Source organism: Blastomyces dermatitidis (genome assembly GCF_000003525.1).
Source record: "Blastomyces dermatitidis ER-3 genomic scaffold supercont1.2, whole genome shotgun sequence".
In the NCBI taxonomy this organism is placed as follows: Eukaryota; Fungi; Ascomycota; class Eurotiomycetes; order Onygenales; family Ajellomycetaceae; genus Blastomyces; species Blastomyces dermatitidis.
In genome coordinates this window covers 4,159,205-4,220,152 of record NW_025544775.1, presented here as the reverse complement: position 1 = coordinate 4,220,152, position 60,948 = coordinate 4,159,205, and the positions used below count along the sequence as shown (strand labels likewise).

The 60,948-nt window shown below is 34.2% G+C and overlaps 8 protein-coding genes across 8 annotated transcripts; 5 read left to right on the top strand and 3 right to left on the bottom strand.

The window, feature by feature from the left end:
• Window positions 1-4,732: 4,732 nt before the first annotated feature.
• Window positions 4,733-4,957, bottom strand: BDCG_16452 (uncharacterized protein; the record flags this gene model as incomplete). The annotated part of the gene is made up of 1 exon (XM_045425683.1): window positions 4,733-4,957. One exon carries the CDS (start codon window positions 4,955-4,957, stop codon window positions 4,733-4,735), a length of 225 nt encoding a protein of 74 aa, XP_045279798.1.
• Window positions 4,958-11,328: 6,371 nt separating this feature from the next.
• On the top strand, window positions 11,329-12,954 carry BDCG_01864 (uncharacterized protein; the record flags this gene model as incomplete). The annotated part of the gene is made up of 2 exons (XM_045417410.1): window positions 11,329-11,700; window positions 11,752-12,954. 2 exons carry the CDS (start codon window positions 11,329-11,331, stop codon window positions 12,952-12,954), a joined length of 1,575 nt encoding a protein of 524 aa, XP_045274230.1.
• Window positions 12,955-14,062: 1,108 nt separating this feature from the next.
• Window positions 14,063-14,528, top strand: BDCG_16451 (uncharacterized protein; the record flags this gene model as incomplete). The annotated part of the gene is made up of 2 exons (XM_045425682.1): window positions 14,063-14,081; window positions 14,212-14,528. Exon 2 carries the CDS (start codon window positions 14,229-14,231, stop codon window positions 14,526-14,528), a length of 300 nt encoding a protein of 99 aa, XP_045279797.1. The 5' UTR covers window positions 14,063-14,081; window positions 14,212-14,228.
• Window positions 14,529-14,534: 6 nt separating this feature from the next.
• Window positions 14,535-14,945, top strand: BDCG_16450 (uncharacterized protein; the record flags this gene model as incomplete). Its single annotated transcript, XM_045425681.1, has 1 exon — window positions 14,535-14,945. The coding sequence occupies one exon, from the start codon at window positions 14,535-14,537 to the stop codon at window positions 14,943-14,945; it is 411 nt and encodes a 136-aa protein (XP_045279796.1).
• Window positions 14,946-24,776: 9,831 nt separating this feature from the next.
• BDCG_01861 (uncharacterized protein) lies at window positions 24,777-25,897 on the bottom strand (the record flags this gene model as incomplete). Its single annotated transcript, XM_045417409.1, has 4 exons — window positions 25,729-25,897; window positions 25,595-25,669; window positions 24,980-25,522; window positions 24,777-24,925 (listed from the first exon to the last, which is right to left on the bottom strand). The coding sequence occupies exons 1-4, from the start codon at window positions 25,787-25,789 to the stop codon at window positions 24,777-24,779; spliced, it is 828 nt and encodes a 275-aa protein (XP_045274229.1). The 5' UTR covers window positions 25,790-25,897.
• A 13,057-nt stretch (window positions 25,898-38,954) lies between these two features.
• On the top strand, window positions 38,955-39,227 carry BDCG_16449 (uncharacterized protein; the record flags this gene model as incomplete). The annotated part of the gene is made up of 1 exon (XM_045425680.1): window positions 38,955-39,227. The coding sequence occupies one exon, from the start codon at window positions 38,955-38,957 to the stop codon at window positions 39,225-39,227; it is 273 nt and encodes a 90-aa protein (XP_045279795.1).
• Window positions 39,228-48,929: 9,702 nt separating this feature from the next.
• BDCG_16448 (uncharacterized protein) lies at window positions 48,930-49,361 on the bottom strand (the record flags this gene model as incomplete). Its single annotated transcript, XM_045425679.1, has 1 exon — window positions 48,930-49,361. One exon carries the CDS (start codon window positions 49,359-49,361, stop codon window positions 48,930-48,932), a length of 432 nt encoding a protein of 143 aa, XP_045279794.1.
• Window positions 49,362-50,583: 1,222 nt separating this feature from the next.
• Window positions 50,584-52,188, top strand: BDCG_16447 (uncharacterized protein; the record flags this gene model as incomplete). The annotated part of the gene is made up of 5 exons (XM_045425678.1): window positions 50,584-50,811; window positions 50,941-51,522; window positions 51,601-51,628; window positions 51,738-51,883; window positions 52,054-52,188. 5 exons carry the CDS (start codon window positions 50,584-50,586, stop codon window positions 52,186-52,188), a joined length of 1,119 nt encoding a protein of 372 aa, XP_045279793.1.
• Window positions 52,189-60,948: the final 8,760 nt, after the last annotated feature.

Genomic DNA, 60,948 nt, shown 5'->3' with positions numbered 1-60,948 from the left:
GTGAGAGAAGACTTTTTCACAGAGTCTATAAGATGCTGTGAATAAAGATTAGTGATCTTCTTCTTTAAGAAGTTATCACTCATGCAGAGAAGATATAATACTCATGATTAGAAGATATTAGCAATTATTAAATTCTTTAAGATCTGATAACATTATCTTCAGAGTAGTAAGTACTCAGTGTAAGTTCTCACTGATTATGCAAATCTGCATTACTTCTTAATAATAAAGAGCTTGACAGAATGTCAAGCCAGATGAGCAGAGCTGCTTTCAGAGTATGATTTCTATATCTGATATCATTCAGATTGACTTAATCTTGCTGATACACTGTCTAAACAGCTCAATTATAATATTGTTAATATGAAGAAGAATTCTATAAAAGAATCTCTATCATCACTGCAGAAGAAGCTGGCTGCAGAGGATTAAGATTCTCTGAATCTCAGAAATAACATCAAAGAGGCAGCTACATGACTCAGTATAGAAGATGAAAGAAAACCTGAATTCTCACAGAGAACTGACACTGAAGATCATGAGCTTCTTATATCATATCTTACAATTATTGAATTGACAAAGAATGAAATGATCTACAATCTTTCAACTTAACTACTTTTGAAATTCATTGATAAATTATAGAAGAGAGATATCTCTACTGTAGCTTGAATTCAGAAGTTAAAGAAGAAAGAATCTGATTTGAACTTAAAAGAGACAGACTCTGAGTGAGATAATACTGCTAAGAAATCAAGTCACTGATAACTAGAAGAATGTGAACTTCTACTGCTGAATAATTCAGTCTTTGTTCCTTGTAGTAGAGTGATGTGTCAGAAGTTATTGAGAATTCATTATAATAATTCTCATATAGAGCACTTCAGATTAGAGAAGACTGAGAAGCTTCTAAAATGTAAATATACTTGAGACAAGCTCTGAACAGATGTTAAAGAGTATGTTAAGACTTACAATATCTGTTAAAGAATAAAGATCTCACAGTATAAGTAATATAGTGAGTTAATATCACTGCCTGTTTCAAAGAGCTCATGATAGAATCTATTGATGAATTTTATAGTTGATCTGCTGAAGTTAATAAGAGTCAAAGAATATAACTTAATTTTGATCATTATTAACTGCTTCATGAAGATGATCAGATATATTTCTACTTATAAAAAGATTAAAGTCTCTGAATTAGCTGATCTGTTTTTAGATATTATTATTTATAATTATGATGCTCTGAAATTGTTAATAACAGATTGAGAATCTCTCTTCATCAGCAAATACTGATTGACTTTTTACTATCATCTTATAATAAGATGTCTTCTCTGTACTGCATTGCATTCACAGACTGATAATCAGACTGAACATCAGAATCAGATACTAGAATAGTATCTTTAAGTGTTCTATTTATATTATCAGAATGATTGACTCAAACATCTTCTAACTACTAAATTTGTATATAGTAATGTAAAGAATATAATCTTAAAGATATTTTCTTTCTATACTTATTATGAATATAATTCTTCATTACTCAGTGATGTCACAGATAATGTTCTGAAGAGAGAAATAGATAGTCAGAATGTTGAACAGATATAGAGAACAGAGTATTTCTCAGTGTCAGAAGTAAAAGTGAGATTGAAACTTTTAAACAAAATTCATAAGAAGATGATGAAAAGCATTCACTGTGCTCAGAAGTAGTAGATAAAATACTATAATTAAAAACATCTTCTAATGAAGTTCTTGATAGAGAATTAAGTGCTACTTTCAGCAAAGAATATCAAGACAATGAGATTATATAAGAAGCTCAGTGAGCAGTGACTAGAACCTTTCTCAGTAACAAGAGTAATAAGTAAGCAGACATATAAGTTGAAATTACTCACAGAATTGAAATCAATTCATTCTGTTTTTCACATTTTCTATTTCAAGCTCTATAAGTAACAGCTCAGAGTGAAGCTGTCTTGACTGAATGATATTAAGATTGAGAGTAATACTGAATATCTTATGAAGAAAATATTAAATAAGTGAATATATTACAGCAAGCTTTAATATCTTATTAAATAAGAAGATTATTCATTATCAGAGAATTCATAAGAATTACTTAAGCATTTGAAAAATGCTGAGAAAGAGATTGTAAGCTATGAAATGACTAATAGAGACTACTCTATTACACATCAGAGATATTAAGTAAGAAATACTACTTAAGACTTCTTATTTTTCTCAAAGAGTTTTTTAGAGATAATCTCATAGTAATGAGCTGATATCTTATAGACTCTGTAGCACTTTTCTTCTATCTTCTCTTAAAGGATTTTTTAGAAGTTTAATGAGACTACACAAGTGTAAAATTTCTGAAGCAGTTAGAGAAAAGAGATATTTAAAATTAATAAAAAAGATTAATATTATTAATCTGCAAGCTGCTGCTATTCTAATGAGACTGCAGCTTACTGAAAAAGTAAAAAGAGAGAACTTCAGAGTCTACTTATTAATAATTACATTCTTATCAAACTCATTCTTCACTGTTGAAGTCTCTGACATCAGCATCTTTATCTGCTGAGAAGTTAGTACTGCAGCACTGCAGAGAAGCATATTACAGAAGAGTATAAGAGATACTGAAAATGTCAACTTATTAACTTATAAAGTATCTCAGTCATCTGCTTCAACTGAAGTGAGATTCTCTTTAATCAGTGATTAATCTCTGTGATACTTTCAATGATGATATTGACTGATCTCTTCTTAAAGTCAGTCATTCTGAGATATTTTTTTATCTTGAAGATTCATACTTTTATCTTCTTTTACAGATGAGTAAGAGAGACCTTCTCAGTCTTGATAAAATCTATTAATACTTGAAGTTCTGAGACTCTCACTCTATATTACTTAAGCATCTGAGCTTCTTGTCAGAGCTAATATGATGTCTTCTTGTAGAGTAGATAATACTTACAGAGAGATAGAAGTTATTATTACAGATGCAATGAAAATAACAGAAGTGAAAGAAGAAATAAGTGTATAAAATCTCTCTTTTCTTCAGCTGCTTAGTATAGTATAGATAAGTAGCAGTGCTGACTAGAGACTGCACTAAAGCCTTCTTACAGAGAGAAGATGAAGAAACTGCAGAATTCTGCAGACTCAACTTAGCAGCATCTTAAGCAGAGCTCAGACATGTGAGAGAAGAACTATGAATTGAGCTTCTCAGAGTTACTGTTTCTGAAATCAAGCTCTTTTCAGGTTTCTCTCTGAATGATCACACAGGGTTATATGTCACTGTATTAGCTGAAGAAAGAGGCATCATCACAATGATGGTGAGAAAGGCAGAGAATGAACTGAACACAGACACATCAGTCAGTAGAAGAAATGACATCTCACTGCAAGGCATAGCAACTATCACTGCAGTCACAAGAGATGTAGAAGAGAGAGAAGATGTGACAATGAGAGCAGTGCTCTCACAGCTCATTAATATCATCTCTGTCATCAACCTGGCATTCTTGATAATAATGAAGACTGCAGCTGCATCATAAAGACATTTACTCATTAGAAAATGTCAGAATAAGCTCTTAATTATTCTTCAAGAATAATACTCTCATACACTCACTGTTGCAATTAAAGAGAAGAAAAGAAAAATGATTCACAGAGAGAAAGATCTTTTCAAAAAATCCTGTCACTACTGTTAGCTTTGTCTCTAAAAATACATCACTTTTACAGAGAATTTCATATATAGAACAGAATATATTGAAAGATCTGTAAGTCACTTATTAACTACATTTTTCATATTTTAAATTGATATATAAGAAACTCACTTATCACATATTTGATTTGAATGAAGATGAGAAAAGACAATACTCTCATACACTCACTGTTGCAATTAAAGAGAAGAAAAGAAAAATGATTCACAGAGAGAAAGATCTTTTCAAAAAATCCTGTCACTACTGTTAGCTTTGTCTCTAAAAATACATCACTTTTACAGAGAATTTCATATATAGAACAGAATATATTGAAAGATCTGTAAGTCACTTATTAACTACATTTTTCATATTTTAAATTGATATATAAGAAACTCACTTATCACATATTTGATTTGAATGAAGATGAGAAAAGAAGATCTATACAGTCAGCAGAAAAACTCATCTATTTCTTTATATTATACACAGTATATGTACTGTTAATCAGTTGATAACTATTACTATACAATAAAGATAATTTCTAATCTGATAATCTTGAGAGTATAGAGACTATGCTCTTAAAGAAGAGAACATTATCATACTCTCAGCTGTGTTAAGACTCTGTTACAGTTTCACATAACTCATTGCTTTCATGTGAATAATTTCATTCTATCTGAACTAGTTTTCAATCACTCTATAATATTATTTGAATATATCATAGAAAGATCTGATTGATGAATATAAGAACTCTGCTTCTATATAAGGTCAGCAGATTACTCTTTCTTAGCAATGAGATACTACTGAGGTATTGCTCTGACTATTCTCACTTATGAAATAAGAGAAGAATATTCACTCATTATCTATATAGAATAGCTAGATGCTGACTTCTTATTAAAGAAGTCAGTGATTTGTTTTTCTTCTACTGAAATATATACAAGAGTTACTGTGTGTCTTATACAATCTTCTTAGTATACTAAGTATCATATCTGTGATATTCTTGCAATAACTCTGTAGTCTACAAGCTCACTATTTAAGCAAGATAGTTAAGCTCACTTATACAGCTTTTCAAACAACTACCTCTACATATCACTGCCAACTAGTCACTGCTTCAGTTCCGCCACGTTACACATACCTTCATTCAATTTCTCATATTTCATATATTTGATTTTCCACGCAGTGACCTTGATATTATATGCTATCTTGACCTCTGCAGTGACTTCTTCTGAACACTCGGGTTTCAGAGGTTCTTCTAGTTCAGAGAAGATATCAGGTTTATCAAGATTGATGAAGTCTGATATCTTCTTGTTCTTTGTATATTCTAGCATATGCTTGTACCAAAGTTTTCAATCTTCAGAAACGCTAAGGTGTACAGTTGCACTAGACATTGTCTTGTCTGTTATATCAGTTATATTGAATGAATTGAGGAATTGATTCAAGTATTTGAGAATAGATATGATCAGAATTCAGAGTGTATAACAGTCAAGTATATCAGAACATATATGAGTGAGAATCTATCATCTCAGTTCAAATAATAGTTATCAGTTTGAATGAGAATTGAAATCAGTGTATAATTGTCTCAGTTTGAATGATTGTTGTCAAATTTGAATGAGAATTGAAATCGGTGTATCGCGCTTCTCTTCAGATGCTGCTTACTGAGAATTGAGTATGATAATTGAGTAGATTGAACTGTATACGAATGAGAATCAATCGTCTCAGTTTGAATGATAGTTATCAGTTTGAATGAGGATTGAGATTGAGTATAACAGTTGAGTAGATCGGACTGTATATGAATGAGAATCAATTGTCTCAGTTTGAATGATTGTTGTCAAATTTGAATGAGAATTGAAATTGATGTATCGTGCTTCTCTTCAGATACTGCTTATAGACTTATAACTGTCGAATTGAGTGTCACAGATGAATATGTTAAAGACATATAAATTTTATTTATATCAAGATCTGCTTGTTATATTATCTGTGCACTATCTAATATATCTATTTCATACAAAAGATGGAGCTATTTATAGTAAAATATATATATGAGCTAAGAGAGCTAGTATAAGTGAGTATTAGATGAGCATTGTAGTAAGTGTTGACTCTTACAGCTGTTGCGGTTAGCGATCCCACTAGATCACGTGACTCACTACTATATTATGTTCTTGTAGATAGATCTATTAATACACAATCTTCAACTATTCTACAGATTATAGTCTGAATGACACATTTTTCTTTTTAGAACATTATATCAACATTTTTTTAACATGAATAGTTCATCTTTTTTGAAAAGACTCTCACTCTTTATTAGAGATATTTTATTTTCCCTGAATCTGTCAGTCAGTGAATTTATATACTTTATATTTTTGAGAAAGTGCATTCTTCATTGTGAAGAATATCACTTTTTTTTTTTTTTTTTTTTTTATACATCTAGAAGAAGCAGAGTCATCTCAATATAAGTGATACATCTGTTACTTCAGAGTTCAGCTCAAGACTCAGAATCACACACTTCACTAGATGACTCATTGATAGAATAATCACTTATTATGAGAAGGCTTCTAACTTGCAAGATGAGACTGAGATCAGTTTTCACCAGAGTATGAAATTTAATGATGAGACAATGAAGAAACTTCAGAATAAAGAAAAGCAGAGTTAACATCTATCTACAGAATCTGTTCATTTCAATTCATTAAATTCTTCACTATTTCTCATTCTCAGAATGCTGACTTTTAATAATGATTTGAATCAATCTATCTATTGCATCGCAGGCAATCTTATGAATCTTATACAGATGATACTACAGAATCAGATGACTGCAGCTGAAATCACTTAACATCTCACTATATCTGTCTCTGCACAAAGAGACACTATGAGAAATGAGTTACAGAAATATCAGAAGAAAGTCAAATATGCACTAGACACTAAATCAGTAATCATATTTAATAGCTCTAATTATAAAGTATGATGTGTTGATATGTTGACTGATGTGAAAGTTATTAATGAAACTGACATTCTATTGAGAACTCAATGAGAATTCTCTTTTACATGTTATATCAACTTCAAGAAGTGAAGGATTCATTTCAAGTCTCTATATAGATGTATGCTATCAAGTCTTGTTGAAAATGTTTGAATCACTATTGAAACCTTGAAAGCTGACAATACTGCAGCTCTGTGAGACAAGATCAATGTTGAATATACAATATCACTGACTGAAGAATGAGTTAATATCTTCAAGAAATTGATAAAATTATAAGTCAAGAAGAATGATTATCTTACTTTTCAGAGATATTTTCACTATCTTATTATCTGTTACAAGAAGCTCTGTCAGAGCACTGAGAATGTATATCATGATCTTTTTCTTAACAATCTACAAGATTATCAAAGATCATTTGTCAAGACATATTTGAATGAGTTTTTCTTCACTGATCAGAGACTCATTGTCAACATTGATATCAATGATTTGATGAAGCAACTGATCAATTGTACATTCAAGAAGATCATTATCAAGTAGAAAAAGCAGCCTCAGGCCGATTCTGTGACTGTGAAAAAGAACAAAGATAAGGACAAAGATAAGGACAAAAGCACACCTGTATGAAAGTACACTCACTGCAGAAGATATGAACATACTGTTGACAGATGTTTCATCTTACACTCTGATAAAAAGAAAAAGAAGGATGATAAGAAGAAAGAAAAGAAGAATGATTTGATGAGTTCTCAATCAGTAGTAAATGCAGCAATTACAAAGATTGAGTTCTATTTCTCTTTCACAGTCACTGAAAAACCATTCTCTAGATCTTGATATTTGAACACATGTGTAAGTCTGAATATGACAGATGAGCTTTATTCTTTTTCAAATATCAAATCTTTTAATTATAACATCTCTATTGATTCTATCACTGAGAGAACTGAGTTTGTCAAGAAGATTGAAACTGTCATCTTGAAGATTGAGAATGATGATATTAACTTGCAGAATGTTCACTATATTTCTAATATTACAGTTAATCTGCTCTTATTTACAAAGCTTGAAGATCAGGGATTCTGATTTACATTGTCTTTCACTATTCTCTCATTTTTCATTTGCAGAGCTCTGAACAGTGTTATTTTTCATACAGTTCAGACTGCTCAGAACAATATATATAAGATCAATGAATAGAAGTTCAATGAGAATCTCAATCATCTGAACAAGATAGTCAAGTATATTGCGATGATATCTCACAAGTATGATTTTGACCGAAAAGTTGATCTTTCTGTGGCCACTGCTACTACTGTTAATAACATTGATTCTACAGTTCTGAATACAGGTCTCAAGAACACAAGAATATCAAAGACTCTTTTGAACTAGCACTGTGATCTCAGTCACATTCACACTGATGCTATAATTACTATGGTCAAGGATTCTGATACTGAAGTCACTATTAAAGATTCTAAGACTAAGTTCTTTTATAAGAAATGTGTCAAGACAGATATAATGTGAGATTATTTGAAAACACTGATGTCTAGATCTATTCAATTCATTGAGAAGGTTCATATTAACCTTGTAGATGATGAATGTACATTGAAAGACCTCTCTGATCATCTCTTAGAGTCTCATCAGAGAATCAAATACTGAATGCTTATCATCTACAATGTGACTTGCTATCATTGAGTATATTTTTTAAAGTTCAAGAATGAGACTGTTCAATACTTTGAGTTGTGGCTCAGATTTATGAATAATCTCAGATATACAGTCTCTGCTTTTCTACAAACTGATATTAATGATGTTTTTCAATTCACATGTATGCACACAGTTATGAATTCATATAGTATCAAATGAGAATCAACAGTATCACATTCATCATATTAGAATAATGTTTCTGAATATGAAATCTGCACTATTATGAAACAGATTAGAGCTGCTCTTTTGAAAGAAAATCTCTCTAAGAAGTTCTGAGCAGATGTTCTAGAGACAGTGATTACAATAATTAATAATACTCTTATATCTACAGTTCTTTACAACTCAAAATTTTGATTCTCTACTGCAGAGATTTCTGTGATTCTAAGTTCATATAAGATTTCTTGATATGCACTTACAAATACTCTGCTGAATGTGAGGCATTTTCACTGATTAAGTACAGAGGTTTTTGTTCACTTGCATAAATCTCAGCAGCTCATGAATAAGCTTTCTTCACATGCTGATTTCTATTATATCATTGAATTCAGTGATACATTAATATATCATCTATGACATTCTGAATCTGATAAGATTATTGTCAGTAGTGATATGAGATTTCTGATCACTGAAAAACTGATTGTTACATCTGTGAAACTCATTAATTATGTTATTAAATCAGTTGTCACATCTGTGACACTCACTAATAATATCAGTGTATCAGAACCTGATATTCACCTAGTTAATAATGAAAACACTTCTGATATTGATGATCTGAATTTCATATGATTGCAGCCTGTGAAATCACTGACTACTTACACTTCAAGTCTTATTACAGATAACCTCTCAAAGTTCTACAAGAATGTCACATCTTGACTAGACAGAGTAGAAGATTATTGAAAGAAGTTCATGTAATACAAGATTATCAATCTGAAGAGATATAATATATGAAGTTTGATTTCTAGATCTGATATTCTGAGAGATGAACTGATTACTTCAGATTATTGAGTATTTCTTGAGAAAGATAGGCTCACAGATCTGAATACTGATTCTGATAATATTCTTAAAAAATTATGTTGAGTGATTTATAATAACTGATTTAAGAAGAATTCTAGAGAAGAGATCTACACTTCTGTCATCACTGATACTATTACTTATATTCTTTTTATAATAGCAGTACTATGCAGTTGAACACTCTGTTAAGTGAATATAGTGATAATATATCTTCATAAGCATCTCACTAAAAAGGTCTATATAAGACAACTCACTGAATTTGAGACAGATTCACTGAAAATACTTGTCTGCACAGTTGAGAATAGTCTATACAATCTGAACTCTGCAGTAAAAATCTGATATAATTACTTAACAGCTCTGTTAAGTAATCTTGAATTTACAGTCAGTACTCATGATTCAGTACTCTGATATTATACATTCAGATATCATCTCTATATGACAATTTACATTAATAATCTCAACATCATATTCAAAGCTTCTAAGAGTGCTGATTGACTAGTGAGTATACTCAGTGAGAAATTAAAAGTCAAGAATCTACATCAGTCTATCAAGTATTTAAGTATAAAGATCAATTATTCAGATAAGAGAATTGATTTGATATATTATCAATATATTAAATATCTTATTAAAGATTTCTATCTTGATAATACAGCTGTTATCAGAATATCAATGAAGAATAAATTCTGTATTAATAATTTCTCTATATCTGAGAAAGAGACTGATTTCATAATTTAGTGATATTAATATAATGTGAGTTATTTGTAATATCTTGTAGTTAAAACACATTCTGATATCACACACTGTCTCACTACTTACTCAACAGAACATTGATTTAATATCTCAATATTAAAAGACTCTATTACATATTATATATTATTTAAAAGAGATCATGAATCTGAGTATTTTCTATGAATATAATCTGTATGAGAGATTCATTTCTATTAATCTTTTTATTTCTACTAATCTTTTCATTATCTCTGATTTCTCTGATGATTTCTATCTACTCTTCAGCTACACAGATTCTGATTGAGCTGATTTCTTGAATAATAATAGAAAATCAAAATTCAGCTATATTTTTAAGCTCATAGATAGCTTAATTTCATGATATTCAGTCAAGCAATCTTATATATCTCTAAGTTTCAATAAGACTGAATATATGACTCTTAGTGAGACAGTCTGTGAGATAATATGAATTCAGAATCTTATAATTAAGCTTGATTTCATTACTATATCTCTGATACAGATTCTCACTGATAATAAGAGTATTATAGATCTCACAAAGATAACAGTTATTACAGTCTGAAGTAAGCACATTAATACATATTTTTATTTTTTATATTAACAGTTAAATTAGAAAATCATTGATTTAAAATATATTCTCATTACTCAGATAGTAGTGAATAAACTCACTAAATCTCTAAACACTGTAATATTTACACAATTCATGATTTTACTAGATCTTACAGATATAAAAGTTGGAAATGTTTAATTTAACATTTGTATTTGATTTTGACAGACTATCTTGATGATTTGAGTGTTTTTGTATGTGATTCTTATTATCTTAAGAGAGAGTGTTGACTCTTACAGTCATTGCAGTTAGCAATCTCACTAGATTACATAACCCACCACTATATTATGTTCTTGTAGATAGATCTATCAATACACAACCTTCAACTATTCTACAGTAAGCTGATGATGATGAGAAATATTGTAGTAATACGATGTTGGTGGCGTTCAGTAGTGTATAACCTCTTTTTCCTGACAAAGGGCTTTCGCTGGCAAATGGGAGGGGACAAAAACCCATCACAATAAGCTAACCAATTTCAGCCTAGACTCTGAATTTCTGTCGATCATCCCCATTAAACGACTAATCCTCTTTTGGGTTAGGGCCTTGGCCTTCCACAGAGCCCTTGCAATCGTGTTTCAGTGTGGCACATTTCGTACCTTGACGGCAACGTTGTTGGACCTCTGTTGAATTATTTAAAAGCCTTTCTTGCTCTTCCTTTTTACTTCCTCGAAGCGTCAACTCTCTCTGAGCACCATATGCCTTCTTTGGAAACACTCCATCATCCCTGCAAGCGGCAGCATCTCGAACATCCTTCCGAAACATTGGACCATCAGCCGAAGAGACGGAAATCCTGCCACCCCCAAGCTTATTGGGATAATTTGTCAAATGTTCATTTAACCAGGAGTGCGATAAAAGAATTCGACCGACAAAACAGCTCTTCAGATCTGCAGCGACCGCTTCATAGGCCCATCACTCGGCAGTTTCACATTGGTCAAAAACTTTACCGTTGTTGTCCCGAAGAGCCTGTCCTACTTCCTGGCTTTCTCTGTGATTGTTCATCTAGTCACCCAAAGGAGATAAAGAGATTCTCGAGATTGGGAGGGCCTGATCTGTCTGATTTGAGAAATGTATGTTACTTTGAACTCAAACCCATCCTGGAGGTACTAACCTGGTTCTAGTACCCTATCCCGATGAGCTCAAGGACACCCAGTTCCCACCGTAGGAAACGTCGAGCAGAATCTCCTCTGTCATCAACCTCGAGAGGCACAAAGGCAACCACAAGAACTTCGAGCACCTCAGCTTTTAGTAGGAATTTTCAACAGCATTTAATTGACCACGGAGTTTACCCGCACGGTTATGAGTATCCAGATGGCCAAAGACCAGAAAAACCGAGAAACCTGCAAGAAATCAATGAAAGATTGGCTCAACCCCGAGCTTCTCTTTCACCATCAAGATTCTCTGAGGAGGCATTTGAAAACTTTGCCCGTGCAGATGCACATGCATCTAAGGAGAAGCCGGTTATAAGTTCAGTGATTCCGATTATTGATGGCGATATCGGCGATCATAAATGTGTTGGAGGGGATTACCCATTTGGAAACCTTTCGCCCTTAACTAATGGTACACTAGCTTCAGGCAAACCTGACCACTTCTATGGCGCGCGACCTGAACAGCTCAATCATCAAATCCGCGAAGATCTTAGTCGCCATATTGTCCCATCAACACAGGATGATCTCCCAATGGTGCCGAACTTCTTTTTGGAGGCAAAGGGCCCCGATGGATCTCTCTCTGTAGCTACACGGCAGGCATGCTATGATGGTGCATTGGGAGCTCGGGGTATGCATTCTCTACAATTCTACCAGCAAGATGGACCGACCTACGATCGCAATGCTTACACTCTTACCTCGATTTACCATGGCGGTACACTAAAGCTATACACCACCCACATTGGAAAGCCTAAAATTCCAGATAGTCATCCCGAATATTTTATGACCCAGCTTCGATCATATTCCCTGACTGATACCTCTGAGACGTTTCGGCAAGGAGCTTGTGCATATCGAAACGCCCGAGATTGGGCAAAGGAAAAGAGGGATGAATTTATTGGGATGGCAAACAAAAGACTCTCTGAGGCTTGCTCTCAACATTCTTCTACCTCCCAGAACCAGGCGGCTTCTGATTTGACACCCATTTTGGATGATTCCGATGGCTCAACGGAGCCTGATGAGCATCAAGATGTCCAATGGAGCTTCGCGGCTCCAATTGAATATGGAGAAGAAGGGCCTCGCGGAAAGAAGCCGAGGATCCGTGCCACTGAGTCCCTTGGCACTGCTGGCGATGCGGCCAGCCACACAACTAGCGACAAGTCTCCCAAGCTTCCAAACTGAAGGCAAATGCACATGAGCCGATGCTTTGCATTTAGCGTACGCACTTACTGCGAATTGTTCTACCCCCTGCTTGTGTAATCAGTCTCCGTTAGAAATTTGAATGGTTTTTTGATCTCTTCGGCCCCATCATTTGGGCTCCATTTGTAGAGGCACTGATTTTATTCTCCAAACAATGCAATGAGCATTGCGATCGAATTTAAGGCTGATGCCCCCCACTTTGGAGATGCAGGTAAGGCCGCTGCCTCGACGTTGAGATCGTCGGGCGTACATTGTGCCAAGGTTTACCGCCAAGACTTGATGACCAATCATCCTGTCGTCGACCGCGAATCTTCACTCAATGTAAGCTTCAAAATCCGCGAGCAGTAGTCAAACCCAAGCACGACGGGCATTCATCTAACTTGGCGTTCGGAGTGTTGAGTCGTCATTGAATGACGAGAGCGGAGGGAAATCCCACCCATAGCCAATCGTTTGGTTCACATAGGTCAGTTCCGGCCTTCCCGTTCGCAAGGCAGCAGCAACGATCTGAAGTAGCCCACTTCGTTGACGGACCGGCCCGGAAGTCAGCCACAGATCGCGGGAATGTTTGGGCTCTGGGAGAACTCTCCCCTCATTGGCGGATCGAAGCGGATCTCAACCAACTGGCATGGTCATTGGCGGGGAAACAAGGGCACAGCCTCGAGCTAACGAATTGCATGGCTGTTCAAATTACCATCTATTTCCTTCCACAGTTCACCGTTCGTGCAGCATATTTGTCATTGCGAAACCCCGTGCTGCATGCCACGTCAGCAGGACCCAAGAAGCTCTCAGGCCAAGAATAGGTGGTTGCGGCTCAAATCTTTTTCAGCTGGAGTGGATCTTTGCTCTCCATCACTCCGGAGAGATGGGACTATTAGCCGCTGCAATTTTGGACTTATCATGCCTGATGACAGGGTTCCCCGCTGACGCGATATTTGGCCTGCCCCGACTCTACCAATGTTGACCGTTTCTCAGATAAATACAGACCTTCCTTCCCTTCCGCTTTCTTCCATTCTCTCCTGGCCCAGGCTAGTTGCCCAGCGCAAAATTTTCATCGAAGCATACTGATCACTCCGCTTGTTGTGGGCTTCATATCTCCACGTCACGAGAAGGTATTGCATATTCCGCTCAATGTCAAGCATCACTTCTGCCCTATCTTCATCGACGTAAAGAGTAACGCACAGGTGCTTGAGTCACCTACCGTCCTGCAAGCAGTAATCGCTAACATCAATGATAAAACAGTGAGACCTGCCAATATCATGGCTGTCGCAGTAAAGAGTGCTGTCTTGGATGCCCTCTCTTTCAATACAATCAAGACCTTCGAAGAACAGGAAAAGGAGGTGGACAAGGCGACCTTGACAGCTATCGCGGATATCTTTGTCAGGCACAGCATGCATATGAAGCTAGGAGTCGGGCTTCTCCATCGCCACGACACACTCCAAGACGGAACTGTGATGTTTCACAAGGTCCGGTCCCCCGAGTCTGATATCTGCATCCCAAAGACTATTTCGAGCGTCGACATGGACAAGATTGCGCCGAACTCGTGGTTCCTCAACTGAAATGGAATGTTCCAGGCATTCGAGTACGATGCCAGCGGTGAGGCAACTCAGATCGACACAGCTTTCGCTTCGGACCTTGCCGAGTTTCTCAAAGCTCACAGCCTCGAGAAACGGTTCTCGATCATCCCGAACTCTGCAGACAGAGAAGACTTCGTTGAGTTCACACATCCTAGTGGACGCGGCACCATCAGTGTCCCTCTTCGCCTTACCCCCGAAGAAGAGATTAAGGCGAGTGAACCTGTCATCACTGGATGGAGCTTCCATGTCAATGAACACGGGATTGTTGAGTGCAAGGGGAATAACGTCTGTGCCCCTATGAACTCTGGCAATCACAAGGTGTTTCGGGATTCGAAGCCCTACACTGAGCATGAAGTCAAGGTTATGCCCCGGTTAGATGCTGCCGGAGAAGAGTCTTAGTTTTAAGAATCTCCCCCCTTCCTGCATCAAGATCCATCTTTTGCCAGGGCGCCCCCTCGAGTGTTCGTTTCGCTATCTCTGTTAGAACTAGAAATTGAGCACAGGCGCAATCATACATTGCTAGTTTTCTATTTCCTCGGATGCCGGCATGGCTCTCAATATCCTTTCGAATATACATATTCTTAGACTCCCACGCATCAAGGTCCCGTCCAGATACTGAGCTAATACGAGAACATGAGCCCGTTCATGAAAGATAACCCCCGAAGATATCCATCTAGATAGTGCTCCGCTCGTTCGTCTTTGAACTTGAGAAGCCGTTCCACACCATACAGCAACATCCCGATCGCTTTCTGCGACTCCAGTTGCTCTCTTGTTACTCCCCCAAGCCCCTGTGTAGCAAGACTAGCCAGAGCCCGATTGTAAAACGCTGCCTCGAGTTCCTGACGATCCTCCGTGTCCTGCCAACCACTTGGGGTCATGAACCCGAAAAGGCTATCCATGAAATAGAAATTCGACCCAACTGGGAGATATAGAGCACCATCCCAGTCCAGTACAGCTTGAACCCGACCGGTAGAATCGTCGATAAGGTAATTGAATGGGGCGAGATCCTGGTGGGTAAGGGTGACAGGGAGGGCAGCAAGATCGCGTAGCTGTGGTAAGAGCTTGCTGATACAAGCAGAAATTCTGTTTCTGAGGGGTTTGTGTCGGAAAGTGTAGTTATTGACCGTATGGTGAATTTCTTCAAGAGTAGAGGTGAGGTCGGATATAGTAGTGTCGGATATAGTAGTGTTCGCTCTGGCTCCCCGAGTGACGAGGTCTGCAAGGTCCATGACAGTTACCATCTTCTTTTGGAGCGGCAGTTTAAAGTCCTGAGAAGACATCAAGACACTGATGTACGGTGTCCCTTCTGCAAAAGGTGATGTATACACAAAGAGGCCTTCGTACATGCCCTGGTATGTTACCAAGGGCACAAGAGATCCATGAATGCGGCTAGCTTCGGTGACTCCGAAGAGGTCTTGCTTGTCGCTTCGGAACTGGACGGCAATGCGATGATCAGCATGCGTGGAATGAGTATGTAGTATAGCGGTGTAGCTCATGCTTCCCTGGAAAGGGCTAGGTTGAACGTCTACCTTGCCGGTAGTGTTGGGAAGAAGGATCGGGGCAATATGATGCAAGACAAACTGGTGGCACGATATCTGGGAGAGGTTTGGTAGTGGCTCGAAGAATTGAGCCACGACGAGTCTCTGATAATCGTCCATTGTAGGAGCCTATCCTCTCTAAGCAATGAATTCACCCATTCTGACATGAAAGCGAGGAGTCTGAGTTTGCTGTAGATGCTGCTGTATTGTTGTCATTCGAAGGGAGGCATGACATATTGCTGGCAGGCAGTCAGAATAATTTGTGGATTATTATTTATCCGACGGTCACGAGATCTCCGGATATCTTGGAGGATAACGTTGTTGTGTTGTAATCTAACTACGCGAGTTACACTAAATGAATAGGTTGGGGTGGCACGTGACTAGGGTAGGTGTAGTAATCACCAACACCTCCCCTTGCTACACCGTGGCCTATAAGCCGCCACCTGGGGCCTCCCCCATCCTCAAATCTTTTGAAAATGCAATAATAATTAATTACATCAATCGGACCCTGATTTCCTTATTAGGAAAGGCATCTGTACAGTAATAACTGTAAAAATCAAGAAATACATGCAAAATCCACTGATTCACTGTATTATTATTATCATTCAATCATTCCTTTCTGATCTCTTTCAAACCAATTCTTTTGACAAAATCTTCAAACGCAGGCTTCGCCAGTGACTTGGTGAGCTCATCAGCTATGTTCACTGTAGAACTAACATATTTCATCATGATTTCCTCTTTTTCAATCAAATTGCAATTCATCAACTCAGTGTCATATAAACAGGTTGCATTGTCTGTTATACTCAATCAATAACTTGCACCCCCTCTAGTGGGGGTGTCATTCCCGTCGAAAAGTGTTTTTCCACCCCCTGCCAGATTGATGAAGAATCTCATTACCGGCTTGACAGCTCATGTCATAGATGTGAAGGTTGGACATGTCATTTTTACAATATTCATGAGATTTAGGTGTTCTAGCTTTTGATGCCATTGCATCATCATAAGTTTGAATCAAGTCTCTGTATGTAATCAGCCTTTTCATCTCATAGATATCATTCTCATTTAATCTTGCTGTAAATGAGAACATACAGTCAGGAGATATAATCAACATAGTATAATTATTCTCATATGTCAACTGCTTATAGATATAACTCTGACATACAAGCTTACTTATACTCATAAAATTCACTTCTAACTTCAGGATATAGCAGACATCATTTAACAGCATATCTGTCTCTTTCACTGAAATCTTTGTATCTTCTATAGCTGTAGCAGAGATCACTGTTCTGTCTGTCATTTTCAACATCACTTTTATCTTCTGAGGTTTTGTCATGACAAGATCTCTGTGAGATGTGATATGAGTATCTGATTCAGAGTCTAGAATTCAGATATCTTTTTCTATCTAATCACTTACATAGGTCTTTTTCTTGATGTAAAATACTTACTTCATAATATTGTGAACAGAAGCAGCATCTGTATTCTCTGTATTCTTATCTTTATCCTTGTTCTTACCACAGCTAGTAGAGTGTTTTTCAGGAAATTTCAACCAGCAATCTGTTTGAATATGGCTTATCTTCTGACAATGATAATATGTTTTGATAGCATTATTATTCTTTCTATTTGACTTGGTGAAATCTTTGTCCTTATTCTCAGAGACCTTCTTCTTCTTCTTATCTTGAGCATTATTTACAGAGGTCTTTTCATCAGAGATGAGAGGTTCACCAGTAGTTGACAATTGTAGAAGAATATCTCAACACAATTTCATGAAATCATCTTCAAGTGTTCTAGCATTCTCATTCTTCTCTATTGCATTCATTCAATTCTTTATAAAAGATGATCAATCTTTACTAACCTCTGTAAGAAGTCTGTTGAAAAACATGAAATCTTTAATATTATATCTCAATTGAATATGTGGTTCGGAAGAACGTACGACCGTCGGATAATACCGCGGCCGCTTCCGAACTACTAGCGTACGCGTACAAGTGTAAAGGGGCCATAGCGGCTGCTAATTAAATTAGTGTACAATATTACAATATATAAGAAGCCGGCGTATGCCTGTAATTGTACACTGGCTTAAGCAACCTTTGAATCACATCTGGTAGCATGTCTAAAAACCGGTGAGAAGTGCAGGCTTCTCCAGAGTGTGATAATTCCATCTACAAAGTGATTCATAGTTATCATGCCAGAGTGATTCTAGAATGTCTCAAAAGATAGTGTACAAAGAGCGGTGAGCAGAAGAGTATTCAATTGATGCTGCTGCTTCACTTGTTGAGGGAAAACTCCATGCTCAGATGAATGCCACATATGCGAACAGATGAAGTGTGAGAAAAGAAATGAGAGCAGTGAACCAGATTCAAAGAAGTTCACTCCCTACTCAAAAGAAGGATAAAAGAAGAAGTGACCATCACCAGAGTCATACAATGATAACAGAGTGATATAGCAATATAATAATATAGTGATATAACAATACAGTGATATAGCAATATAATAATACAGTAATAACAATAGACATTGTACAATTAACAAGAAATCACTGAAATAAATATCTTCTCTAGCTGATACAAACAACACTCTTCTCTGCTATCTGAACTGAAAGATATGCAGAACCTCTCAGAGGGTTTACTCAAAACAGTAAGAAAAGCAGCTAAGATTATCAAACCAGAATTGAAGCTCTGTACACATACAAGAATTCTAAATGAGATTGAGGTCTTGTATACACAGTGACAGGCTGAGGCAGAGGTCAAATAACAATTGACATTTGCTGCAGACTAAGCATTCACTATGAAGAGCTTCACTGATGCAATCACCACTATTAATAAGAATAGAGAAAACCAGATCTTAGACCTACAGTAGAAGATTGAATGTTTACACAGACAGGTGACTACATTGAATCTGAAGATCTCATCACAATCATTCATAACCTCTTCAGAAGCATACACATCATCAGAGACTGCTACACAGGATGAGAATCTGAGCATGAAATATATCAAGTCAGGAGATCTGCTGAAGTCATCAAGCTTCAATAACAATCAAAAAAATGATGCTGTAATCAGCTGGCTAAGTCAGATGTGATCATATTATTAAATCAAATATGAACTCACAGACAGACAGTTAACAGAATTTTAACAAGTCTTAAGATCTGCCATGTTTCTACACAGAAAAGTGAAGTCATTATAAATGACTGATGAAAAGATGAACCTTGCAGACCTGAAGCAATATTCATTCTCATGAACATGGAATAAGTTTTCTAAGTGAATCTTGCACAACTTTGAGGAAGTGAATGCATGAGATAAGCATTATGAATGCTTCACTGAGTGTAGATAAGTGAGCAATCTTACATCATACTTCACACACTTCAGCTTACACTATCTTGCATTGAATGAAGAGCTTTCAACACCTTTCTGTTTACAGATCTTCATTCATGATCTTATACCTGAGTTAAGAGCAGAATGGAAATGCTTAACCTCACAGTCAGGCACAGTGAAGAAAGCATACAACATCCTCATCATATAAGAACAAGTGAGTCAATTGTGACAGAAAATACTGCAATCAAGTATGTCTCAGCAGAGAATAAGTAATCAGACTTCTATGACACAAGTCATACACCTGAACACAATGAATCTAGATCTGAATGCCATCACTAAAGCACTGAATTTCTCAAAAAAGAGATTCTCTGAGTGAAAACCTTGATGTTATAAGCATTGAGCTTGTTTCAACTGTGAATGCTAAAATCATGATGTAAAAGATTGCACTCAGCATATGCAGTTAAAAAACTAGCAGAATCAGTGAGCTCAGAGACACTCACTGATATTCTATGAAAAGCCTTCAAAGTGAAAGAGATGTCTGTGTTAGATGATTCTCTGAATTCTGTGAATGTAAAGAAGAAGCAGACTTCTGACTGAGGTGTGAATGAGAATGAAGTGAACACTCATCTCAATGCCTTGAGGCCTGAAATGTTAATGTATAAGAGGCACTTGAGTAAGAATTGAGAGATAGCTGCAAAAGTGTTAACAGACACAGAAGCTTCAATGCAATATATTGATGATTATATAATTCAAAGATTGAAAGAAGTCTGCTGAGTGAAGAATCTCTGACATATAAGATTATCTGATAACTGATATTTAATATCACCTGCAAAAGTAAGAGTTCCCTTGCACTTCAGAGAATGATCTTGCTATATTTAAGTGCAAGAGCTGCAGAATATGAAATACAACCTTATTCTCAGACTTAATTGATTTCAAAGGTTCAATTCACAGATTCAATGATGTACATGTTATATGCAGTTGACTGATAGAAAGAAAATGATTCATACAATCCTATCAACTGATATGAGAAGGATATTTCACATCTCTGATATAGAAGGATTAAATCTGCTTACACATTAATAAGCAAAGAGAATGATTTACAAGACCTCATCTGAAAGTATTCTGTATGTTATATGGAACTCAGAAGTGAAGAAAACCAAGATAAAGAATATGTAGAAGAACAAGCATATGAAGAAGCTTCTGAAGAAGTATAGAAAGATCTTCTGAACAGATCTTTCACTGAAATTGCTGCCAGAACAAGGATTCATATATGAGATTGACACAAGAGATGCAAAACCAGTCAATCAGAACACATACCCTCTGTCACAAACACATCTTGAAGAACAGAAGTGTCAGATCACTGACCTTCTAGAATGTGGTCTCATACAATCTTCATCAAGTGTGTGAGGCTTTCCAGTTCTATTTGTGAAAAAGGCAGGTGAAGAGTGACAGATGTGTATCAATTATTGAGCACTCAACAAGCTTATGATCAAGAATGAATATTCACTGTCATGAATTCAACAACAGTTGAATACAGTCAGAAACACCTGATATCTATCAAAGATTGATCTTCTCTCAGAATACTGGCAGATTCATGTAGACAAACTGTCAGTCCTGTGAATCACATTTAATACACAATGAGAGAAGTTCGAATTCCTAGCAATGTTATTCAGTCTGACAAATGTACCTGTCACCTTTCAAATGATGATGAATATGATTCTTTATAAACAGAATGAAACCTCATGTCTCATATATCTTGATAACATTCTAGTCTTTTCAAACTCATACAATGAATATCTGAAGCATCTCAATGAAGTGCTTACAACTCTGATAGAGCATAAGCTCTACATCAAATCAATCAAGTGTGTGTTTGAAACAGAAGAGTTGAAGTTCATGAGACATGTAGTGAGTGATAGCTGTATACACCTCATTCTGAAGAAATTGAATGTCATAGCAAATTGGCCGTGACTGAGGAATGTACATCATGTATGACAGTTTCTTAAGTTGGTCTCATATTACTGCAGATTTATCAAGGATTTTGCATGAATATCTGCATCACTCTCAGATCTCTTAAGAGAAACAGATGCAAATCTGCAAAAGAAGAAGTTTCATTCAATCATCTGAAATGCTGTGTGTGAAGAGGCTTTTCTCACACTGAGAGAATATGTAACAACATTCTCAGTGCTTATTTAATCAGATCATAATAAACCTTTCTACATTGAGACAGATGTATCTGAATGGGCTATTGAAGGCACTCTTCTACAGATGAGCAAGGATGACAAGCTGCACTCAGTGATGTACAATGATAGAAAACTATTGAGTGCTGAGCTTAATTATTCAGTGTATGAAAAGGAATTGCTAGTGATCAAGCATGTGCTGGTGTTATGAGATAGATATATCAACAACAGGTATATGACAATAATGATCACAGATCATGAAAGCCTCATCTATCTATAATCAATGACAAAACCTTTCAAACACTTAGCATGTTGAATCTTGGAGTTTCAAGTGTATGATCTTCATATCAAATACTGAAAAGAATTGAATACAGTGATGCTGAATGCAATCAGTTGCAGACCTGATTTCATAAGTGAGAGTTCTGCAAACCAGGCACAAGGGATGTTCATGTTAAACACACTGAGAGAATGCAAGGAATCAGAATGAGTGAATATTATAATCTCTCACTTGAAGAATGGCAAGATGTCAGATGACAAGCATCTTGTGAAAGTAGTAGAAGAGATGCTTCTGAACTTCAAGCTGAGGAAATTGAGAAATGAAAACAATGTTGTGCTTTACCATGATCTAGAATATGCAGAAGCTCCCTATCTAGAACCTTTATTTAGACATGACTTGATGGCTCACATGCACAAGGAATTCAGTCACTTAGAAAGCCCTGAACTCATGAATGTACTTGAATCAAGAGCATACTGACCAAGCATGGCCAAGGACATTCAGATGTATGCTCATGAGTGCCTGAATTATCAGGTTGTGAAAGAATCTAAGAAAGGGTTAGAACACAAGAAAGTGCAACATCAGATGAAGTGTATAATACAATCATTCAAACAATGAGAGATGAATCTCATAGGCATATTGCTGCGAACACCAAATGAAAACTGATGAATAATCACTGCTATTGATTACACTACTGACTGGCCAGTCATGAAAGCAGTTTCAGAGGTGATAGAGAAGGTGGTGATGAAGTTTCTATATGATGAGATCTATATCAACTATGAAATACCATGTGAGATTCTAACTGATAACAGTGTGAATCTCATGAGAGAAGCAGTGAGGCATTTCATGAGCTAGTTACAGACAAGATATCATAGAACAATGCTATATCATTCACAGATGAATGAGAAGATGAAACACTTGAATGAAATCTTGAGCAACATGCTGATGAAATATCTAGTGAGCAAGTCTACAAGACTATGAGATGAATATCTCAGACAGGCGCTATTAGTCACACGAATTCAGCAGTATGCAGTCTTCAAGTGTTCATCATTCTACCTGTTGTATGAATTGCATCCACACATCCCGGAGAATGCTTCAGAAAAGATGAGAGAGAGAACAGCAGTTGTGAACACAACAGCTGCAGATGCAGAATCAAGATTGAAAGAGATCAGCCATGCACATGCAAAAGCTAACAAGTTACTCCTGAACTGAGCAATTCAATCAAAAAGAATATAAGACTCACTTGTTAAGAAATCAAGTCTCAAGATAAGAACATGAGTTCTCATATGCAATGAGAGTTCTGAGAAGTTTCAATCTAGGTGATTTAAGTTATATAAGATACTTAAATCACATTCTCTGAGAATGTATGCATTGAAAGAATTAGAGAGATGAGTCTTACACAACTTAATCAATGATTCATGACTTGTGAAAGCAAAGATGCAAGATCTGAGCAGATTATGATTATTCACAGCACTATCATCAGCATTGAAAAAGAAGAGACTTACAATTGAAAAGTCTTACAAAGTAAGAGAAATCATAGACACTTACAAATCAGATAATCTCACTTATTCTGATCTTTTCACAATTATAAGAAAAGAATGAGAAGAAATGAAGAAATCAGATGAACATCACACTTCAATAAGTGATGAGACTGTAGCTGATCATATAATAATGCACTGCAGACAGCAGATATAACACAGTAAAGAGCAGTCTCAAAGCAGCAGACTTGCACATGAGTCAGATCACAGAAGAAAAAGAAATTCAGAGTTGAATTCAACTGTTTACATCAGTTCAATTACAGAGATCATAGAGAATGAACTATCTGAAATATTCACAGACATGTGAGATCAAGTCATCTCAACTTCTGAGAATACTCAGAGATCAGACAAGATTAGTTTCAATGAGCTGTTTACTGTAGTGATCTGAGCAGGTGAAGAGAGACAGTATAATATATGAGACAGAATTACAAAAGATGAAAGCTGCTGAACCTAGTCACTGAATACTGTATTATATAGAGATTATGTAAGAGTAGTGACTAGCAGATAGAGGAAAAGTGTAAGAAAAGAAATGATGAATTAATCACCAACTGTAAGAGTCAGCTGCAAAAGACAAATGTTATTATACACATCTCATTCATTTTTATACATTATACATTTAATCTATTTTCAACATCACATCATCTGAAAAACATCAAAAACAAAGAAAATCTCAAAACTTGAGATCTGCAAGAGATTCAAGAGTCATAAGCTGTTCTTACAATAATGCTATACATGTCTCTGATTTCTCTATCACTCTGTATACAACATTAATGTTATTGATCACAAGATTGACTGAAATGCTAATATAGAAATGCACACACATATATGTAGAGAAATTGAAGAAGAGTATAGAACTCACAGAATCAGAAGTCAGAGCAGAGAGAACAGAGGTAAAAGAAATAGAAGAAAAAGAAGACACAGAACTGAATAAATAATGAGAGTCATCTGAGACTGAATACTTACAACTCAGTGTGTGCATAATCTTCCCTGCAGAGAAGAAAGAGAAAGCAATAGAAGAAGCTTGAGAGTGAGAGAGAATAGTCTCAGTGATATTATCATCTTCAATCAGAATAGCCTCTGATGTCAGAGTAACTAAGAATCATTATTAGTATACAAAAATTGCAAAATCAGAGATGAGAATAGTTACTGAACAAACACCTGCTGATCTTAGAATTGTACATGCAATTACAACACACATGAGACTTCTCAGAAAGAGAGAGAGAGACACAGGAAAATACAGGAAGCAGAATGCAGCATACAAACAGCTCATTTTCACAATGACATCTCAGACAAGGTGTACAAGCCTCACACCTGCAGGTGTAAAAGAGTACAACATCTGCATTCTCATTTCTGAAAAACATGGATATCTTTTACCTGCATCACAAAGTCGAATGACAGACATCAGAGAATAGACTGATACAGATCTATCATTCTGAAGGAATTTGCCAGAGTGAATGTCTCTGCAATATTAAACTTTACAGTTGTAAAAAGTTTCTTGATGTCTGTGAACATCATGACTTTGTGCACAGCAAAACCCATAACAATTTCCCCTAAGAACAGGAAAATCAGCATCAGATCAAAAAGATGAAAAGGAAAAGACTTACAATCTTGACACTGTTGAGAAGAGGGGTGATTCTCTGATATGAATGGATGATTGCCCCACCACAAATATTTAAAATGAATGTAATAATCAGCGTCCGCGACCAAGCTCCAGATAGTCATGTCATATGCAGTCTTCATACAATAAATCATTCTGGGAGTCAGCAAGAAGGGCGGGAGTGTACGCGCTGGGAGATGTGGTTTACTGAGCCTACGCAACATCTCCTTGAAACGGGGAGAGCTAGTAATGAAGGCAGAGGCAGCAAAACCAGGAGTAGTGGGAGTAGGGGTCGCGGGAACAGGGGTAGCGGGAGCGGGAGAACCAGACACAGGGGCAAGTGTAGGAGATTGGGGAGCGGCAGAGGAAGGGACAGAGGGGGGAGCAGCAGAGGAAGGAGTGGCAGAAGGGGCAAGGGGGGACATGGGAGACCCAGCCACACATGACACGGGCAATTCCTCCATTATCGCGTCCTCCAAGTTCTCGACCAAGGATGCAACATCGGGTTCACTATCATCGGCGGACGCGGATCTGTCAACGCGTGAAGATTCTACGCGAATAAAAACAAACATATCAGCATCTGCGTCCACGCAAAATCGTGCCAGAAAACACGATCAGAAACCCGCTGAGAAGGAAACAGTCGGGGGCGTATGAGGAGGTGGAGAAGGTGTGTCATCATCCATGGTAATACGTTGTTCTGGCGATTGTTAGAAGATAAACAAGTCCTGATCACGTTCTACAACGCGTTACACTTACTGCTAACGAACTGCCCGGTATGGGTACTACGATGACGCTTGTTGTGGGAACGGGGGGCCATTGCCAGGAACGCGTACGATGTGATAGGGGGACAGATGGAAGGAGTTGGACAGGAGGAGGGGTAGGAATCTTGGATGAGATGGTGGCGTTCGATGATGATGGAATGGAGAAGATGGTTGGAGGATGGGAAAAGTTAGTGGATGAGTGGTGTAATATAGTGGAAGTTTCTTTGTGAGGGCGTACGACATGGTCACGTGGGCGTGACCGAATCTGGTGGGGGAGGATGTGGTTCGGAAGAACGTACGACCGTCGGATAATACCGCGGCCGCTTCCGAACTACTAGCGTACGCGTACAAGTGTAAAGGGGCCATAGCGGCCGCTAATTAAATTAGCGTACGATATTACAATATATAAGAAGCCGGCGTACGCCTGTAATCGTACGCTGGCTTAAGCAACCTTTGAATCACAAATATAATCAGTTCTGATTGTAATTAAACATTTGATAAATACACAATCAGAACTCTTTGATTTTAATATCATCTCAATTAATTCTTGAAACAGATAAGTTCTGCAGATAGCAGATCTCTCAGTGAAATTATTCTCTATAACAGATTATAAAGAATAAGCAGATAGTTGAGACTTCTTGAGTATAATAAAGTGAGATTTGATCTGTGAGATAATTGCAGATTATATATAGTTATATAGTCAGATATTTCACTCTGATTAAAAATGTTATATATTCATACTGATACTCTCATCAGAACTAATCTGTCTGTCATTTAGAATATTATCAGTTTCAGATTGTCTCACTATGAGAAGAATCTCTTCTTTTCACATTGAGTAATTTACAGAGCTAGTGAGAATGACTGGTTTCTTAATAAGTCTGACCTGATCTCTGAACTCACTAAGAATCTTCACTATTGTGAATATTCTTCTCTTTTACTGAAAATAGTTTATCAAATCTGTACTAATATCTTCATTTGATACAGAGAATTCACTTCTTTCTGTCTTCAATCACTTGACTTCTAGCATGAGCCTTATAATATTCAACTTCATACATATTTCTTCACTTGTATTATCACTTTAATCACTTGAATCACCTGTGTTATCTGATATTATGTCTTCAACTGAATCTTCATACTTATTATTCAACTTGTTTGACTTGTTAATTGTCTCTTCAACTGGTTCAAATGCCTCTGAGACAGCTTTTTAACTTGTCACTGATATTAATAATGATCTGTGATCTTGCATCTGCTATTCTGATGTCTTCTCATTTTTCTATCTTGAAGACATGTATTCTTTTATTAAGTCAGGCATCTCTTCAGATCTTAGATTAATCATGAGTTCAATCACTCATAAAAAACATCTAGACACATGTAACAATACATGAAGATGTAGTTGATATGTTATTTCAGCTTTTCATTGCATAGAGAGCTTCATAACCTCTTGAAGAATAATATTATTATGTTGTAATCTAACTACGCGAGTTACACTAAATGAATAGGTTGAGGTGGCACGTGACTAGAGTAGGTGTAGTAATCACCAACAGAATAGCAATGTTGTTACGTAATACAGCTCAATCTTGAAGAATAACGTTGTTGTGTTGTGTTGTAATCTGTTGAGAGTCCCGCGGTTGGTCGGCCCTTCTACCAGCAGTGCGCTGGTGGTGATTGAGCTCTTTTGCCTCAGTAGTCTACAGGTTATAGCCCGGATGGCACGTTTTTTTAGAACATTTACATCAACATTTTTGACACAGATAGTTCACTTTTTTTGAAAAGACTCTTACTCTTTATTAGAGATATTTCATTTTCCCTGAATCTGCTAGTCAGTAGATTTATATACTTTATATTTTTAAGAAAGTACATTCTTCATTGTGAAGAATATCACTTTTTTATTTTTTTTTATATCTGAGAGAAGCAGAGTTATCTTAATATAAGTGATACATCTGTTACTTCAGAGTTCAGCTCAAGATTCAGAATCATATACTTTACTAGATAACTTATTGATAGAATAATCACTTATTATAAGAAGACTTCTAACTTATAAAATAAGACTGAGATTAGTTTTTATCAGAGTATGAAATTTAATGATAAGATAATAAAGAAACTTTAGAATAAAGAAAAACAGAGTTAATATTTATCTATAGAATCTGTTTATTTTAATTTATTAAATTCTTTATTATTTCTTATCTCTGAAATACTGACTTTTAATGATAATCTGAATTAATCTATCTATTACACTGTAGATAATCTTATGAATCTTATATAAATAATACTATAGAATTAAATAACTGTGACTGAAATTACTTAATATTTCACTATATCTGTTTCTATATAAAGAGATACTATAAGAAATGAGTTATAATAATATCAGAAGAAAGTCAAATATATACTAGATATTAACTCAGTGATTATATTTAATAACTCTAATTATAAAGTCTGATATATTAATATATTAATTAATATAAAAGTTATTAATAAAACTAATATTTTATTAAGAACTTAATAAGAATTCTCTTTTATATATTATATTAACTCTGAGAAGTGAAGAATTCATTTCAAGTCTCTATATAGATGTATACTATTAAGTCTTATTAAAAATATTTGAATTACTATTAAAATCTTGAAAACTGATAATACTGCAGCTCTGTGAGATAAGATTAATATTAAATATATAATATCACTGACTGAAGAATGAGTTAATATCTTCAAGAAATTAATAAAATTATAAGTTAAGAAGAATGATTATCTTACTTTTCAGAGATGTTTTCACTATTTTATTATTTATTATAAGAAGCTCTGTCAGAGTACTGAGAATGTATATTATAATCTTTTTCTTAACAATCTGTAAGACTATTAAAGACTGTTTATTAAGATATATTTAAATAAGTTTTTCTTCACTGATTAGAGACTTATTATTAACATTGATATCAATGATTTAATGAAGTAACTAATTAATTATACATCTAAGAAGATTATCACTGAGTGAAAAAAGCAGTCTCAGACTGATTCTGTAACTGTGAAAAAGAATAAGAATAAAGATAAGAATAAAGATGAGAATAAAAGTATATCTGTATAAAAGTGCATTCACTGTAGAAGATATGAATATACTCTTAATAGATATTTCATCTTACACTCTGATAAAAAGAAAAAGAAGAATGATAAGAAGAAAGAGAAGAAGAATGACTTGATAAGTTCTCAATCAGCAGTAAATACAGTAATTACAAAGATTAAGTTCTATTTCTCTTTCACAGTCACTGAAAAATCATTCTCTAGATCTTGATATTTGAACACATGTATAAGTCTGAATATGATAAATGAGCTTTATTCTTTTTTAAATATTAAATCTTTTAATAATAACATCTCTGTTGATTCTGCTACTGAAGAAACTGAGTTTATCAAGAAAATTAAGACTGTTATCTTGAAGATTGAGAATGATAATATTAACTTACAGAATATTTATTATATCTCTAATATTACAGTTAATCTACTCTCATTTATAAAGCTTGAAGATCAGAGATTCTGATTTATATTATCTTTTACTATTTTCTCATTTTTTATTTACAGAGCTCTGAATGATGTTATTTTTCATACAGTTCAGACTGCTCAGAATAACATATATAAGATTAATAAGTAAGAGTTTAATAAGAATCTCAATTATCTAAACAGAGCAGTTAAGTATATTGCAATAATATTTCATAAGTATAATTTTGACTGAAAAGTTGATCTTTCTATGACTACTGCTACTACTGTTAATAACATTGATTCTACAGTTCTGAATACAGATCTTGAGAATATAAGAATATCAAAGACTCTTTTGAACTGACACTGTGATCTCAGTCATATTTATACTGATACTATAATTACTATAATCAAGAATTCTTATACTGAAGTTATAATTAAAGATTCTAAGACTAAGTTCTTTTGTAAGAAATGTGTCAAGATAGATATAATATAAGATTATTTAAAAACACTGATGTCTAGATCTATTCAACTCATTGAGAAGATTTATATTAATCTTATAGATAATAGATATATATTGAAAGATCTCTCTGATCATCTCTTAGAGTTCTGTTAAAGAATTAAATACTAAATACTTATCATCTGTGATACAATCTGCTATCATTGAATATATTTTTTAAAGTTCAAGAATGAGGCTGTTCAATACTTTGAGTTATAACTTAGATTCATGAGTAATCTCAGATATACAGTTTCTGCTTTTCTATGAACTGATATTGATAATGTTTTCTGATTCTCATATATACACACAGTCATGAATTTATATAGTATTAAATAAGAATCAACAGTATTATATTTATTACATCAGAATAGTGTTTCTGAATATAAGATCTACACTATTATAAAATGAGTTAGAGCTGCTCTTTTGAAAGATAATATCTCTAAGAAGTTCTGAGCAGATGTTCTAGAGACAGTGATTATAATAATTAATAATACTCTTATATTTACAGTTCTTTATAACTTGAAATTTTGATTCTCTACTACAGAGACTTCTATGATTTCAAGTTCATATAAGATTTCTTAATATGCACTTATGAATACTCTGCTGAATGTGAGGCATTTTCACTGATTAAGTACAGAGGTTTTTATTCACTTGTATAAATCTCAGAGACCTGCAGATAAGCTCTCTTCACATACTAATTTCTATCATATTATTGAATTCAGTGATATATTAATATATTGCCTATAATATTCTGAATCTGATAAGATTATTATTAGTAGTAATGTAAGGTTTCTGATCACTGAAAAACCAGTTATTATATCTGTGAAACTCATTAATAATGTCAGTGAACTGAAACCTGATATTTATCTGATTAATAATGAAGATGCTTCTGATATTAATAATTTGAATTTCACATAATTACAGCCTGTGAAATCACTGACTACTTATACTTCAAGCTCTGTTACAGGTAACCTTCTGAAGTTCTATAAAAATGTCATATCTTGATCAGAAAGAGTAGAAGATTATTGAAAGAAGTTTATATAATACAAGATTACTGATTTGAAGAGATATAATATATGAAGTTTAATTTCTAGATCTAATATTCTGAGAGATGAACTGATTACTCTGAGCTGTTAAGTGTTTCTTAAGAAAGATAGACCTGCAGATCTGAATACTGATTCTGATAATATTCTTAGAAAATTATATTAAGTAATTTATAATAACTGATTTAAGAAGAGTTCTAGAGAAGAGATCTATACTTCTGTTATTACTGATACTATTAATTATATTCTTTTTATAATAGCAGTACTATGCAGTTAAATACTCTGTTAAGTAAATATAGTAATAATATATATATATCTTTATAAGTGTCTCACTAAGAAGATCTATATCAGATAACTCACTGAATTTGAGACAGATTCACTGAAAACACTTATCTACATAATTAAGAGTAGTCTATACAGTGTGATTCAAAGGTTGCTTAAGCCAGCGTACGATTATAGGCGTACGCCGGCTTCTTATATATTGTAATATCGTATGCTAAATTAATTAGCAGCTGCTATGGCCCCTTTACACTCATACGCGTACACTAGTAGTTCAGAAGCAGTCATGTTATTATTCAACAGTTGTACATTCTTCTAAATCACATCCTCTCTCATCAGATTCAGTCATGCTCACATAATTATATTATACACTCTAGCTTCATACAGATTAGCTTGTCACTAGTATTTTACAATTATATAATCTATCTCTGATTTGACTAGTGTTCTGTGTACATTCTTACAAAGAAACTTTCACTATATTACATCACTTATTCACTAACTTTTTCCATTCTTCAATCATCTTCTCTATCATTATTGAACATTATTATTATTCAAGATTTCTACTTCTTCTTCTATTCAACTCTTTCTATCTGTTTATCTATCACATTATACATGTTTCTGACAATGACCTCTCATTTTCATAATAAGTGTTATTATAGTGCTTATATCAGGCAGTTCATTAGCAGTAAGTGTAATATATTGTGAAACATAATCAGAACTTGTTTATCTTCTGACAATTGTCAGAATGTATTATCATGAATAATATATCTTCTTCATCTTCTTATATGTCTCTAATTATTTCCTTCTCAGTGAGTTTCTGATTGTGTTTTCTAGCATGATTTTATATGAATATAGATGCTGATATGTTGTTTTTATTCATATAGAATCTTCATGTATTGACAGATCTGTATCTGCTGATGATAGTGAACTCAATATTAAATCATTGATTGAGAACTTGAAGAACATGATAATGAAGAAATTGTCTATATCATATGTAATCAGATTTTCTGTATCTCTCTCTACTTCTTCTATCACTTCTCTCTCTGCTGCTCTCTCTTAATCTTCTATACTTATCTCTGTGTCTGATTCTCCTGCTTCTGCTACCTCTGTTTCTGTAATTCTCACTTCTATCACTTCTGATTTTACTGTCTCTGCTTTTGTTACCAGCTCTTCTCATTTTAAGGAGATGTTATATAGACTTAATAAATCACATTTCTCAGTGTGTACACTTCTGCTCTTCTTATCAACCTCTAGAATAATTTATTACATGAAGATAATATATAATATAACTATTTAAAGCTCAGTTGCAGATGCTGATTATTACATTTATTTTAAATATTTATAATAAGACAATTGTTTATTTATATTAGAGAATCACTCTCTCTCTCAACAGTATTAAGATTGTAAGTTTTTTTCTTTTTGTCACGCTCCCGGCCGCGTCAAGGCCTTGCTGCGGTTCCACACGGTCCATCACTTTCATGCGGATGATTCCATCCATCCCGCAGGCCATCTGAACCGGTTTCCAACCGCTCTATGATATCATTCGGATATATCATAGGAAGATCTGATTGATGGATATGAGAACCCCGCTTCTATACAAGGTCAGCAGATTACTTTTCCTTAGTAGTGAGGCACCACTGAGGTATCACTCCAGCTATTCTCACTTATAAAATGAGAGAAGGTATCTGTTCATTGTCTATATAGAATAGCTAGATGCTGGCTTCTCATGAAAGAAGTCAGTGATTCATTTTACTGCTACTGAAATATACACAAGAGTTACTGCATGTCTCATACAATCTTCTTAGTATACTAAGTATCATATCTGTGATATTCTCACAATAACCCTGTAGTCTACAAGCTCACTATTCAAGCAAGATAGTCAAGCTCATTCATACAGCTTCTCAAACAACTATCTCTATGTGTTGCTACTGACTAGTCACTGCTTCAGTTTCATCATATTATAATTTGAATTACTCAATCTGATTACATGTTTGAATCAGTCAAGCTCTAACAGACTGATATGGCCTCATGCACCTGCACTGGGACTGACCTGACCTCACTCTCTGAGAGAAACACTACATCATTCTCTAGAGTGTGTACACCTCTATCTCAGCAGAAATCCGAGATTTCTGAAACTGCTGTGTATTTTGACATGAGCTCTTCAATCATTCTGTCACCATCGCGGCCTCTACACACCTACATCTATCATGGAGATAGAGAGATTAAGGTCGGAGATTTATCAAGATACAAGAGAAACATCTTGTCTGAATTTCACAGCTTTACTCATACTCTTGAACAGAAATTCCACCTTAATCTGAGCCAGTATAATACTCACAAGATATGAGTAATATATGCTGTCAACCTCCTTGAAGGCATCTCTGCAACTACTTGAGCCATTAAGAAGAGAAAGCTTGAGTATATCAATGCTGTCATGACTTGAGAAGAATTCAAGAACTTTCTACTAAATTAAATTGAAAATCACTGCAACTGCAGCTTCACAGCAGCACAGTGATTCAACTCATTACATTAATAAGATGATGAGAATTCTTTCAATTTCAATACAAGATTTGAAGAATATTGAGAGAAACTGACTGATGATTTGAATCAATTAAAAACACAGCTTTATCTTACAAAGCTGACTCACAAGGTGTGAACAATGATATCATAATATCAGAGTTCATCAATTAATCACACTGAGCTTGTCAACCTGGCTTTTCAGATCTATTTGAATAATCAATTCTTCAAGAAAAAGATCAACAAGATCTCTTCTAAGCAATCAATAATAGAATCTAAACAGTGTTATGACAGCTTCAGTGTGAAGAAAGTAAAGAAGAATTTCAAGCATTCTGATTCTTCACTCACTGTGAAGAAACACTAAAAAAGATTTGATAAAGATCTCTGTTTCAACTGCAGAGCTAGTGATCACTATGTCAGTGATTGTAAGAAGCTGAAGAAGAGAAGAAACTAAGAAGATATCTTCTCAAAGTTAACTTCTCTTCTGATAAATGTATTCACAGAAGATAAAGAAGAGAAAGACAAGGATTGATAATTCTCACATCTCTGAGTTCATGTTACAATCACAATGTATACTCTGAATGAGAAGATATCAGTGAGATGCCTACTCAACTCTGAGATGAATACTAACTTTATATTCTATTCCTTTTCTTTGATGAAGAATTGAAAGAAGATAGGTTCATCAGATCATGTAAAATTTACAGATGAAATAAAATGTCATTATTTTAACATAATTTAAGCAAAGTGTGTGATCACAGACTCAGAAGAAATCTTCAAGAAGAGCAGTCTGCTTCTTCATGCAGTCAATATTATAGATAAGAACATCATTCTAGGTCTTCTGTGATTGAGAGAAAACAATTCTCTCATTGACTGAGTCACTCAGATGTGATGATATCATCTCACTGATGAAGAGACAGTGATAGAGAAATCTGAAGAGTTTCATCAGAAGAATCTTGAGAAAAAGATTGAGTCAATATACTGTGTAGCAGGTGATTGAGACTTGAAGACAGGTGAAGAAGTCATCACTCTCACTGCAAAAATAGCAGCAGTATCTGTCATTGAAGACAGATGTATATGACATCTCTTTACAGATTTTAAGAATGTCTTTTCAGAAAGGGAAGCAGTGAAGTTTTCTGACATCAAGATGCAATATAAGATTTATCTTGAAGACAGTGCAACAGTGCTGTATAGATCTCTTTACAACTTGTCTGTAAAGAAGTTGAATGTTCTGTGTAAATATCTTGAAGAAGTGTAATCAAAGAACTGAATATATTCATCAAAGAGTTCAGCAGAGATGCCTATACTCTTTGTGCCTAAGAAGAATGATAGACTATATCTATGTGTAGACTACAGAGGCCTCAATAAGATGACAGTTAAGAATCACTATTTACTACTGTTGATTGACAAGATGATCAATCAATTATCTGAAGCAAAGATGTTCTCAAAGATTGATATACAGAATGCCTATCATAGAATCAGGATTAATGAAGACAACATTTGAAAAACAGCTTTTCATATCAAGTACAGCAATTTTGAATATCTTGTTTTATCTTTTGATCTTTATAATGCTTCAGTCATCTTTCAGATCTATATAAATGAGGCACTGCAGGGCCTTGTCAATGTCTTCTGCATAGTATATCTGAACAACATTTTAATCTTCTCAAAATCAGAGAAAGAACATGATACCCATGTTCAAGAAGTGTTGAGTCACTTGAGACAGTATCAACTCTATATAAACACTGAAAAATGCTTGTTCTACATGCAGGAGATTGATTTCTTAGATTATATTATTGAGATGAATGGCATTTCAATGAATAGAAGCCAGGTCTCTGTCATTGAGGACTGGTCAGCGCCGCGGACATACTGCGAGGTGCAGGTGTTTCTAGAATTTGCAAATTTCTACAGATAATTCATCTATACATATTCACAGATTACTGTCTCCCTTACAGATCTGTTAAAGAAAAGTGTGAAAGACAGAAAAACAGAATCATTTACTCTCACTCAAGATATCATGCAGATATTTGCAGAATTGAAACAAGCTTTTACAGATGTTATAATGCTGAATCACTTTAACCCTGACTTACTCAGTCAGTGTGAGACTGACATATCTGAGAATGAGATCTGTGAAATCTTTTCACAGTTGATATCAGAGATCTTTCAACATTGAAAGAATCAGAAGATAATCACTTCTGAAGAAACAGATAATGAATTATCTGTGAGAGAAGACTTTTTCACAGAGTCTATAAGACACTGTGAATGAAGATCAGTGACTTTCTTCTTCAAGAAGTTATCACTTATACAGAGAAGATATGATACTCATGATCAGAAGATGTTAGCAATTGTCAAATTCTTTAAGATCTGATGATATTATCTTCAGAGTAGTAAGTACTCAGTGCAAGTTCTCACTGATCATGCAAATCTGTGTTACTTCTTGACAACAAAGAGCTTGACAGAATGTCAAGCCAGGTGAATGAAGCTGCTTTCAAAGTATAATTTCTACATCTGATACTGTTCAGATCGGCTTAACTCTGCTAACACACTGTCTAAACAGCCTGATTATAATATCATTGATATGAAGAAGAATTCTATAAAACAACCTCTGTCATCACTGCAGAAGAAGCTGGCTGCAGAGGATTGAAGTTCTCTAAAGCTCAGAAACAGCGCCGGAGAGGCAGCTGTGTGACTCAGTATAGAAGGTAGAAGAGAATCCAGATCTCTGTGAGAGACTGATACTGAAGATCATGAGCTTCTTATGTTACATCTTACAATCATTGAATTAACAAAGAATAAAACAGTCTACAATCTTTCAATCTGACTACTTTTGAAATTTATTGAAGAGTTACAGAAGAGAGACACCTTTACTGCAGCTTGAATTTAAAAGTTAAAGAAGAAAGAATTCAGTTTGAACTTGAAAGAGACAGGCTCTGAGTGAGATGATGCTGCTAAGAAATCAAGTCACTGATAACTAGAAGAATGTGAACTTCTACTGCTGAATGATTCAGTCTTTGTTCCTCATAGCAGGGCGGTGCATCAGAAGTTATTGAGAATTCATCATAATAATTTCTATACAGAGCACTTCAGGTTAGAGAAGACTGAGAAGCTTCTAAAATATAAATACACTTGAAACAAGCTTCAGACAGATGTCAAAGAGTATATTAAGACTTATGATGTCTGTTAAAGAATAAAGATCCTGTGATATAAGCAATATAGTGAGTTAGCATCACTGTCTGTTTCAAAGAGCTCATAACAGAATCTATCAATGAATTTCATAGTTGACCTGCCAAAGTCAACAAGAGTCAAAGAATATGACTCAATTTTAATCATTATTGATCACTTCACAAAGATGATCAGATATATTTCTACTCATAAAAAGATTAAAGCCTCTGAATTGACTGATCTGTTTTTAGATATCATCATTTGTGATTACAATGCTCTGAAATCATTGATAACAGATCAAGAATCTCTCTTTATCAGCAAGTACTGATCAGCTTTTTGCTATCATCTTATAATAAGACATCTTCTCAGTACTGCATTTCATCTGCAGACTGATGGTCAGACTGAATGCCAGAATCAGACACTAGAACAGTATCTTCAAGCATTCTGTTCATATTATCAGAATGATTGACTCAAACATCTTCTGACTGCTGAATTCATATATAATAATGCAAAGAATGCAATCTTAAAGATATCTTCTTTCTATGCTTATTATGAATATAATTCTTCATTACTCAGTGATGTCACAGATGATGTTTCAAAGAGAGGAATAAGCAGTCAGAATGTTGAACAGATACAGAGAATGAAGTATTTCTCAGTGTCAGAAGTAAAAGCAAGATTGAAACTTTTGAACAAAATTCATGAGAAGATGATGAAAAGCATCTGCTATGTTCAGAAGCAGTAGATGAAATACTACAATTAAAAACATCTTCTGATGAAGTTCTCAATAGAGAATCAAGTGCTACTTTCAGCAAAGAATATTAAGACAATGAGACTGTGTAAGAAGCTCAGTGAGTGATGACTAGAATCTTTTCTGATAATAAGAGTGATGAGTAAGTAGACATATAAGTTAAAATTACTCACAGAATTGAAATCAATTCATTCTGTTTTTCACATTTTCTATTTGAAGCTCTATAAGCAATGCTCTGAGATGAAGCTGTCTCAGCTGAATGATATTAAGATCAAGAGTGATACTGAATATCTTATAGAGAAAATATTGAATAAGTAAATATATTACAGCAAGCTTCAATACCTTATTAAATGAGAAGATTATTCATCATCAGAGAATTCATGAGAATTACTTGAGTATTTGAAAAATGCTGAGAAAGAGATTGCAATCTATGAGACAGCTAGTAGAGACTGTCTCATTACACATCAGAGATATTGAATAAGAAATGCTGCTTAAGACTTCTTATTTTTCTCAAAGGGTTTTTTAGAGATGATCTCATAGTGATGAGCCAGTGTCTTATAGACTCTGTAGCACTCTTCTTCTATTTTCTCTTAAAGAATTTTTAGAAGTTTAATGAGACTACACAAGTGTAAAATTCCTGAAGTGATTAGAGAAAAGAGATATTGAAAATCAATAAAAAGATTAATATTATTAATCTGCAGACTGCTGCTATTCTAATAGAGCTGCAGCCTGCTGAAAAAGTAAAAAGAGAGATCAGAGTCTACTCATCAATAATCACATTCTCATCAAACTCATTCTTCACTGTTGAAGTCTTCAGCACTGATATCTTTGTCTGCTGAGAAGTTAGCACTGCAGCACTGCAGAGAAGTATGCTGCAGAAGAGTATAAGAAATACTGAAAGTATCAACTTATCAACTTATAAAATATCTCAGTCATCTGCTTCAACTGAAGTGAGATTCTCTTTAATCAGTGATTAATCTCTGTGACACTTTCAATGACAGCATCAGCTGATCTCTTCTTGAGATCAGTCATTCTGAGGTGTTTTTTCATCTTGAAAACTCATACTTTCACCTTCTTCTGCAGATGAGCAAGAGAGATCTCTTCAGTCTTGACAGAATCTATTAATACTTAGAGTTCTGAGACTCTTGCTCTGTACTGCTTGAGTATCTAAGCTTCTTGTCAGAGTCAACATGACATCTTTCTGTGAGATAATACTTACAGAGAGACAGGAGTTGTTGTTACAGATGCAACAGAAACAATGAAAGTGAGAGAAGAGATAAGTGTATAAGATTCCTCTCTTCTTCAGCTGTTTAGTACAGTGCAGACAAGTAGCAGTGTCAGTCAGAGATCATATCAGAGCCTTCTCACAGAGAGAAGATGAAGAAACTGTGAGACTCTGCAGACTCAACTTAGCAGCATTCTGAGCAGGGCTCAGATGTGCTGTGAGAGAGGAACTATGAATTGAGCTTCTCAGAGTCACTGTCTCTGAAATCAAACTCTCCCCGGGTTCCTCTCTGAATGACCACATGGGGTCATACACCACTGTATTGGCTGAGGGGGGGGGCGGCGTCGCGACGGCGGCGGGGGGGGCGAGGGACAGAATGAACATAGACAAACTGATCAGCAGAAGAGATGACACCTCACTGCAAGGTGTGATGACTACTGTCACAGCTGTAAAAGAAGCAGAAGAAGAAGAAGATATGATAATGAGAGCAGTGCTTCTGCAGCTCATTGATGCCACTGCCTCTATCTTCAATCTGGCTTTCTTGACAGTCACAGAGACCGCCGCTGCATCATGAAGACATTTGTTACTCACTAGAAAATATCAGAATAAGCTCTTGATTGTTCTTCAAGAATAATACTCTCATGCACTCACTGTTGCAATTGAGAGAGGGAAAGAAAAATGTTTCATGAAGAGAAGAATCTTTTTGAAAAATCCTGTCACTACTGTTAGCTTTGTCTCTAAAACACATCACTTTTGCAGAGAATTTCATATATAGAATGAAATATATTGAGAGATCTGCAAGTCACTTGTTAACTACATTTTTCACATTTTAAATCAATATATAAGAAACTCACTTATCATGCATTTGATTTGAATGATGATGAGAAAAGAAAGATCTACACAGTCAGCAGAAAAACTCATCTATTTCTTTATATTATGCACAGCATATATGCTGTTAAATCAGTTGATAACTGTTGCTATATAACAAAGATAATTTCTAATTCAGTAATCTTGAGAGTATAGAGACTATGCTCTTAAAGAGAAGAGCATTGTCACACTTTCAGCTGTGTCAAGGCCCTGCTGCAGTTTCATATAGCTCATTACTTTCATGTGAATAATTTCATTCATTCTGCAGGCTGTCTGAACTGGTTTTCAACCACTTTATGACATCATTCAGATATATTATAGAAAGATTCAATTGATGAATATAAGAACTCTGCTTCTATACAAGGTCAGCAGATTACTTTTCCTTAGCAGTGAGACACTGCTGAGGTATTGCTTCAGCTATTCTTGCTTATGAAATGAGAGAAGGTATTCATTCATTGTCTATATAGAATAGCTAGATGCTGGCTTCTCATGAAAGAAGCCAGTAATTCATTTTACTGCTACTGAAATATACACAAGAGTTACTGCATGCCTCATACAATCTTCTTAGTATACTAAGTACCATATCTGTGATATTCTTGCAATAACTCTGTAGCCTACAAGCTCACTATTCAAGCAAGATAGTCAAGCCCACTCATACAGCTTCTCAAACAACTACCTCTACATGTCGCCGCTAACTAGCCACCGCTTCGGTTCCGCCACGTTACACTTTTTCATCTTTTCTTTCTAACACTGATTTTTCTATTCTTAGAGGAAATCATTATGAGTTTTACTGTGCACAAAGTCATGATATTCACAGATATCAAGAAGCTTTTTACAACTGTAAAGTTCAATATTGCAGAGACATTCACTCTGATGAATTTCTTCAGAATAATAGATTTATATCAGTCTATTCTCTAGCATCTGTCATCTGACTTCATAGTGCAGATAAAAGATATCTGTGTTTTCAGAAATAAGAACACAGATGTTGTACTCTTTTACACTTATAAATGTAAGACTTATACACCTTGTCTGAGATGTTGTTATAAGAATGAGCTGTTTACACACTGTGTTCTACTTTCTGTATTTTCTCATGTTTCTCTCTCTCTTTCTGAGAAGTCTCATGTGTGTTGTAATTGCATGTACAACTCTAAGGCCAGTAGATGTTTGTTTGATAACTGTTCTCATCTCTGATTTTGCAATTTTCATACACTAATAATAGTTCTTAGTTGCTTCAGTGTCAGAGGCTATTCTGATTGAAGATAATAATACTGCTGAGACTACTCTCTTCTGCTCTCAAGCTTCTTCTGTTACTTTCTCTTCCTTCTCTGTGAGAAAGGCTGTGTATATATCAGGTCATAAGTGTTTGATCTTGAGTGACTTCTATCATTCATTCAGTTCTGCATCTCTCTCTTTCATTTCTTCTGCCTCTATTCTCTCTTTCTTGACTTCTGATTCTGTGAGTTCTGTACTCTTCTTCAATTTCTCTACATGTACACATACACATTTCTATATTAGCATTCCAGTCAATCTTGTGATAAATGACATTAATGTTGTACACAGAGTGATAGAGAAATCAGAGATATATACAGTGTTACTGTAAGAGCAGCTTGCAGCTCTTAAATTTCTTATGAATCTTGAGTTTTGAGATTTTCTTTATTTTTGATGTTTTTCAGATGATGTGGCATTGAAAATAGATTAAACATGTGATGTATGAAAATGAATAAAGTATGTATAATAACATTTATTCTTTGCAGTTAACTCTTACAGTTGATGATCAATTCATTATTTCTTTTCTTACACTTTTTCTTTATCTGCTAGTTACTACTCTTATATAATCTCTATATAATACAGTATTCAGTGACTAGGTTCAGCAGCTTTCATCTTTTGTGATTCTATCTCATATATTATACTGTCTCTCTTTGCCTGCTCAGATCACTACAGTAAATGACTTATTGAAACTAATCTCACTCAATCTCTGAGCATTCTCAGAAGTTAAGATAGCTTAGTCTCATGCATTTATAAATGTTTCAGATAGTTTGTCCTCTGTAGTCTCTGTGATTGAACTGATGTAAACAGTTGAATTCAACTCCGAATTTCTTTTTCTTCTGTGATTTAACTCACATGTAAGTCTGCTGCTCTGAGACTGCTCTTTACTGCATTGTGCCTGCTATCTGCAGTGTATTATTGTATAATCAGCTACAGTCTTATCACTTATTGAAGTGTGATATTCATCTGATTTCTTCATTTCTTCTCATTCTTTTCTTATAATTGTGAAAAGATTGAAATAAGTGAGATCATCTGATTCATAAGTGTCTATGATTTCTCTTACTTTGTGAGACTTTTTAATTATAAGCTTCTTCTTTTTCAATGCTGATGATAGTGCTGTGAATAATTATAATTCACTCAGGTCTTGCATCTTTGCTTTCATAAGTCATGAATTATTTATTAAGTTGTATAAGATCTGTCCCTCTGATTCTTTCAATGTGTATATTCTCAGAGAATGTGATTTGAGTATTTTATATGACTTAAATTATCTAGATTGAAACTTCTCAGAACTCTCATTGTATATGAGAACTCATATTCTTATCTTAAGACTTGATTTCTTAACTAGTGAGTCTCATATTATTTTTAATTGAATTGCTCAGTTCAGAAGTAACTCATTAGCTTTTGCATGTGTGTGGCTGATCTATTTCAATCTTGATTCTGTGTCTGTAACTGCTGTGTTTACAACTACTACTGCTGTGTCTGTAACTGCTGTTTCTGCTGCATCTGCAACTGCTGTTTCTGCTGTGTTCACAGCTGCTCTCAGTCTCATCTTTTCTGAAGCATTCTTCAGAATGCGCGGATGCAATTCATACAACAGGTAAAATGATGAACACTTGAAGACTGCATGCTGTTGAATCCGTGTAATCAATAGTGCCTGTCTGAGATATTCATCTCATAGTCTTATAGACTTGCTCACTAGATATTTTATCAGCATGTTGCTTAAGATTTCATTCAAGTGTTTCATCTTTCTGTTTGTTCATGAATGATATGATGTTGTTCTACAATGTCTTGTCTATAACTGGCTCATGAAATGCCTCACTGCTTCTTCTACAAGATTCACATCATTATCAGTTAGAATCTCATGCAACATTTCATAGTTGATATAGATCTCATCATGTAGAAACTTTATTATCATCTTCTCTATCATCTCTGAAACTGCTTTCACAACTGATCAGTCAGTAGCATAATCAATAGCAGTGATTATTCATCAATTTTCATTTAGTGTTTATAGTAATATATCTATAAGATTCACTCTTCATTGTTTAAACAGTTGTATCATACACTTTATCTGATATTGCACTTTCTCATATTCTAATCCTTTCTTAGATTCTTTTATGACCTGACAATTCAGATACTTATGAGTGTATGTCTGAATGTTCTCAGTCATGCTTGATCATTATGCTCTTGATTTGAGTATATTCATGAGTTCAGAGCTTTCTAAGTGACTGAATTCCTTGTGCATATGAGTTATCAAGTTATGTTGAAATGAAGATTCTAGATGGAGAGCTTCTATATATTCTAGATTATGATAAAGTATAACATTATTTTTCAATTTTCTCAGCTTGAAGTCAGAATCATCTCTTCTACTACTTTTATAAGATGCTTATTATCTGACATCTTATCATTCTTCAAGTAAGAGATCATGATGTTCACTCATTCTGATTTCTTACATCTTCTCAGTGTATTTAATATAAATGTCTCTTATATCTGATTCACAGAACTCTTATCTATGAAATTGAGTCTGTGACTGATTGCATCAGATATCACAGTGTTCAATTCCTTTCAGTATTTAATATGAAGATTGTACACTTGAAACTCTGAGATTCAACATGCTAAGTGTTTGAAAGGTTTTATTATCAATTGTAGATAGATGAGACTTTCATAATCTGTGATCACTGTTATTATATATCTGTTGTTGATATATCTATCTCACAATGCCAGCATGTGCTTGATTGTTAGCAATTTCTTTTCATATACTGAGTAATTGAGCTCAGTGCCTGATAGTTTTCTATCATTGTATATCATCAGATGTAGCTTATCATTCTTACTCATCTGTAGAAGAGTGTCTCTGATAGCTCATTCAGATGTATTCATCTTAATATAGAAAGATTTATCACAATCTGATTGAATAAGCACTGAGAATGTTATTACATGTTTTCTCAGTGTGAGAAAAGCCTCTTCACACATAGCATTTCAGATAATTGAATAAAACTTCTTCTTTTACAGATTTGCATCTATTTCTCTTAAGAGATCTGAGAGTGATGCAGATATTTATGTGAAATCCTTGATGAATCTGCAGTAGTATGAGATCAAGTCAAGAAACTGTTGTATATAATGTATATTTCTCAGTCACAGCTAATTTGCTATGACATTTAATTTCTTCAGAATGAAGTGTATACAGTTATCACTTATTACATATTCTATGAACTTCAACTCTTCTGTTTCAAACACACACTTGATTGATTTAATGTAGAGCTTATACTCTGTCAAAGTTGTAAGCACTTCATTGAAATGCTTTAGATGTTCATTGTATTAGTTTGAAAAGACTAGAATGTCATTGAGATATATAAGATATGAGGTTTCATTCTATTTATAAAGAATTGTATTCATTATTGTTTGAAAGATGACAGGTGCATTTGTCAGATCAAATGACATTGTCAGAAATTTGAACTTCTCTCATTGTATATTAAACATGATTTACAGAACTGATAGTTCATCTATATAAATCTATCAGTATTCTGAGAGAAGATTAATCTTTAATAGATATTGAGTGTTTCTGACTGTATTCAACTGTTGTTGAATTCATGACAGTGAATATTCATTCTTGATTGTAAGCTTGTTAAGTGCTTGATAATTGATACACATCTGTCACTTCTCACTCATCTTTTTCATGAATAGAACTGGAAAGCCTCATATGCTTGATGAGAATTGTATGAGATCATGTTCTAAAAGGTCTGTGATCTGACACTTCTGTTCTTTGAGATGTGTTTGTGACAGAGAGTATGCATTCTGATTGACTGGTTTTGCATTCTCTGTGTCAATCTCATGTACAAATCCTTGTTCTGGTGATAATTCTGATGAAAAATCTGTTCAAAAGATCTTTCTATACTTCTTCAGAAGCTTCTTCATATGCTTGTCCTTCTGCATATCTTTTATCTTGATTTTCTTCACTTTCAGATCCTGTATAATATACAGAATGCTTTCAGATGAGGTCTTGCAAATCATTCTCTTTGCTTATTAATGTATAAGCAGATTTAACTCTTCTATATCAGAGGCATGAAATGTCCTTCTCATATCAGTTAATAGAATTGTATGAACTGTTTTCTTTCTATCAGTCAACTGTATGTGATATGTACATCATTGAATCTGCAGATTAAATCTTTGAAATCAATTAAGTCTGAGAATAAGATTGTATTTCACATTCTGCAGCTCTTACACTCAAATGTAGCAAGATCATTCTCTGAAGTGTAAGAAAACTCTTACTTTTGCAGGTGATATTAAATATCAGTTATCAGATAATCTTATACATCAGAGATTCTTCACTCAGCAGACTTCTTTCAATCTTCAGATTATATAATTATCAATATATTATATAGAAGCTTCTATGTTCACTAACACTTTTACAGTTATCTCTCAATTCTTACTCAAGTGTCTCTTATACATTAACATTTCAGGTCTTAAGACATTGAGATGAGTATTCACTTCATCATTCTCACTCACATCTTATTCAGAAGCCTGCTTCTTCTTTACATTCATAGAATTCAGAGAATTATCTAATACAAGCATCTCTTTCATTTTGAAGACTTTTCATAGAATATCAGTGAGTGTCTTCAAGCTCACTGATTCTGCTAGTTTTTTAACTCTCTTACTTCTCTTAACTGTATACATTGAGTGCAATCTTTTGCATCATGATTTTGACATTCACAGTTAAAGCAAGCTCAATACTTGGAATATCAAGATTTTCATCTAGAGAATCTCTTTTTCAGAGAATTCAGTGCTTTAGTGATGATATTCAGATCTAGATTCATTGTATCTGAGTGTATAACTTGTGTTGTAGAAGTCTGATTATCTGTTCTTCACTGAGATATACTCAATTGCAGTATTTTCTGTTATAATTGACTTACTTATTTCTGTACAATGAGAATATTATATGCTTCTTTCATCATATCTGATTGTGAGGTTAAGTATTTTTATTCTGCTCTTAACTCAGATATAAGATCATGAATAAAGATCTGTAAACAGAAAGATGTTGAAAGTTCTTCATTCAATGTGAGATAGTATAAGCTGAAGTGTGTGAAGTATGATATAAGATCACTTACTTATAGACTGACCGTGTGACCGTGTCTGGGACCAGGACCAGATTTTTTGATAGTCTCATTACCAATTCAACTGATCTCATTACATGGTTTTAACATTAGATAGTAGTCTCATACTGTTTCAGTGGGACTTACTGTCTACTCTTGTCACATTTTTCAAATGAGATCATGATTTCCACTTCTCAATTTAAATTATTTTTATTGCTTTAAATGACTTTAAATCTCATTTGAGTATTACCAAAAAGTGTTACTTTTTAAAAAATTAAAAATAGTCTAAAAAAAACCTTAAAATGTCTAAAAATAGTAACTTTATGCCAAGAATGAGACTAAATGAGATCAAATGAGACCACTTTCTCATTTTTTTCAAGTCATGATTCCATTTTAAGATCTGATATATAGTCACTTTACCTGTTTTTTTGATAGCCAGTCCCAGCGGGATTCACGCCAAGAAATGTATGAGATCAGATCAAATGAGATCAAATGTGAAATTCATGATTCTGACAGTCAGTCTACTTACTTATCTACACTCAGTGAAGTGTTTGTAACACTTATCTTATACATTCACTTTCTCAAAGTTGTATAAGATTCATTTGAAAAACTCATTTCATGTTTATAAGAATGAATATCACTCTAAGTCTGTGAGATTCATCTTTTTATCAGTTATTTATAATAACTTCACTTTTCTATGTAGAAACACAGCAGATCTTAAGACTTGTTAAAATTCTGTTAACTGTCTATCTATGAGTTCATATTCAATCTGATAATATAATTGTATCTGACTTAGTCAGCTGATTGCAGCATCATTTTTTCAGTCACTATTAAAGCTTAGTAACTTCAGCAGATTTTCTGACTTGATATATTTCATACTCAGATTCTCATTCTGCACAGCAGTCTTCAATAATGTGTACACTTCTGAAGAGATTATGAATAATTGTGATAAGATCTTCAGATTCAGTGTAGTTATCTATCTATTGTAAGAAATCCCGCTTCTCGCGGATTCTTTACCTCTATTCCTATCTCTTGCGTAATCAATAGGGCTAGCGGCCCTTGACTACACACAACTATATAGACTGGAGTTCATGAATACTATTCATAACTCAGCTTGAATGCTATTATACATTTGATCTCTACATTTTATCTTTCTATTGTGAATACTTCTAGTAGTTAATAGTACATATCACATCAAGCTGTAAACACCTGAATAATCATCTGTAAGCACTTATTCTTACATTTCAAGCTCAGTCAGTCAGCAATCACTTATTATAACTGAAAGAACTAGAAACTTGTATACTTCAATCCCTGCAAACTCTACTGCAGGCACTCAGAAGCAGTCACTCAAATCATAAATAATCTCTGTAAAAGAAGTCTCAGAGAACTTATTAATTACTCATGAGACATCATTCTCTACATATGTGACAGAGAAATTCTTCAAACTCATGAATAAATCAATCTTAGTGAAGAACATTCTTGAGCATCTCTTACAGAATCAAGCTATTTTTCTACAAGAAATGCTTACTATCTGTAAACACTCTTAAACCAAGTCTCTAGACATGATCTTCAGAGATATCTGTGAACTGAAAAGAAACTTTCTTAAGCTGTAATCACTTAAAGTCACTTATCAAATCACAATCTATAAAAGCTTTTATAAGTTTGTATTTGAAATTGACTTATAAGCCTGACTATGTAACATGAAAGATGAAGAAGCTATTATCTATATAATAACAGATCTCTATTACACTGAAGTCAAGAACTGATTGAATTATCTAGAGAATAATTATAAGAGATTTCACTGATCTGTTCTCAAGACCTATCTAGAGAATAAGTTGAGAGACTTTATAAGTCAGATAGAGAATATCTGAGTTATAATCATTAATATTAGAAAAAGAGGTGAGAAATCTGATGAAGACTACTTACAACACTTTATAAAATTATGATATGAATTAAGATCTGTGAAAACAGAGCTCTGAAACAAGATCTGAATGATGATATTTATAAAGAAGCTGAATAAAGATATGCAGAATAAGCTCATTAAGCAAGACTCTAAGCTCTTGACTCTGAAGAAACTGATGAATCTCATTCATCACTTACAGATCACTGTGAGAGTCACAGACTTATAAAGAGCAGATCACTGACTGGCTCTGTAAAGGTCAGAATAACAGAGAATAGATTTATTAGAAAAAGATGATAAGATATAGAGAGATTTGTATCTGACTACTGAGCAGAGAGAGAGAGCTTTACAAGCTTCTGTAAACAGAGTGTATAACAGAGAGATTAAGAAAAAGAAACTCTGCTTCATCTGTTCTAAATCAGAACATCTCTGTGCAAACTGTCTGAATAAATTAAAATAGAAATTTGAGAAGTCATAGACAGAGTCAGCAACAGTCTTCTTAAGAGTCTTGAAGCTGACATCTGAATCTGTTACTTCTCTGATGAAAATACTTACTTATAAAGAGAGATTACACTGCAGTACTACTGCTCTGTAAGTATAAAAAGTATTAATGAACTCAGAATCTCAGGTCACTATAATGTCTCTAAAGCTCACAGAGTGAATGAGCTGAAAGATAAAGACTGAGAATCTGCTCTTATAATAAGCAGAATGTGAGAACTCAGATCTGAGAGCTGAGAGACTTATAAGAGTCATCTTTAAATTACAAGATCTCTCTGAAATCTGAAGAAGATTTACAGAAACTGTGATTATTACAGATATCACAGATGATATATACTTAAGACTTGTATAACTTTAAAGACATAATTTATACATAGCTGTCTGTGAGTCAGATTTATACTTCTGATCAGTGTTAACAGACTTACTTACAGAGATAGAATCAGTTAATACTGCAGAGTTGATTAGAGAAGATAAACTTATCTATATAATAAGTTTATAAGTGTCTGAGAATCTTACAGTCATGAAAACTGAGCTTCAAATATCAGAGAAATACTGAGATCTTACAGAGATATTCAGCTCAGTAAAGACAGCTAAGCTTCTCTCTCACTGTGAGAAGAATCTGATAATAGATTTAATAGAAGAGTAGAAATTCTTCTGAGAATCAATCTATAAGCTCTCTCACTATCAACCGCTCCACCACGAACTCGCTCGATTTTTCGAATAAGAACCCGCCGATAGATCCATCGAAAAGCCCTCGATCATACGAGCACTTTGACCCCATCGCCGACCGCATACCCCGTGTGGTGGTGGAGTTATCCAGCCAAACGTGAACCGGACGTTGTTCGAAGCTCCTGTGTGGGATTATCCCCCGTTCTCCCCTACCACACCACAACCCCGGGCCAGAGTGCCATACAAATTGTAAGGTGAAGTGACCTAGCCATATGCACCAATCTTCTCGATTTTGGAAGACCCCCGACCTGTAGTTGTGGAGATATCCGAGGAGCGACCTCCGCGAAAACCCTGTCCATCTTTGATGTTCCAAAACACCAACGCCAAGTCTCACCCTCGTACCGCCCTTCCCAATCTGGCCCATCCCCGGCAGAAAAATACAAAAAGATACCTCGGCGATAATATCAAGCACATAATCAACGGACTCTTCTGAAGTGCAACCTCCACGGTCCGCCGCCAGTGTATCTAGACTTCAACACCAAGTCTCACCCCTGTACTACCCCTCTCAATCTGGCCCATCCCCAGCAGAACGATACAAAAAGATACCTCGGCAACAGTATTCAATACATAACCAGTGGACAACGAGTCAACAGCACATCAACAACTATAAAATCAGTATACCCCAAGGTCTGACTGAGCCTTTGATCCCTGCACAGTGAGATATATTAAATCTAGTTTTAATACCTCAATATTCAATAGATTCTGCAAGGGATTGAGAACAGCAACACTAGGTTTCTATTGAATTTGAGAATTAACTCTATATTGATATAATCATTGACAAAGTCTTCTATTTTGAGATATAAATAACCAGTTCCTCTACATCCCGCTGGCAATATTTATATTATCATATAGAAACAGACTTATATTCTCTATAATATCAAGACCCTGAAGAGGGAAAGTCTTGGTAGGGGGTATACAGTAGTGCATATCTTAGCAGTTTCTATCTCATTCTTCTGCAGCAGTTAATGCAAAAAAAAAAAGATCTTAGAAATAGTTTTTTACTTCTCTTGAAAAAGTAAGGTGTTTTTCTCTGGGTTTTACACAATATTCTTACAAAGAATTAAAAACAGAGTTGTTTTCTGTCATAATTTCATATTCTTTTAAGTAAGAATTACTATTTCAGTGGCTGAAGAGCTTTCATTAATACTTAATTCTTTTTTACACTCTTTATTAACTGATTTGAGTTGCACACTTGTTGTGTGAGGAGAATTGGATGATTTAGAATAAAATTGAATAGTTTTAATCAATTTCTCTGCAAAAAATTGATTTATTTTTGTCAGTTTTTCTCTCAAAAACTGTCATATCATCTGATTTATTATCAATTGATATCATACTTTTCCTCACTGTATCCCAAGAAAGAGATTGTAAAGATTTTATTGATTTATCTTAAAAATCAATTTTAGTTTATTAGATTCTCTTCAAAAATCTAACCTAGTTACTGAACTAGTGTGAAAAAAATCAGGTGTTTTATACACAAAAGTCTTTTATTCTTCTTTTGAAACAGTCTGACCAACTTTTCAATTGAAAACAGACTTAGAAATATCTCAATTGAAACAGTCTGACCAACTTTTCATTGAGTGAAAACAATGAGTTCAAAAATACACTCAGTTGATGTGGAAAAAGATGCTTTCTCAAATGCTATTCCTGAGATTGAAATTCTGAAGAGAAGAAAGAAAGAAGAAATAGAGAAACAACAAGTTCTTGAAATACAGGAACTTGAAAAAGCAAGCAAGATTCTTGGAAAGCAGTGTCTGAGTGAGATGAATGAAGAAGTTCTGTTAATTCTTCATGCTCAGGCCAGACAACTACAGGAGGTGATCAAGTTCAAACTTGGAATCTCAAACACAGTTCAAAAAACCTTGAAAATTCCTAGTACAATCACTGACTCTTCATCTTACTCTTTTTCTTCCTTTCTTCCTACTCCTTCTTCTTCTTTGAATCAGAAGAAAACATATGCTCAAGCAGCTGAATCTGCTGTCTCTAAACCTGCTGTCTCAAAACCTGCTCAAAATCCTGAGAAAACTGAGAAGAATACTGCTCATGCCTCTATTCATGGAAAAGTGGAAAAGAAAATGCAAAAAGAGAAAAACTTCCAAATCTCTAGAAATAGAAGACTCATTCTCAAAGTCTCAAACCAGGACATTCTGCAAAGAAACAAGCTAAACTCAAATCTCATTTTCAGAATCAGAAATGAAATTAATCAGCAGTTCTTTTCTCAGTTGATGACTGATATTGAAGTTCAAAAACCAGTTATAGCTTCAATTGAGCCATCATTCTTTGGAAACTCTATTATTCTGACTACAATGCCTGAATTCAGTGCTGAATTCCTTATTCAGAATGAGAATCTCTGGAAGTCAGCAGTAGAATCATTGCTAAACACAACAATTCTATCTGAAAGAGATGAAAAGTGGGGCAAATTCATTCTTCATGATATTCCAGTTGAAATTTTTGACTGTGAAGAAGGAATGCTACTTCTCAAAAATGAATTGGAAGAATACAACTCCATTCAACTGAGAAAGGAGCCTGTATGGCTAAATTCAATTGAGTTCAGACAAAGCAGGAGAAATGCCTCTGTTCTAGTATATACAAAAACCCTTGAACAGTCAAAGATCTCTGAAGTAAGAGTAGCAGGTTTGAAAATGAGAGTTCATGAATACAAAGACTCAAGAGTGAATCTCAAAGCTCAAACACAGTGTTCAAACTGTCAAAGATATGGACACTTTGCAATCTCATGTTTTAGAGACTCAAAATGTGCATTCTGTGCCAGAGATCACAAAACTAGTGAGCATAAATGTGAAACATGCTCAAAAAGAGGTGAAATTTGTCAACATACTCTGCTTAAGTGCTCTAATTGTAAAGAAAAACATGCATCTAGCTCTAAAGAATGTATGTTTGCTCCTAGAACTCAAAAGAACTGGAGAAAAGATGAAGCTCAAAGTCAATCTAGAACTGAAGAGAAGAGTCAAGCCAGTAAACTCACAACTGCAAGCTCAAAAAGAAGAAACTCTCAATTATCTAAGTCTTCAAACTCCAATTCTCCAGCAAAATGTAAACAGAATTTGAATCCTCAAACTCCTGTTAAGATTAGAGAATTGAGAAATGACTCTGGTGATAAACTAGATATAATGCAAGCAGTTGAGATTCCTACTTTTCAGAACAGTTATAATCTACTATCTGATGATAGTGATTAGATTCTTCTCTACTCTCTTTTAGTATGAATATACAACAAAAACAACAAAAAAAGTTTAAAAACTCTTCAAAAATCACATTTATTCAAAATAATGTGGATAGAAACTCAAATTGCATTTATTCTTGTCTTCAAATTGCATTTGAACAAAAAGTTGATTTTGTACTGCTTCAGGAGCCGAATTTTGATGCTGAGCAAAAATATGTCATTTCTCATTCAAGCTACTACTGCTTTTTACCTCAAAAGTCTGAGATAAAGTCAAGAGTAGTGATCTATGGAAGAAAGAGATCAAGATATCAATTTAATCTAAGATTTGATATCATGTCTGACCCTGATATTCTGGTGGGTGATATTATAGATAAAGAAAATGAGTTTGATACTATACAGCTCATAAATATCTATAATGAAAAGTCATTGAAGGAAAATAACAATATCTGGACAATTGATAGAGGATTTCTGAACATAACTCCATCAAGAAACTCTATAATTGCAGGAGATTTCAATGCACATCATCCCTGGTGGAATTCAGAATGCAAGAGAGCAGTGAGAGCTGATAATCTGGTTGAATGGACCTTTGAGCATTCAATAGATTTGGTTAATAAGTCTGATCAACAAACATTCTTTAGAAAAGGCATGAAACAGAAGTCTATTATAGATCTAACATTCATGTCACAAAATCTAATGGAAAGAAGACTTGTAAACTGGTTTATTGATTCAAATGAGACATCAGGATCAGGTCATGAGATTATTCAATTTGATATTGAACTGAGTGAAAAACAAATGAGTGAAAATCCTCTTCTCTCTAATCAGTATAACTTTGAAAAAGCTGATTGGAAAGCAGTTGAAGAAAGCATAAAACTGTTAAAATCTGAAAGACAGAATGAGCTATATTGGAATTCTGGTCAAGATATCTCAAATGAAATGCTTGAGAATAGAGTGAAGCTTATTACATCTATCATTCTAACAAGTGTTAGAGATAATATTCCAAAAAGAAAATCTTCTGAGTATTCAAAACCTTGGTGGAATGAGAATATCTCATCTAAAAGAAAAGAATTAGCTACTGCTAGAAGAGATTGGAAGAATGATATAATATCTGATGAAGAGTTCAAAACTGTCAGAAATGAATATTTTTCAGATATTAAAAGAGCTAAAACAGACTGCTGGAATAAATTTCTTGAAGAAGCACAAGGGAAGGAAGTTTTTAAAGCTTTTAACTATACTAAAACAAGAAGTGTAGCAAAACTTCCAGCTCTAGAATATGAGTTTCAGAATGAATCATATACAGCAAACTCTTTTGAGGAAAAATGTCAAGCTTTCATGAGAATTCTCTTTCAGAACTCACCAGATTCAGATTCAGATTCAGAGGAAGAGAATATATCACTTCTCAACTACATTGATGAAAATGACTGGGAATGGCCTGATCTTACACAAGATGAATTAGAGTCAGCTATCTTCTCAAGTTCTGTTAAAACTGCTGCAGGTCCAGATTCAATTAATCACTTGATTATTCAAAATACATATTCCTACTTAAAGAATGAATATTTTGAGCTCTTTTTCAATCTCTTGAAAAATGGATATCATCCTGAATGCTGGAGAGAAGCCACTGGAGTGATTCTTGCAAAACCTAATAGAAAAACTTCAATTCCTAAGTCATATAGAGTAATATCTCTATTGAACTGTTTAGGAAAGGTTTTAGAAAAGATAATAGCTACTCGACTATCTTTTATAAGCTCTATAGATGATTCTCTTTTATTCAGTGAACAAATGGGAGGTAGAAAACAGTGTTCTGCAATTGACACTGTTCTCTCAGTTGTTCATGATATTCAAATAGCAAAGCATGAGGGTCTGGTCTCAACTGCAGTTTTTATTGATATAAAAGGAGCGTTTGATCATGTTTCAAAGTCAAAGTTAATTCAGACATTGAAGATATTAAAACTGCCTCTTTCCCTAATAAAATGGGTTAACTGTTTTATGTCTAAAAGAATTATACAACTCTTCTTTGATGGAATGAAACAAGACAAGACTGAGATAAAAATAGGAGTACCACAGGGGTCTCCAATCTCACCCATTTTATTTGCAATATACACTGCATATCTATTCAAAAATAGAAATATGAGAATAGTGCGATCTCCGAGTTATGTGGATGATATTGGTCTAGTCTACAGCTCAAAAACTATCAAAGAGAATTTGAAAGTAATTGAAGAAGCTGCAAAGGAAATCTTTGTTAGAGCAGATATCAATCAAATTCAATTTGATATGGATAAAACTGAGTTAATTCATTTCTTTCCTAGATTCAATGAGAAAGAACTATCTCTAACTCTTTTAAATAGAGAGATTAAACCCAGTGTAAATGTCAAATGGTTAGGAGTATGGTTAAACTCCAAGTTGAATTTTAAATATCACATTCAACAAAGAACTGTCAAGGCAGAAAGACTATTGAACAACATAATCAGACTATCAAATACAGAGAGGGGTCTATCCTTCCAGGCTATGAGACAGTTATATATAGCCTGTATTACATCAGTAGCTGATTATGGAGTTCAAGTTTGGTGGAATAATCAAGGGAATTTCACTGAACTCTTTCAAAGTCTGCAAAACAGAGCCTTGAGAAGAATTCTGGGAGCATTTAAATCATCTCCTATTAAAGCAATGGAAATTGAAGCTTCAATTCCTCCTCCTACTATTAGATTTGAAAAGGCCTGTATGAACTATGCTCTGAGAGTTGTAAAGATGAGCTCAAATCATATAATCAGAGAAAGAGTCTCTTCTTCATTTCCACCAATTAACTCTGGAAATGAACTGGATTGGAATAGATTTCTTGATTGGAATGAAAATAATTCTTCAAAGAAAATGCCTTCTCAACTGTACAGACTATGCTCTCTGATTAAAAATCAATTTTCTTCTTTAAATGTTGAAAAAGTTGATCATGAGAAGTTATCTCCCTGGAGAAAAAAGCTTGAATCTCTTATAGACTTACAAATAAGTGAACTATCAAAAGAGAAAGAATATGAACAGCATTTGAAGAGAATTTCTACAATCAATATAAAAGACTCTATTCTGATTTATTCAGATGGCTCAAAAAATGAGAACTTGAACAGATTGGGCGCAGGCATTGCTTATACTGAAGATAATATTAATTTTATCTCAGATTTCTGGAATCTAGGCTCTGAATGTGAAGTCTTTGATGCTGAACTATTTGCAATAGTGAAAGCTTTCAAACTCATTGAAATAAAATCTCATAAAAGAGGAAATTGTTTGAAAGAGGCATGGATATTCTCTGATAGTCAAGCTGCTTTAAAAAGACTTAGAAATAGTCAGATTCATAATGGTCAAATGAATCTTGAACTGATCTTAAACTCTGTTTTAAAAATTCAAGAGAGAAGAACATCAAAGCTGAGAATTCATCTGCACTGGGTTCCTGCTCATATGAATATTCATGGCAATGAATTGGCTGATTCAGCTGCAAAAAAGGGTGCAGAATTAAGCAGATCTATTCAAAAAATTGTGTCCTGGTCTTTTATAAAGAGAAAAATAAAAGAATCTTGTTTAGACAAGTGGAATGAAAGCTGGCAGAAACAAAAGAAGAGTATACATTATTCAAGATTTGAAACAAAACCCAAGTGGAAATCTTGTTCAATTAAATGTAAAAAGAAAATATTCTCATCTATAATACAGCTGAAACTAGGACATGGCTATTTCAAATCTTATATACAAAGATTTGATGATAGATTTGACTCAATAGAATGCTCATTCTGCAATACAAATGAGAATCCTGAGCATATTATAATGCACTGTGCATTATACAATAGTCTCAGAGCCAGATTGAAAGAGAAGTATGATCTAAATCAATTAAATATGAGATTCTTATTCTCAACTGAGACAGGAATTAAATACTTAATAGACTTTCTATCAGAAACTCAAGCAGCTACAAGAAAATGGCTAAATTCAGAATTATCTGAATATGAAGAGGAGGAAATCAATCAGATATAGTCTGTTAAAACAGCTATACACTCTCTTTTAAGAATTTGTTTTGTTATAGTCTCTCTTTACTTTTTCTTTTTCTGTATCTTTTTCTTTCAATTTCTTTCTATCTATCTATTTAATGTGTCTATCTTTGAGACTGTGTTCTTTCTCTCTTTTCTTTTGTCATGATATTGTCAAATGGTTACAAAGTATCAAAAGAGGTTAAAACACTGCAATTTGTAAACAGTTTTTGTATTCTGGGCTGGAATTTTCTGATTTTGCATATCTGAAATTGATGAATGTACAATAGTTAACTTTACAGACATAGAAAAAACCCTGAGAACTAAAGTTCTCAGGTAGATGTCATAGTCTCTGACTGCATACATCTATAATTGAAGAATAATAATAATAATAATAATAAGCTCTCTCACTATGAGACAGAGATCTTACAGATCTATGTGAAGAAGAATCTGAAGAATAGCTTTATTCAATCTTCACAGATCTTTATAAAAGCCTCTGTGATATTTGTGAAGAAGAAGAACAGAGATCTCAGATTATATATAGATTATCACAATCTGAACTTTAAGATAATAAAGAGCTGCTATTTCCTGTCTCTGATTAAGAATGTAATCAACTGTCTCACAGAAGCTGTTATATTCATACAACTGAATATGATCAATATATATACACAGCTGTCAATACAGTCTGAGAATGAATAAAAGACTGTCTTTAGAACTGCACTGAAATTGTTTGAATATCTAGTGATGTCTTTTAATCTGACTAATACCTCTGCAGCATTCTAGTCTTTCATTAATAAGACACTTTATATATATCTGAATATCTTTATAATAATATATCTGAATGATATGATAATGTACTTCATGAAGAAGAAAGAACACACTGAGCATGTGTAAAGTGTATTAAAGATCTTAGATGAGACAGAACTGTATATTAAGCTTATAAAGTATAACTTCAGTGCTCATTGAATTAATTTTCTAGAATATATAATCACTGCAGATGATATTCAGATGAAATCTTCACAGATTAAGACTATTCTATTATAACTGAAGTCAACTAGTATTCATGAGATTCAGATCTTTCTAAGCTTTATGAATTTCTATAGACAGTTTATCTTTGTGTTTGTAAGAATCTTCTTGACTCTTACAGATATACTGAAGAATGAAAATAAGAAGAAGTTATTCTATGAATAAAGAATGAAAAGATTATTAAGAAGAGAGAACTGTAAGAACTTTCTTATCTCAGAAGTTTACAGAGTCTTTACAAGATTGAAACAGATATTCACAGATACAGTGATACTGTTTCACTTTAATTTCTTACTCTTAATCAGATTAAAGACAGATGTCTTCTTCTTTATAATTTCAGAAATAGTCTCATAACTACAGTCAAATGAGAACTGAGTTTCAGTGATCTTTTTCTTATAGAATATACAACCTATGAAGATCAACTATGACATTCATGATCAGAAGCTTCTTATAATAGTGAAATTCTTTCATCACTGATATCACTACTTTAAGAGTCTTATAACAGTGATTACTGTTAGAACTGATTATAACAGCTTATAATAGTTTACTTTAATTAAGAAACTCTTATAGTGACAGATTCACTGAGCTCAGAGACTGAGTGAGTTCTGATTCAAGATAGAATATATTAAGGAAACTAAGAACTCAGTGAACAGACTCTCTCACAGATCAGACTATATTAAGAAGACTAGAATAACAGATATAGAGAGACTAGAGAAGATAGAAAAGCTTCACAGAATACTCAGACTGAGTGTTGTAAAGAGACTAACTGAAGAGTCTCTCAATTCTCTGCAAGAGAAGAGAAGAGAGAAAGAAAAGAAGTCTGTATAACTACTCTCTATAACACTGAGAGTTAACACTGTGAGAATCTCTGTGAGAATTCTTGAAGAGAGTATCTATAATCTGAAGAGTTTACAGACTTTGAGAAGCACTGTGAAAGACCTGATGTAAGAGAAAACAGAGTATAAGTCTTTATAAGATCTTCTATTCAGATTGTCTGAACTGCAACTGAAGAATGAATATACTCAGTATATTCAGAAACTGCTCATAGTAGAGATCAACTCTGCAGAAATAAAGAATTGAAGAGACTTAAATAGTCTCTTATAAAGAGAGAACTGGATTTATGTGCCTGTGAATGAGTTTCTACATGTAGAACTCATTAAAAGGTATCATAACTCTTCTCTAATAGATTATTTTACAGATATTAGAACTCATGAGTTACTTATAAGAAAATACTTCTGACTGAAGATGTGAGAACTTGTAAAGAAGATAGTGAATTCTTATACTGTTTATCAGAGTTCATAAATAGTGTAATTCAGATTATATGAAGAACTTACTTCTCTACTCATCTCATAGAAATCTTGAGAATAGCTAGAAATGAATGCTCTTGTAAGCCTTCTGAAAAGTAAGAACATATATAATATCTACTTTGACAGTGTGCTGATGATAGTGAATCACTTCATCAAGATGACACATTTTATACTCACTCACAAGAACTTGAAGTCAAAGAATTTGACTCACATCTTCATTCATAATGTGATCTGATTATATGAGTTATCTGTGAACATTGTCTCAGATAGAGAATCAATTTTCATAGAAGAGTTCTGATCTGATCTGATAACTATACTGAAGATCTTATGAGATCTAAGCATGATTTTTCATTAACAGACAGACAGTCAGATAGAATATCTAATAAGTATATTGAAACAGTATCTGCAGTGCTTTATTAATTACAATCAGAATGACTGAGTGTATTGATTATCACTTATGAAGTTCATATACAACAACTCAAAGCATGTCAGCATAGATAAAACCCTCTTTGAGATGCTCACTGAGACTTATTCATGAATAATCTTGATGAACTCACAAGAGTACACTATAGAGTGTAGTGATGTCTGTGAACAGACTGAGAGAATTCAGAAGATTCAGAAGAAAGTTTATAAATTCTTGAGAAAGACTCAAGAGTATTAGAAGAGATACTATGACTTCAAGCATATTACAAAGAGTTTCAAGAAAGATGATAGAGTCTGACTGAGTCTAGAAAATATCATTATATGAAGATCTAGTAAGAAGCTGAATCTCTTGCAGATAGAGTCTTATAAGATTATAGAGAAAGTTAGCTTACAATTCTACAGATTAAAACTGTTATCTGAGTTGCAGATATATAATATTTTTCATATCTCTTTGCTTCATGAATATAAGAAATTCTTAGAAGAGAACTCTGTGACTCATCACTCTGTTCATAAAATACTAGAGAGTGAAAGAGAATATCAGGTCAAAGAGATTATTAACTCAGAGAAGTGAGATTATAAACTCTGATTCAAGGTTCAGTGATAAGAGTATTCTGATAAGATGAATAAGTTCACTTAAGAATCATCTGAGCAGATAAGATATCTGCAGAAGCTGAGACATGACTTTCATACTGTGAATTCTGACAAGTTAGAATGACACAGTCTTCACTAAGAACCTGATTATAACAAAGATATTAACACTGTCATTTACAAATCCTAGTCTATAAGATGATAGATTTCCTCTGAAATGAACAGTCTGCAGCATACATAAGAGAAGAAGAAATCATATTCTTATTAAAGTTAAAAAACAAGAAAATAAATAGAGCTGTAAACACAATTTAAAGATTAATAAAGAAAAAATAAAGAAAACTTAAATTCACACTCTCATCACTTATAACACTTAATTTTCTCATAATTATCAATTTTCTTCTTCAAAGAAGTAGAGAGTATTATATCTGTGATACAGACAATTATTATATTTGATGTAAAGATTATCAGAAATGCACAGACTTCAGAGAAGCTGAATATCAGAGTACATACAGTTGTAGCAGAGTCTTAGAGTCTGACTGTCTGTACATGTAATCAGATATCTCTTACAAAGCTGTGTTCACTTTCTCAGTTATGCTGAAGTATTCAGCCTGAAAATAATTGAAATGTGAAGAGAAGGCTCATCTGTTCAGATTAACTTCTATCATGAATTCATGACATTTGTATTGCCTTGATTACCTGAATTTTCCAGATATCTGAGAACTCATCTCTTCTTAATAATGAGATTATGAAAATGCGCTGCAGTGTGAGAATCATTGATAGAGAACCTAGACATATTCACATATACCTGATCAGAGATTGTGTGAGTAGAAAGAGAGTGATTGTAGGCTCATGAGACTGCAGAAGACACTGACAACACTGAGAGCTTTACAAGAACTGTTAGCTAGAGTCTGTAAGAAATTACTTATGAGAAGACTTACAGTAAAGAGAGAGACTGCACTGCTTAAAGTCAGAGACTGATCTGAGAAAGAGATGAGATGAGTCACTGATCTGAAGATCAGATACAGTGATGAGGCTGAGAGAAGTGAAGACATAGTTATGAGCAGCAGTGTCCCTGCTTCATCAGCTAATAAAAAGCAATCAGAGAAGTCACAGAGATGTTCATGAGAAGCTCAGCAGTAGTCAGACATTGTTTATAAAGATATTGAAATTTAAAAAAAAAAATTTTATTCTTGAGAAGTTCTTGAATTAATATACAGACATTGTCAGAAATACTCTCTCTCTAATATCTGAGTGAAAACACTTCACAGATGAATGAGAATACTCACAGTTTATAAGAATGAGAGCTGTTACAGAAAAAGAGAAAAGAAGATGAGATTTTACAGACAGATCTGAGATATTTATACTACTCTAGAGAGATTTACTTGCACTGTGAGTGATTCTGTGAAACAGTCAGATCACTCTAGTAAATAAGAGTGATTA